Source organism: Lepidochelys kempii, chromosome 6 (assembly GCF_965140285.1).
Source record: "Lepidochelys kempii isolate rLepKem1 chromosome 6, rLepKem1.hap1, whole genome shotgun sequence".
Taxonomy (NCBI): domain Eukaryota; kingdom Metazoa; phylum Chordata; order Testudines; family Cheloniidae; genus Lepidochelys; species Lepidochelys kempii.
Genome location: NC_136385.1, coordinates 125,874,207 through 125,946,295, shown reverse-complemented (window position 1 = coordinate 125,946,295; position 72,089 = coordinate 125,874,207).

Sequence of the window (72,089 nt, the reverse complement as noted above, 5' to 3'; positions counted from 1 at the left end):
AAACAAAATCTAACATTTTGGAAGGGATATAAACTCTCAAACTTCAGGGCACTAAGCCAACCTAACGGCGATTAGGAAGATACTTTCTCTGGGGGCTGGTTATTTCATACTTGCCTAATGCGGGATTTCCTGCACCTCCTTCAGAAACCTCTAATTCTAACCATTGGCAGAGCTAGAGTTTACATGGCCTGTTGGACTGATCTTCGATTCCTGTGTGTCACGGTTATTAAAGATGGCTAGAAGTAAAGATGGGGGAAACGGTCTGGAAAGTATAAAGAGCCTTACTCCAAATTGCAAACAAACCCCAAGTCTGTTTTCTGATTCAGATAATATTGTTACCTTCTTATCTCTTTTAGGAGTTATGTATCAGTGCACAGGCAGGCCTGCTGCAGCACACAAAGCCCCTGGCAGGCCTATACCAATCAGGGCTGTGCATCTGCATCAGGGGATCTGTGAGCTTCAATCAGGAGCATGGCGAAGGCTCTCCCTGGAGATGACCAGGCCCAGCTCAGGGCTAATGCAGCTGGTGAATGAAATTGAGTGAGAAACAAAACCTTGGGAAGGGGCGGGGGAAGCAATAAAACAAAGTATTCTCCGTTCTCCTGCTAACCTAGAAAAGTGCCCAAGCCTCAGAATCAGGCCAGGAGCTGTATCTGGATTGTGACAACACGCTCTCTAGGTACGGATGTGGCGGGACTTTTCCGCCCAGTGAAGTGGTTGGCTGAGCCAGCCTCCGCTGATGATGCTTCTGTGTTTGCCTGCGGCATGTTCATTTGCTGTCGTTTATCTTCCAAAAGTCACTTTATCCCTTATGCTAGACTCCCTAGGACCCATCAGTGGCAAGGGGAAACCATATTTCTAGTGAGGTGCAACAGAAGTCTTGGAAGCTAAGATCAAATGAGGAGAGAGGTCCCTGCAGCAGCTCAGCAGAGTAACCCAGGGGTAGCTTCTGAATCTTCTCTCAAACAAGCAGTTTAAAGATTTCAGCCTCGCTTTTCTTTTTTGTCTTTTTTTTAGTAGCACGTGGAATATGATGCATGGTAGCAACTGATCACACTGCAAATACTTCAGCTCTCCCATGTGCAGACCAAGACTGGCTATGATTCGAAACTCTTCTATGTGCCATTTGTTGCAATCAAGCATAGCTTCTCTCTCTCAACAAAGCTGCCTCATCCGTCTTCAGATCCCACCTCAAAACTCTCCTTGGCTGTGATGTTACAAAAAACTTTTCGCAGCTAACTGCTGGTGTGCTGAGACCACTGCTGATCACGCTGACTAGTGTTGTCTCATTTCCTTACAATCCCCATCAGTCTGTTGTCTCTTGTCTTATACTTAGATCAGAAGGGGACAAGGTCCATCTTTTGGTCCATGACTAGGGCTCCTTGGTGCTCAGTCATACAAATAATAACTAATAAGAGATGTTTCCTCTCTCTTGGAAATGCAGTGAGGAAGGGACAACACTGAATTCTGTCCTCATGCGAGTCCTCTTTCTTTTTTGGTCATTCACACCTCAGCCTTTTAAGCAAAACACTAGTTATTTCTCTCTGGGTTTAATTAACTCTTTACTTTAAAAAAATCTGAACAAGTCCTTTTGGGTGTCTCTAACTGGAATTTTTAACATTAGCCCCCAAATTAACAGACTGCATTCTGTTTTTTACTTATACCACTTTCACACTGGAGTAACTCCACTGTATTTACTCTTGGCAACAATACCACCTACCTCTTAGTTCTCAAAGTGCTTTAGAAAGGAGGGCAGTATCATTATCCCAATTTTACAGATGGGGAAACTGAGGCACAGAGACACCCAGAGTCCCCCAACAGGCCAGGGACAGGAAAAGAACCCATATCTCCTGAGTCCTAGTCCAGGGGTCCTATCACTAGGCCACACAACCTCATCATAGGCCTTAATTCAGGGCAGCACTTATGCATGTGCTTAAATACTGCTCTGAATAAGGAAAACTTGCCTGAAGGAAGACCGTACACAGGTGTAAATGACAGCAGGATCCGGTTCTAGGTGAGTGTTTGGAGATACACGTGACATGAACACAGATATTTAATTTCCTGGTGATGTACAGAAAATCTGAACCTGCTATTCCAACTTCTCTCACACCATTCACTAGTCAGTCTCATCTTCTCTCCTCAAAAGTGTGGCTCCGTGGGCAGGGGCACAGGCTTTAATTTTGTTGGTGGCATTTGCTCATGTAGTCTATTCTATAGCCATCTTTTCTGGAGTGAAATTCTGGCTGGCTGGCTTGCTTTCCTCATAGGCCCAGCATCAGTTCAAAGATTTTAAAAAATGCCCCCAACCTTGCACCCCAAACTCGAATGATGCTTTTGGAGGTTCAAAAATATTTCTGTACTCCACAATGGGCGCATGGGAGGCCCCGTCAGAGGGTAGGAGTCTACTACCGCTGCCAACTAATGGAGTTAACCTTCTGCAACTTGCAAGTCAGATCATTGACATGACTTGGATTTCTGCAGCTTAATTTATTTTCTGCTCCTGCTGTAGAGAAAGGAACGAGGCCCTGATCCTGCAACTAAACAACATGCTGTTAGTTCCCAGATTGGGTCTAAATTGATTACAGGAACTCGTGAGATCTGATGCAGTAGATTAGTCTATCCTGTATTGAGTTATTGCACATACTGTAAAGTGCCTATTTGCCTGACAGACCATAATTACACCACAGGAGGGAGTCTGTAGGGCTTAGCCTGCAAATATGCTCCTAACAAGTTTTACGTGTCCAAAATGCATCCAATGTGTATTAATTTCACCACAGACACCAGCCGAATCTGAACCTTTCTGGTGATTCTGATTGACGGAGTCTGAAGCACTGCGTGCATCTTCAGTGTATACGTTTTCCACGTAATAAGGATCAATGCTAATAAACATGTTACAAGGAACCTTATGGCTCCGTACTTCATAAAGGACACTGATGCAGCTTCCTTGGAGTCAGCTGGTGTTGTATTATGTCACCCGCTGAAAGCTCGCACAGCATTCTAGGGACGTGTATTAAAATATTGGATCTTGAAGTAGGATCTTCACTCTTCTCCCGTCACTCATTTCTCCCTTCCTTTCTCCCACCCCTCTCTTCTTTCACTCTCATTCTCACCCAGCCACAGAGCCTGGGGGCTGAGACACAGAGAGGGAGATGGTTGGCGACCTGCATTTTTTACTTTCCGGAGGGCCCTACAAAACCTAACACTGGCCCCACCTGTCCTCCTCCCTGGTAAACTCATAACCCACCCCCTGTACTCCCTTCACTCTGCTCAGAGGTGTTTTTCAGGTCCAGCCATCACTGTCCATGCCCTTTTATTTTGAAACAAATGGATCTTTAGACAGCTGTTTGGAACCGTTCCATTTCTTTCCTTCCACGGTCTTGTGAGATTCCCCACTTGAGCTCTTCACCTGACTCAATTCTCTCCAAACCCACCCCTGGTTGGGCAGCCCCCATGAATCCATGACTTCTTTAGAAGCCCTCTTAGACAATAGGCAAGACAAGTCGGACTGAGCCTTTACACCAGGGGTTGCTCTCTGTTGACTCAGACTCAAATGTAAAACTATTTGTTGTGACATTTCGCTCAGCTGGCACCCAACCTCACACTCTGGACAACGTTTGTGTTCAAAGTCAAGTGCCGCAATAAGAACATCTCCATACTTAGCCCAACACACCACAGTCCTAAATGCCCTCTAACCACACCCACCTCAAAGGCTCCTACACTCCCCTCGCATCCACTCAATTACAAACCACAGCATGACGTTGTTGTAGTCAATGGCAAACGGTAGTACATGGAAGCCACCCACCTTCAAAGCTCTTTTGTTTGTTTGTTTGTTTGTTTGTCTTAGTCTGGCTTGCTTTTCCCCTGGGTTTTCTTTTCTGGTGTTAGAGTGGTCATCTGTCATCATGTACATGCTTTTAATTTAGTGTATTTTTACTGCAGCTGCCATGTCTGCCTCATGTCTTGGGTTGGAGGCTAGGAAGTGGGTGTTTGGGCTTGGGAGAATTTACCTTTTCTCCATTCTGTATTAATTTGGGGGAGGGAAACTTGTAACTGGAAACTTTTTTTTTTTTTAGAAACTTTTTCCACTGGAAACCTTATGGACCCAATTCCTCTCAACTCCCCGAGGTCACTGGGTTTACAACACAGACGAGTGTGGTCCAATGTCTGCAAGGTTCACCATTCCCTGTGCTAATGTACCTGTCTGCCTTCTCCATTGCTCCTCCTTTTATAGTCACCCCCGCCCATCGTAAATAACAACTTTTCCCTTTCAGAGGTAGACCTGGAACCCTTTTGCCTGTTAGCAAACATGTCTACGTAGGCTTCACATTGGAGATGGGATCCAGCCAATAACCTGCAGCTCCGAATGTCCCAGCTCTATAACCTACTCACAGCCCAACTCCAAATGCTCAGGCACTTGGCAGCCAGATCCAAATCCAAGCCTTCCCAAGTCACACCTCGTAGATGAGCTGAAATCCATGGGGAGCAGAAAGGTAAGCACCGTCAGAGATGCCGTAGCTTGTGCTCCTGCTATGCTCCTCTGCACAGGATAACAGCATAGCTGGGAGGAGTGGATTGAAATCCCTCCTCTGAAGCAGGCAGAGAGAATATTTGAATCCACATCTCGCACCTCCAGGAAAGCGCTTTCATCACCAGGCTATAGAGCTGCTCTTGTCTCTCTCTTTGGCCCAATGAATATTTAAATGTTAATACAAAGCAGAATAACTTCAACAGGAGATATTGAGAGTGCAGCCCACCACAGGATAGCCTACAATATGGTGGCTGGGCTGCTCACCAGGAGAGCTGAGTTCTATACTCTAAGATAAGGATTCAAACCTGGCTCGCCCACATCCCAGGCAAGCGTCCTAACCCCTGGGCTAAAGGGGAGCTGGTAAATCAAAGCATACCCACTGTTTGCTGGCCCCGACAAACTTTTCCCCAGCCAAAACTGTCAGGTCAAACTCCCAAATAGTTCTATGCCGACTGAAACTACATTTTTCAACTAATAAATTATTTGTCTGAAAAATTTCACACAGAGATCTTCTGCTCAGCTGTCCTCCTGGGTATATGGGGGTACGGACACCAAGTCTAGGCTCCCAGGCCACTGTCTATTCATCCCATGCAGGGAACCATGCCAGGCCTGCTACGTACTGTGCCCTAGGGCTGGTTGACATTTTTTTCCCCAATGGAAAATTGGGGTTTTGACCTTTTTGACAGCAGAAAGTGTGTCTGCTTTCCTCTAAAATTTGTGAGTTTTCATTCGTAAAACCAAAAAAGCCAGAAAAATGAAATTTTGCACATTTCAGCAGAAAGCTTTTTGGTTGCCAAATTTTGTTCTGTTTCGGGTTTTTGGCATCACGTCAGAACATTTTTGGCTGAGAATTTGATGAAAGTGAAAAAATGTTGACTTTCATCAAAATTTTTCTGCTGAATTTAAAAAAGAAAGGAAACATTTTTCAGCCAGCTTCTCTTGGCATCTCCACGGGTGAAGGAATAGGATTTGCCAAAGAATGACCGGCCAAGAAACTCCCTGTTTGAAAATACCTTAACAAGCTAACAAGGTGGGTGAGGTAATATCTTTTATTGGACTGTCTTCTGTTGGTAAGAGAGACAAGCTTTCAAGCTCCACAGACCTGAAGAAGAGACCAGAAGTTGGTCCAATAAAAAATATTACCTCACCCACCTTGTCTTTCTCATATCTCCTGGGATCAGCATGGCTGCAACAACACTGCAAATTACAAGCTAACAGTGAAAAGTCGTGGGTTCAAGACAAGGACAGGGAGGTCTACATACCTCCATACCTGTCACAGAGAGCTAGTCTACTCTAGGAAGAACCAATGCAGCTGCGCTGTTGTAGCTCAGCTGACGAAGATGCTCTATGCCGACTCCACCTCTGTGAGAGGCAGTAGCTATGTCTGCAGGAGACCATCTCCCACCAACATAGCACTGTCCACACCAGTGCTTAGGTCAGTGTAACCTGAGTCGCTCAGGGGGTGGCTTTTTCACACCCCTGAGCGACGTAATTTATAGCGACAAAAGCGGTAGTGTAGGCCTGCCCTAAGAATTCCTTAACTCTGAGTTAAAATGGGGGGTAGGTTTCCAAAGTCACCTGTCTGTTCAAAAATGAGATTTTCCGTTTATTCACTCTAGTGTCCTGAGAATGAACTACAAACAATGTGTGGCACAGTTGTATTGTCTAGAACTCGGTATAAATCCTATTAGCAACATTTTAAAAGCTACAAGTGATCATTGGTAAAATTCGCCAAAGTGACTACACGATTTAGACGCATAAGCCCCACACGACCGGCCATACTGGGTCCGAACAATGGTCCCTTTAGCCCAGAATCCTGTCTTCCGACAATGGCCAATGCCAGGTGCTTCAGAGGGAATGAACAGAACAGGTGATCACCAAGTGAGCCATGCCCTGTTGTCCACTCCCAGCTTCTGACAAACAGAGGCTAGGAACTCTAAGAGCATAGGGTTGCATCCCTGCACATCCTGAATAATAGCCACTGACGGACCTATCTTCCAGGAACTTATCTAGTTCTTTTATGAACCCTGTCAATTTTCACTTCAATAGGAGCTAGGCACCTAACCTGTTTAAATGGTTATGAAAATCCCAATGGGTGTCTATCTGCATCTTTAGGAGCCTAAGTACCTTTGAAAATCTGGCCATAATTCCCGTTTGAAAATGGGATTTAGGTGTTTTTGAAAATGTTCCCCCATGACATGCTATGCTAGTCATCCCGGAAATTTGCTGATGCCCGTAGGTATTTTAGACAAAATAGAAGAAGCCAATGTAAATCATGTTCTCAGTTAGCTATGCAACGCCTGGAAGCCTTCAGTTTTGACAGACAATGCTAATTATTTTTCTCTCTGTTCATCAACAAAAATAATCACATACGTCTAAAGAGGCCTTTGAACTCGCACTTCATATAAACTTTTGGCTTTCTATAGTCTGTGGTTTTTAAGTGAGAGGCATCTAAAAAATTAGGAGACTCAATATATGGTCTTTCTTAAAGGTCAATTTTCAGTCAATTAGGACTGAAATAAACTAGTTTATTTGAAAATCCTCAGAAAATGTAAGCTTTACTGAGTCCTGAAAATCTTTGGCAGATACACTGTTTTCCCCACAAAAATTGAGGATTGAACCCCCAGCTTTAAGAGCAAAATAGAACCAGACCTTAACTATGGATTCATTATTGCGTCTCCATAATTTAGCAATAAACAGGCAAATTTAAAATGCTGTTGGTAGCTACTTTGAGGAGGCCACGTTTTTCATTATAAGTTTATTACATTTAGTATGTAATTTATAGTTGGCAGGACAGAAATAACCCTCTGGAGCAAATACTCTGCAAGACCATAGCAATTACCCCAGTGTTGTGGTGATAGGGTTGTGGAACTGACACGGCTTCTTTATTATAGAAATGATAAGATTCAAATCCAACCCTGAATTTCCTGCTGGCAGCTTGGTAACTCTAAATTTAGCTGCCTGCTGGCTTCTTTGTCCCCAGAATTTCTTGCCATGAACCTGAAGGTGAGGGGAGATTTGCCTGAGTAAGGAATGCAGGATGAAAGCCCACATGCGCTGATGATTTAGCCTGTCAGAGAAACGGCAGAAAGTTATGGGACTTGTAAATTTCACCTCTTCAGTTGCAGTTTTTATGTGGGAAAATAGCCAACTACAGGGACAAGGCTACAGCATCTTAAAGCCAATGCAATATTATATTGGATTGTTCCCACCCTCAGCCCCATGCAAATCATTCTTGCTTAGATGTTACAGTTCACTATGACATTGGAAGCCCATGGGACATTTCCTGTCTTCTCCTCCCCACCAACATAAAGAGATCTGTGTTAACTGATAGCTACCCTGGGGAACTCAGCGTGAAAGATAACAAACTCAGGTTTACTTTTGTGTGGAAGAGAGAGAGAGGAGGACACATAACTAGGAGAGTTTAACAAGAATTCAATATATTGAATTGGAAACAAACTGAGTTATGTTGATATTATTATTACTCATTTTTTGCATTGTGGTAGAGATCGGAGCTCTCAACCAAAACTGGGGCCCCCTTGTGCTGGGGGCTGCAAGAGGCCTCATCTGGAGTACTGTGTCCAGTTTTGGGCCCCACACTACAAGAAGGATGTGGATAAATTGGAGAGAGTCCAGCAAAAGGCAACAAAAATGATTAGGGGTCTAGAACACATGACTTATGAGAAGAGGCTGAGGGAGCTGGGATTGTTTAGCCTGCAGAAGAGAAGAATGAGGGGGGATTTGATAGCTGCTTTCAACTACCTGAAAGGGGGTTCCAAAGAGGATGGCTATAGACTGTTCTCAATGGTAGCAGATGACAGAACGAGGAGTAATGGTCTCAAGTTGCAGTGGGGGAGGTCTAGGTTGGATATTAGGAAAAACTTTTTCACTAAGAGGGTGGTGAAACACTGGAATGCGTTACCTAGGGAGGTGGTAGAATCTCCTTCCTTAGAGGTTTTTAAGGTCAGGCTTGACAAAGCCCTGGCTGGGATGATTTAACTGGGAATTGGTCCTGCTTCGAGCAGGGGGTTGGACTAGATGACCTTCTGGGGTCCCTTCCAACCCTGATATTCTATGATTCTATGATTCTATGAAGGGCCTAGAAACCCCAGTTATGGGCCTGGACCCCACAGTGCTAGGGGCAGTAGAAAGAGGGGAAAAAAGATGGTCCCTGCCCCCAGAGAACTTAACAGTGTCTGTATCATGCCCCTGATACAGTGTCCAGGTTGAGCAGGAATTTATGAGGGAAATGCCCCAAGAGCGTTGTGATGGGGCGTGTACCCTACACCAGCAACAATAATGTTAAGGAGGGCCTGATTGGCCAGTTAGGTTACCTGAGAGAGGTAGAGCCAGGGTTAATTGAGAGTGAAGCCCAACCGGGGCTGGGCTGGGCCAGCACTAGAAAGCCAAGAGGCTGAAAGGAGAAGGGAGCTGGAGGGGAAGGGGTCTGCAGTCACTCCCTGGAAGGAGGGAGGTCGTCAGGAGCGAGAAGGAAGCCCGGGGGAGACTAAGAACTAGGATGCTGCCCCTGGAGTAAGGAGTCTAATAAGAAGGTGGGGGTTGAAGTAGCCACGGGGAGTAGAGTAGACTCCCATGTAAACCCAGAAGCAGGCCACAGAAGATTGAGAGGTTGGGCAGGAAGGAGCCCAGGGAAACAGCAACAGGGCCTTGGAGTGAGCAGAGCTGGATTGCTGGTTGTAGAGGTCCTGGGCTGGAACCCAGTATAACAGCCAGCCCCAGGTTCCTCGGCCAGCCACTGGTGTTGCAGCACAGAGCCCCATCTGGCTGAACACCATCTGGCAGCAGCATTTGGACAATGATCTTGTTGAACTTTGTGCCCCCCCGAAGGAGTGGACTGTGTAGTGATCTGGCCGGAGGGCCAAGTGACCGGAAGAAAGACTATTACAGAGCGAGCAATGAGCAGCAAGGGGGCACCTGACTCAGCGAGAGCTACATTCCCCAACAGAGACTCAAGGAAGCACGCAAGTGGTGCATGGAACCCCCATTGCAAGCTTGCACTCTAAAGAGGCAAGATAGACTCAGGTTCATTTTCAAAACGGGGACCAGAAGTTCAGCTGGATGAAGTGACCTTCCTCAAGATCACCTGGGGAGTCTGTAGCAGAGCTGGGAATTGAGCCAGATCTCCTGAGTTCCAGTCAAGTGCCTTAACTACAAGTCCAACCTCTCTCTCTCACGGTCTGATCCTGGGTTACTGAAGCAAAGCTAGGTTTGCAATTGACTTCAATGGGCATAGTGTCAGGACAGGAAAGCTTAGGAGCTGAAGATTATACTAAACATCTGGCTGGCATAAAACTGAAGATCTCCTTATTGTCTTTGCAGGGGAGGGAATCTTATTGCTTTAAATTTAATTTCTACCGTATTATTCTAAACTCATCGAATCTAAAGGATTTGATATTGGTGACAGATTGGCATCATCCAATCCATGAGAAAATTGCTTTGTGATCAATGATAGTTGACTTGTGTGACTTTTTAGGACATAGGAAAAATCCTAAAATGATTCAATACCAAAAATAGCTTTAGGAAAGCACACATTTTGGGGCCCGTTTTTATAATTACAATGTGACATTTAGAGAGCTATGAAAAAGTGGCTCTTACCTTAGGAAGAAACTTGATCTAACCTGGATCCTGTTGACTTGCTAATAGTATTACTTGAGTACAGTGTGGCATGGGTCAGCCAATATCCGCTAATAACTGCTCTCTGTCGGCTTTAACAAATTTAATTTTGAATATTGTGTCCAAACAAGTGTCTTTGCATTTTGTCTTAAAATCATTTGTTCTTCTAAATGCAGCAAAGAAGCTCAAAAAAGAATGTGAAAGAATTGCCAGAAAGCTTTATATATATATATAATTGCAGCTGTGGTTATTGTGGTTTCTTTTGGGTGGATCAGAAAAAAATCAAGTCTTCCTTCCTCAGGGCTATAAGAAAATAAAAAGGAAAAACTCATTGCCATCATGTCAGTTTCTTTTTATCAGTAAGGGACTGAAGTGTCGAGCTTTGTGGGTTGTCTAGTCTAAAGACATTGACACTGGTGTAGCTCCTTTCATGTAGTTATGTCGGTGCAAACCCCTTCTGAGCATTGGGTTAATTGGTGCTGACGCAAGCCCATTCTTACTCTGGTGCTGCACATCTAACTGGAGGGTCTGCATTGCCTGCAAAAGAAATCCCAGTTTAGTCCCCACTCCAGCACAGCAGTTAAGCACGTGCTTAACTTTAAGCACGTAAGCAGTCCATCGGGACAATGCACATGTTTAGGATTAATGCAAGCTAAGTGCTTTATGGCTCCCAATTCTCACCTGCAGACCAGGAATACGGAAGGGGGAATATTTATAATCCAGTGCTCTGGCTGTACCCGAAGACAAAGAGCCAGATTCTGCTCCCAGCAACGCTGGTATAAATCCAGCACAACACCCCTAGCTTCAATGGAGCAAGTCCCGATTTACACTGGTGTAACTGAGGACCTGATAGGACTGGAGGATCAGTGAGAGTGGAGGGTCCAGCGAGCTCACTGCACCCTCCAGCATCAGGCTGTGACAGCAGAATTTAACCTTAAGTTCCTTTGCCAAGTCAGTTTTAGACGTAATAACACTGCTGGGGCCTCAGTGATCTGAGTCCAAAGTGTTTGGGCTGAGCCAGGTGTGAGCCAGGGCAGAATCTGGCCATCAGTTAGGTCCAGATTTTGCCACCTTGAGTAGCAAGGAGTAACGCACTGTTGAAATCAGTGGAGTAAGACCCTGCTCCCTGAAAGCAGAGATGGCCTAATCTGGCCCTTGGGAAATATCTAGCCATCCTACACAGTGCTGGAAAGGCTAATATTTGAGTCATATTCACAAGCTTTTCAACTTAAGATCCTTACACGAGAAAAGCCTAAAAATATTTGATGTAGACATTTTGTGAAAGAAGACATACCGCACATAGTTACAGCAATGAGTAGGGCTCGTAAGCCCAACAAAAACTTTTCACTGAAGCTTTTTTTGGATTGGGTCATGTGATTATCTGGTTTTTTAGTCTCTATTAATAGACATTTTTCTGGTTCATCCTTACCCCTGTTCCAAAAACTGCACACTTCATAAACTATTTTGGTTTACCACACGCCTTGGCACTTGGTATTTTTCCTATGATGTGAAAACAAAACTCCAGCTTGGCTGTTGGTGGCCATTATTCAAGACACAGATCTTCTCAATCAATTCTCAAGGCTGCGAAGTGTTGCTAATTACCCCTCGTTGCTATCAGGCTGCTCTGGTATCTAGACAACTTGGAAAAAAAAAAAGAAATACAGCATTAATTTAAAGGAACAGTTCTCACCTGCCACTCACAGAGAACTGGAGACGCTGATGGGTCAACTGGCTCCAAAGTCAAGCTGGTTGTTGGATACTCTCCTGTCACCACTGGGGCTTGAATGGGCAGATGGGGCTGAAAGAAGCTGGTGTTTGTGTAACCTGGGTATTTAGGGCCAGCTTTTTAGAAGGCCAGTCTCTGTCTTGATGGGTGCAATTTCTGCCCATGTTTTTGCCTCCACAATCTAACTGTGGGCACTGATTTGGGTTCTTGAGCCTCTAACTGCCCGCCGGACGGCACGGATCAGGGACGGAAGGGAGAGAGGCACAAGCCCCCAGAGGTGGGGTGGAGAAGTGTGGGCACAATGGTTGTTCTGCAAACTGTGCCTGCAGAAAGAGAAGCCAAACCTGAGCCGGCCTGGAGGTGAAGTGCCGCAGCAGCAGCTCCAGGCACAGGGGACAGTCTGGGTGGCGTAAAGCTAGGCTAGCCGGCTCTACACCTCCTATTTCCTGCCCTGACATGGCCTAGGGGGTGGGCTGGTGGTCAGACCTCCTTTCATTCCAGTGATCCCTGGGGACCCTTCCTGCTAGTGTAACCAGGAGAAGTGCTTGGAGCTACTCGAAGCTGCCCTAGTGGAGCTAAGACCGGGGGGGGGGGGGCGTGTCAGAAATGGGGCTCAGTGACCCCTGACTCACTTGCCTCTTCCCACCCCCCATCCTGTGCAGGGCATAGCTCAGATGGATGCAGACATCCGGACCATTGTCAAGGCTCTCAAACTGGGGGCTCGTATCCTCTGTGGATCGGCGCAGAGGGGAGACGTGTCACACACACAGGCCCATGGGTTACACAGGCACAACATGGGTCCGCGGGATGTCCGCCATGCCCTGTGAAAGGGCGCAGCATACACTTCACCAGGCACGGGGCCGGTGTGGAGGAGGAGCAAGGGGAATGGTGCGCGGCTACAGCTCTCCCATCACCTCACCCCCCACTCCGTGGCAGCCCGTGGTCACTTAGCACCAGAGCCAGCACTGGATGTGTGGAGCACAAGGCATCGGAGAGGGCCCAGCCCTGTTTCCCTTTGAGCACCCACCCAGGCCTGCCGCTGATCTGGCCCCAAACGCTTTTATAGATCATGAATAAACTGATAATAACTAGCAACGCCCAGACTCACTCACGCCATCGGAAAACGAGTCCACTCAGCCACATGGGTGACATCACCGTAAATTTAAGGAACAGGAAAATAAAACCAGGATTACCTGTGTTTTTTAGCAGTAGCAAAAGCCCTGGGCTCCTCATTAAAAAAGAAACCAGCCACTTTAAACCCTTTCATTTCTGACCTTACTTCATGTTTGTTTACAATTAGACAAGCTAGCTCAAGGTGAGAGGAAACTTTGAAATGAGAACAGAAAGCCCTTTCAGATCCGGGCACATTAAATTGGGCCTCTTAAAGCTGTTACTGACAAGCAGCGTGTGGTTTTCTAGTGTGTGCTGACGTAAATGAAGAACTTGGCAAAACTTCCGCTTCTCTGTGACCTTTAACGGCTAGCTTGAAAGATAGGTATAGAGTACACACAGTGAGGAGCGGAGGGAACTCCCCGGGATTCCTTGCCTGGCTTTGGTTTCTCTTCTGGCCCTTGGGTAAGACCCTTTATTGATCAAAATGACCAATTTGCCTTCCCTTTCCCTTACGGCCAATCTATAGGGAGATCGTGAATGATTTCCCCTAATATTGACCTTTAATTGCTCCGGGAAATAGCTGGCACAAGGCACTGTGTCGAGCTAGGTCTGATGGCCTCTATCCTGTTATACAAACATTTACAAACCGGAGTGGCAATTTTATCAAAGAATGAGGCATCCCCCTTACGTGTGGAACGCCTGCCTGGGCTGGTCCAAATTCACTCCTCAATCAAACCCCTCCAGGTGACATATTTCTATGTATTGCCTAGGAGTTGCTAGTCACTTATGGGGCAGGTTGTTATGGGGAGTAGAAAGGTGATGTAATGCTACCTCAGCCCCTCTCCACAGGTCCTGTGTCAAACATAACTAGTCTAGGCCCTGAGGATCTGGTCCAATATGCTGCAAAAGTGTAACCAGCCATTGGCTCGCCATTCCATTACAAATCAATGACCAAGACCAAACGGTGCCCTCCATGGACCTGCACAGGGATAACAGGGCAGAATTCAGACCCCATTGTTTAGAAAGACCTGAATGTGCAGTTCTTAGTTTTTTAAAGTAGCCTACAGTGAGAGAAGGTTCTCTTTTAAATGATAGCTTTGTTAAGCTTTTCAGACCCATCAAATCATTAGTACAGGATAAGTTTAGCCTTTTTAAAATGTTTGCCTAAAAGCCAGAGACTAAAACCCCAGCCAGCTGAGTAATACCGGCTTGGCTGTCTAACCAGATATAAAACACCCAAATATACAACAAATAAATAGACATGGTTTGTACTCTTCCAGCTGGGCTTAACACCTTTACAAATAGATTTCTTTGATACTTAAGAAATAATAGAGTGGCTTTCATTTTGCTAAGACCTTACTTATATCAACATATCTGTTCAAGTACTACACTTCCTTTTATGAAACTCTGGAATTCTTTCATGTCGAAAAAGCTTTTTTCAGCCAAGTCCTAAGTTGCGCTGGCATTCTAATGTCTTGAGCGCAAAACTGGCTAACCACAGCCTCAGAATTCCCAAAGGAAATAATGAAAATTCCTGAAGTCTTTGGCAAGGAAACAGTTGAAATTTTAAATTGAGTTAATCACTTTAGCTAAAATGTTTGCAATAAAATAAATATTGGGTGGAGGGGAAGAGGGAAAATCCCCGTCAGTGATTAGTGTAAAAGAAGAAGACAAAAGATCTTCAGAAGTAAAGTTCGCTATTCTTTATTACAATAGTCCTTTCTGGTGTAACTGCAAATTGACACGAGTGGAAGTGCTCCATTGAGCTGTCTGGTACATCGCAGCAAAAGCATAATGCCTGACCTCGCACTCAACACTTCCTATGATCTGAAAACCAGTCTTGAGTTCTGCACACACAACTTCCATTGACTTCAGTGGGAGAACCTGGTAGACATCTGAAAGCAGAAACTGGTACTAAAATTCTGAAGGTCAAGATGACTTCATTGACCTTATTTTATAAAAATAATAAATATGACTCACCATAGAGCTAGTCAAACACATTCGTTGTGTCAAAAACACAAGGAATTTGGACTTCTTTTAGTGAGCAAACCAACATAGCCAAGTGTCTGAAAGCTTCCTCAGTTGACAAATCGTTTAGACAAATAATTTCCAGACTATGCATTGACTCTTCACTATTTGCCACTCACAAAACTGAGGCAGGATTAAGTATGCCTAGACCATCCCTGACAGGTGTTTGTCTAACCTGTTCTTTAAAACCACCAAGGATGGGAATTCCTCAATCTCCTAAAGTAATCTGCTCCAGTGTTTAGCGATCCATACACTTAGAAAGGATTTCCTGATACCCAACCTTAAACAGATTCCTTCTTGTCATTATGGTGGATGATTAGCCACAATATAAACGTTATCAGCCACTGAGAAAAGGGAATTGTAATGGAAAGGCTGACAAACCCTACCTTTGTGTGGATTGATGCCATCATCATCATCATCATAATCTATGCAAACTATCTGACAGATGATCAATTTGTCAAGAATTCATTCTCTCCTGACCCCACCCCATTCAATGGGAAACCTTCTCTGTTGAACCCTGATATTTCCTCTATTGTTCTGGGAGATACAAATTTGTTTATTGCAATCAGCTACTTGAAAGCCAACCATTTAAAGTGAAACAAGTTTGTGCCCCAGTCTCTGCCTTTCCCCTGCAGGAATCATAAACAGTATTTGAAAAGTGAGAAGATTTTCCATTCATATACAAGTGCAGAAACACAGCTCTGTATCTCTTTAAGGAAGCCAAGTGCCACTTCCTGTCCAAAAATGTTTTGTGATGAGCATTCATTTTACATCTCTCCATCTCTTTCCTTAAACCTTTACACTTGACACTCTCAGGATATGGGCAGCCATAAATAATATTCAGCTGCAGCTGTAAGTTCTTGCATCAACACATGTATGCAAATTATATCTTTACCAACATAGATGCAAATGAGGACAGACAACTTATCCCATAAAATAAGGTGTTGGGGGTAATGATTGCTAAAACCAACACCTCAGTCTCTCGATTCTCATCTGCTCCCCAATGCCTTTCCACAGGACACTGTTAGCCTGTGAAACTCATTGCCACAGGATAAGCGCACAGTATGGTTGAGTTACAATAATAAATGTTAAAAGACCAAGTGTTTTGAAAGGGACATAAATCCTCCTGTTTCAGGGCACAAGCCAACCTCTGACTATTGGGCAGGGGTGGCCAACCTGAGCCTGAGAAGGAACCAGAATTTACCAATGGATATTGCCAAAGAGCCACGGTAATATGTCAGCAGCCCCGCATCGGCAGCCCTGCCGATCAGCACCTCCCCCTCCCTCCCCGCACCTCCCAATCAGCTGTTTCGTGGCATGCAGGAGGCTCTGCGGGGTAGTGGGGAGGAGCGAGGGCACGGCAGGCTCAGGGGAGGGGGCGGGAAGGGGTGGAGTGGGGGCAGGGCCGGTGGCAGAGCCAGGGCTTGAGCTGCGAGCACCCCCCGGCACATTGGAAAGTTGGGGCCTGTAGCTTCAGCCCCGGAGTCGGTACCTAGACAAGAAGCCGCATGTTAACTTCTGAAGGGCAGCATGCGGCTCCGGAGACACAGGCTGGCCACCCCTTCTATTGGGGGTTAGGAGAAAACATTCCCTGGAGACAGGCTATCCCATAATTACCTTCTGCAGGGTTCTTACACCTTTCTCTAAAGTACCGGGTGCCAGGCACTGTCAGAGACAGGGTACTGGGCGAGGTGGACTATGCCTGGCAACTCCTATTTCCCTTGCTGTCACTCCTTTAATAAAAAATCTGTGATGTACAGGGAGAGAGTTTAATCAGATCGCATGCCAGTATGCTTCATGGCCTGATGAGTCATAGTTTGGGCTTTCATATATGCCCCCATCCCTCTCTTGACAGGCCCTGGATGAGGTTGTTCAAGATCGAGGGAGCCTGCCTTGCGACTTTTTACACAGCAGCTTTTTACAAAACTGGGCCTGCGGCTCCTTTGCGTGCTCTGCGTTGTATGTCAGTGTGTGTTCACCTCAGACCAGGCCCACTCAGACACACCACCAGGAACAAGGCTTTATTCTGTAAAGAACGGGATTATAGCCCAGCCGCCGCCTCTCTGCTTGCCTGCTATGTGCTGAGACCTCCTGCTGCGGGGGGGCCCAGGCAATAGTTCTTCCAACATGCCGCAGCTTGTAGTCCACAACTTGCAGTTCCCAGGGCTGCTGTTGAAGCGCACTGGACTTTGGGCTACACCTACATCCAAAAATATATTTCACACACTGTAAGAATAACTAAGGTAATGCATAGAGCCGGGTGGATAATGCCAGAGGTGATTTGCCAATATTTTCTTGGAGAAATTTGGTGAGTTTGCTCCACTGTTCACTGAGGGGTCATGTTATTCATTGTTCATGAGTCTCCAGGTGGCTGCTGGTTTATTGGTGAACAGGGCTGTAAAGCTTACAAGGTTTGACCATAAACGATTATTTATCTGAAAGCTGGCTGAGGAGGTGTGACACTCACTGCTTATTATTTGCTCGTTTGTATGGATTATTGATTGTTTTCCTGATCAAAGAGTTCCAGACATTCTGTCAGAGAGCAGGAAAAACAACATGTGGCACGTGACAAAATGCGCCACAGATAAAATGCTCGGTTCACAACCAACTCAGAGACTGAAATTTGCTCACCGGGTTTTGACACATGCTTATGAAAACGGCTTTAACAGAAATCAGGGACTAGTTTGTTAGCAATTCCTGGTCAAGAAAAAAGGGCTAAATTAGTTGGATAATTTATTTGCAGTTAATACTTTGACCATCTCTAAGTAATCTCAGTGAAACAGACAAGAAATACAGAAGATACCCTTATTTTGTAAATTTCTTCCTTACCTACTTTCCAACAGATGCAAAGGAAATTCCAATCTTCAGCTTAGACACACAAATCACATGCAACACATTGCAGTTGAGGGTTAGCAACACACTGAGCTTCAGAACAACAGAACCCAATTCTGCAACGGTTATTCATGCACAGCGGGAACAACTGGGCTATATGTATGAGTAAGGACGATATGCATAAGTACAGGTTGCAGAGTCCCCTGGGCCTGAAAGGCTAGAGACAAGCAAATGGGATGCACTTCAGATTAACTCATTTTGCCTAATTTTGAACAGCATGAAAGTTCAGTTCAAATTCCGTATTGTTAGGTTTCATTCTACTTGGGAGAGACTTAAAAAAAGGAAGCCAAGAGAAGGAAGGGGGGAAAACAGAGCAGAAAATTGACAAAGTGAAAAACAAATACAATGGGACTGGAGAAAGGAACAGAGCAATTCTAATGAGAATATAAATGGGGAATACACTATACTCCCAGTATACGGCATGGGTATACAGCTCTTTCTGAATCTATTGACCCCTAAGATATATAAATGGCTTCCGATTAGCGAGAGAACTTTTCAAATGGAATCTCTTTGTAAGGAGAATGGGAATAAAAGGTGCACAAACACAAACTGCATTTGCAAATCCTGCTAGCCCAGAAGCATGGTTTGGAGAGATTCACAAATCTCAGGCTCAGGCTCTAAGAGGTTCGCCATCTCTGCTTCATAAATACACAAAGGGCGAGGTCACCACTTGTCCTATGCATCTGCACAAGGGGAGTAAGGGGGCATAAGATGCCAGATGCCAAAATTCTTTCTAGGTGTCTTCTTTAGCCACTAGAAACAGAAGCCTTGTAGATCTGAAACAGTAGATCCTACCAGCACTCACCTTTTCAGCCACTCCAGCAAATAATAGTAATATCTAAGGGCCAGATTCTGCACTTGTGTATGAACAGCTGAAGCATCATGGAAAGCTACACTACTCTATCCCACCAATGTAGGTCCACCATGGTTTGGAGGGACCATCTCGTGAGAAGAGATGATGGTGAAAATAATAAATTGAGACCACAAAAACAATTTATTTTTTATTCAGTCCATCTCAGCAGTGGATCACGAGGCATTTTACAAAGGAAGGTCACTATCTTTCTAATGAGACTGGAAATTGTGATTGTACCATTTATGATACAGACACCTATCTACTAGTAATTGGACTGAGATTTTCAACCAACACCAGATAGGTCTATAAGATGGTAATACGTTTTGGTCCCTACTGATGTGGACTGGATTTGAACTTGCATTTTAGAGAGGAAAGTCTCCATAATCCAGAGGAAATGTTGTCCAGTGGTCAGGGCACTGACCTGGGATTCCGGGAGCTATTCCCCACTCTGCCAGGAATTTTCTGTGTGACGATGGGGCAAGACACTTCATCTTGCATCTTTGGGCCTGTTTTCCTTCCCACCCTTTGCCTTTCTTAGGTTGCAAGCTCTTAGGGGCAGGGGCAGTCTCTCTTTGCAGCCTGACTCAATGAGGCACCAATCTCAGTTAGGTGCTGCCATCATGCAAATAATAATCAGATCCTTGATCCATCAAGAGTCCCACTTAATTTGTATGATTTTATAAGGGAGATTTCTGAGGTTTTAAGCCATATAGTACTGGAGTTTTTGTGGTCTGAATTTGCATATGTCCTTAGGTAACCTCTCACTGTTTTTTCTTTCTAGGAATTCTCCTTTTGTCACAAAAACATGACCAGTTTGGATATATTTTTAGAGAACATCCCGTACAGCACGTCCAGCCTATATGTAGTATAGTGTAAGTGGATACAGGCAGAGAGGCTCATTTTCCAGCTATCATGATGAATGACTGGCCGCTGGTTTGCGATTGCCTTTTACTTCACCCCACATGCACGGGGAGACAAGTTTTCAAGACTGGTGAAGATTCTGGAGAAACAATGCAATTCAGCCCAGGCTTCACTATTTATTTTCCAAGTCGAAACTGCACATTGCTACCAAGGCAACATGGAGGAGGTGCAGTACTGAGCTTACCGTCAATCCCTGTCTGCCCAAGATATTGACCTCAGGTTTTTAGGGGAGTTCGGTTTCCAAAGTCGTGGTTCTGAACGGTGCTGGACTGATTGGTCTGATGAGTGAAGCTAACCCTGGAACAGGTGCTGGTGGGCAGACTTCCCCTTGATGTGGGACTAGTTGCTCCAGGGAGGTTTGAGTCAGGTTGGAGAGCAGATCACTTTCCACCCTATTTAATACTTGGCCTCTCTGCTATGCTCCGCCAAAAAGAGAAGCAACGGGTGTCAGATATGGTGATGGTTATTCATAGATTTTAAGGTCACTATAATCTGAGCCCCAGGACAAACAATGCCACCCAGTAACTCCTGTAGAGGAAGGAACTATTCCTCCCTGCTACCTAAGTGTCAGTACTGAGAATCATCAGCACAGAGGAGATGAGCTGATATTTCTTCACATACCAATGATGCTCGGTTGCTACCAGCCTCAGGGCTGATCCTGCAAGAAGAGCCACCACAAATGTGTCCCACCGCTGAAGAGAGGTACCTGGGGCACCCAGCAGTGACCCGACTGGGAAGCAGGGCTGCCTTCTGTCCAAGTTCATTTGTTCCCTACCTGTACCCCTGCCTGTCCCACCAATTCAGGATCAGCCCCCAGCTGCCATCCAAACTGCTTGTGATTAACCTGCTGACTACTGCAGGAGGGCCACAGGTCAGTGGACAGGTAACAGAGATGCTATAACAGATCGAGAGCAGCCTGTCAAGAGGCGTCTCAGGGCCCTAGGAGGAATGGGGCATTTGGAGGCAGTTGGGTGGCAAGAGCTGTCCCATGGGGAACTGGGACAGCTGCCTTGGAGCTAACGTCACCGTGGGACACCCAACCCAGCAGAGATGGAGGAGCCTGCTGGCAGCAGCCGCAGGGGAACTGCTGAGTAATTGCAAGAGGATAACACAGAGCGGTCCCCAGCTAGTCAAACTGTGGGGCTGGCTCCTGGCTAGGGAGCCTGCAGGATAACTAATTGTTTTAACAGAGAAATGGACAGAAAGGGGCAGCCCAGGTGGTAGGTTGGAAGACGGGCGCACACCCAGGGACATGCTCTATGGGGAGCTATCAGAGGGAACAAGAACAACAGGACGCCCCGAGCTTGGCTATAACGACACATGCAAGCGAGATATGAAGGAATTTGGAATTGATCCTGACCAACGGGAAATCTTGACACGTGATCGTAACAAGTGGCGCCTTCGTCTCCATCAGGGTATCAAAGTCCATGACAGGAGCTGGCTCCTACAGCTTGACGAGAAAAGAGCCCGTAGGAAGCAAGCAGCTCCCAGCCAAGATCCACACATTTGCACGAACTGCCAAAGATCATGTAAATCTCGGATTTGGCCTATTCAGTCACATGAGACATCGCAAACCATCTACATCATAGGCTGCGATTCCCACCATCTCTCGCAGACGAAAGGAGGCCAACAACAAGGTGCCAGACCTGTGGAGCCCAAGCAGCTCCATTTGACACCACTTAGAGGCAGAGACGACCCATGCCTGCCGATACTAGGGGGACAAAGTGAGGGCAGCCAGCTTCAGCAGTGTTATTGAGCATGCTCAGTCCATGGGAGCACGCTCAGGACAACCCAAACCGCAAATCTGGGGCAGCACATGACCCCGCATGCCCCCATCCCCATGCGTCGCCCCTGCCTAGGGGCCAAGCTAGAGACTACCCTTTGCTTAAGCTAGTAAGCCTAGGGTATTGGCGCCCTTTTCTGCCAGCCCCAGTAAGTCATCCTTTCATTTTAGCCGTGTGTCTGAGCCTTTGGGGACACACTTCTTGCTACAGCCTATAGGGTGTAGCCGCTAAAGCCCCACGAATGCCTGCCTGAGTTGCGGTGCACATACTCCTAGCCACCCTGAATTGGCCTTAGTGGTTGCATTTCCATACCGATCGGAGGATCTCTGTTACCATGGTGCATTTGGAGAGCATTGATAGGCTATTATTATAAGGAAATATATTATGGGGAAATACCTCAAAGAGGGCAGTAACCCACGGTTCAGAAGAAAAAAGCGGGAAATGGCCTGGATACTGTGTTAATTTCAAAAGTAAACATCTTTGTTAACAAACCAAAAGGACACCCACCTCCGCACCCCCAGTTCTACAGTATCTGCACTTGTGACATGTCAGGAAAGTGGGACCAGCCAGGCTAACGATTCAGATAAGATCACGCCAGCAGGGAAAGTAGCCGCAAAAGGAAATGTATATTGTTCTAAACCTCAATTAATTTAATCTAGTGCATCACCCAAAACAAATGATCATAGCAAATAAAACAAAAGTCTAGTCAAGCAAAGAACAAAGCTAATGCAGTCGTAATCAAAGGTATTTTGTTTACTTGCCCTATTCAGAGAGATCCATTTCCCCTACACACTACATGAATAATTTAACATTGTTTCCTATGATGCTTTTCAGACTACTTGGTGTTGCCAACCAGAGGGCTGATATGGGAACAATACTGAGATCTCAATCTTGCTGGTTGCCTGTTGCCTTCTGTAAATAAACCACAGGAATAAATGACTTCCCGGCAGTGAAAGTATTCATGCTGCTTTGTTTAAGTCAAGAATCTACATGATGTGCATAGGGGCTGCACTGTGAGGAGTAGGCTAGCATTGTACTTGAAGAATTTACAGGGAGGGTCGAACTGGCAAAGGGCACCTGCTGGTTTGGGGGGCACAGTGCTTCAATCCACACACGCAAAGGCTAGGCAGAGTCCTGAGAAGGCAGCGGTGCAGAGATGCGCTGCCCGAAGCAGAAGCACCATAACGCCTCCCAGAATTCCCCAACAGGCAGGACATGCTCACCTGCTGTGTTACCCCTTAAGACAGCTCAGTGTGTGTTTCCCCACATGGCTCCCTTGGCCAGCAAGTGAGGACAGACTGAAGGAAGGCATGGATCCACCTTCCATCCATGCCCTAGGGGGCACTAAGAATCATAGAATCATAGAATATCAGGGTTGGAAGGGACCTCAGGAGGTCATCTAGAGGGAGCAGTCCTGGTCTTCAGAACACAGGAGCTGCTGTTATGGCTGACCCCGAGCGTAAGAGGGGAGAGGGAGGGTGAGACAAGCAAGCAGGGTGCACAAGCCCAGATACGGTAGCTCAGGAGGAAAATTGGGTTGGGTTGCTGCCTGGGCTGGAATTTGGCCTTAGATGTGTATTTGCCGAGTCCTGTAGATACCTAGGGATACGGGAAGAAAAGCTTATGATGTGCAATGCTGGTTGCCTCCCAGAAAACATGGTCAAAGTCCCTTCCCCAAAGAACTCCCCAGCTAGAATCTGGACATGGTCAAACAGACAAGAAGGTGGGCGGATGCTGATGGTGCAGAAGAGACACTGCCTGGGCGTGAGAGGTGGGATGATGGCAGCCCTCTGGGGTAGGGACTGTCTGTATTCTTGGGCTGCACGGTGCCTCGTGCAATGGGGCCATGATCCCAGAGTGAGGACCCTGGGGACAATAACAATAGAAACAAGAATAATGGAAGCTCAGGTTTGAACACAAATCAACCTCTGGGAAAGGTTTGATCCCAGTGCTTCTGGTTTCACCCAAACTGACACCAACTTGGCAAGAGCCTTCCAGCTGCACATTCCTTCCATGCGGTTTTATGAGCTGTAAACTCAAAAACACAAAACAAAGTCATCCAAACCACACAGGATCATTCACTCCTATGTTTCCCCAGAGCTCCCTGCCCTGGCTTCTGGTCACCATAACCCCTTGTCTCAGTAATACCCTTCCTTTGAAGAGATTGAACCTAATTGGGCTGAGCTGCATCAAATTAGCTTCTAGCTCAGAATGCCAACCTGACCTATCTCTGAATCCTTCCTGGAAATTAATCCTCCAACCCCCAGACCATTGTTTGTTTGGCGGAGCCTCTTCCAAGGGACCCCATGCCAGGCAATGTGCAGCAGGGATTTGGGGTCCCCAAAGATCCCTGTGTAATCCAGACACCTCCTGGGTGTGGTGTTCTGTCCCATCTGGTGGCACTGAGATCACTTAGAGAGAGAGAGAAAATGAATATGCTCTACAGCCTTTGCTAAAAGCCAACTGCTAGGGCTAGCAGTTGCCTAGCAGTTGCCACTAAAAACCTGCAAACTAAACAAACAATGAACACTGGGATCTTCATGATCAATGAAGTCACTTGCCAGTTTTACAGCCAAAGCTGCTGAAATTCAATCTGTGCAGCTCGTCATCTGTTTATAAAACATCCCTCATTGTGTAGACATAAGGCTATGTGCCTTGGAAGTCTATTCACCACATGGGCTATTAAATCAGACCTTTAACTCCACCCATTGTCAGGGTAGCAAACTGAGAGAGGACGCCGTCCCAGGACATGCATGGTACCTTTGCCTAGGAATCAGCTGTGATCTCGTAGAACTATATAACTGAATGATCGAGAACAAGAAAAAAAACCCCTTCAAATATTTAACAATCACAAAAGCCTTTGTAAAGATAAAAATACCAAGATTTCGTATCTGGTTTTCCATGTGCAGCAGCTGGAAATATGATTTTTAAACTTGTTCAGTGAAATGAAAACTTCAGGGACTTACATGATGTTTCTTTTGGTCAAAGAAAGGCAAGATATATTTACACTGGTGTCATTGGAAAAACACCTCTTGGATGCTTTAAGCATTTATGATCAGGATGTACTCTTAGCCAGTAACACAGCTCTCAGCTTTGAACATTAACACTGGAACGGACTTTACTATCGTGCAAATTCTGTTGATGAAGCAGGGTTGATTAAGTCCACTGTACTTTCTTATTATTATTTAACAATATAATTTTCTCTGTGAGAAACCGATATAAATATAATAAGAGTTTCCAGATATAAACATCTCCATTTTTCCTGGGAGATACTGGGGCTAATCCATTTCCCATTGAAATCAATGGATGTTTTGCCATTCACTTTCATGGGACTTGGATCAGACTCCTTTTCCTTGTCAACTTCCCTAGAGTTATTATACCAACATTTTGATCATGTTCACACTTCCTCCAATTCATGGGCTTTCATTCTCACTGCTTGAACCTCTCCTGGGAGTCCACACAAGAACTCCAAGGGTACTCAAACACCCTTGAAAATGAGGCTACTGCCAAGCCTGAGAAAATGAGGTTTTTTTAATTGAATTGGGACAGTATTAGTTACTACAGCAAATAAGGTTCCACTTCCCATGCCTGAATTCTGAGAAATAATCAATTTTGACATTACCCTGACGATTTATTATGGCTCCTAAAGTGTGCAAAAGAGCCCAAACATTCAGAGGGAGGTCCTAGTCTGTCCACGCACTATACTGCAACGTATGTTGCCAGCAATAGGGTCTTTCCTCATGAACAGGACTTAGGCCAGTCGTCCCCAAACTTTTCAGCATCACACCCCCCTTTACCTCTGTAAAGAGCCGGGGCCAAGCGTGGGGCCATGGCTCTCCAGGGAAGGAGGGAAACGTGGACGGGGTATCGGGGCCAAGGCTGAGGCCGCAGCTGGGGGTGAGTCTGGGGCCAGGGCCAGGGCTGGATACTGAGCTGTGGTTGAGCCGTGGTCAGGGGCTGAGGCTGGAGGCGGGACTGGGAGTTGGGGCCACAGCTGGGGGTGGGGCTGGAGCAAAGCTGGGAGTGGAGCAGGGCTGAGTGGCCCCGCCACACGCCCCTGAACTGTCCTCCATACCCCCCCGGGGGGGTGACCTCTGCCTTAGACAGAAAATTATCCCCCCGCAAAAACTGTAAAGAAGGCATTGCCAGGTTAAAAATCAATGTGTTCACTTGTGAATTTACCTCTCTATTAGATGCCTCAGTCATCCACCAATTTTACAGCTTGTTACTAGAGGCTAACTTGTTTTATTGGCATTTGAGTTGGGGGGCTGCCAAATCCTGGTTCTTCCTATTCACCAAACTGGGGATAAATTCACACTCAGGCCCTGCTCCGAAAGTCCCCTTTGTGATCCCTTTTCCATCCACGAGAGGGCTGCTGCTGCCTATAGGAATCTCTATGCCGGTAGATGTCATTTCATAGAATATATCAGGTTTGGGATTACTAATTAATTTTTTTTTAAGTCATTGCATCAGTGGCTGCACTGACGCTGAAGGTGTTTCATGGGGATCGGATCGGCTCAGTGTATTTCCTGCCCTTTGTTAACACACTCGATGTTCGGTGTCGTGAATGGCTTGGCAGCCTGTGTGAATTGGGAATTGGCGGCTGTGATTGCAGAGCCATTGGCCATTATCTTTGAAAACTCGTGGCGAAAGGGAGAAGTCCCGGATGACTGGAAAAAGGCTAATGTAGTGCCAATCTTTAAAAAAGGGAAGAAGGAGGATCCTGGGAACTACAGGCCAGTCAGCCTCACCTCAGTCCCTGGAAAAATCATGGAGCAGGTCCTCAAAGAATCAATCCTGAAGCACTTACATGAGAGGAAAGTGATCAGGAACAGTCAGCATGGATTCACCAAGGGAAGGTCATGCCTGACTAATCTAATCGCCTTCTATGATGAGATTACGGGTTCTGTGGATGAAGGGAAAGCAGTGGATGTATTGTTTCTTGATTTTAGCAAAGCTTTTGACACGGTCTCCCACAGTATTCTTGTCAGCAAGTTAAAGAAGTATGGGCTGGATGAATGCACTATAAGGTGGGTAGAAAGCTGGCTAGATTGTCGGGCTCAACGGGTAGTGATCAATGGCTCCATGTCTAGTTGGCAGCCAGTGTCAAGTGGAGTGCCCCAGGGGTCAGTCCTGGGGCCGGTTTTGTTCAATATCTTCATAAATGATCTGGAGGATGGTGTGGATTGCACTCTCAGCAAATTTGCGGATGATACTAAACTGGGAGGAGTGGTAGATACGCTGGAGGGCAGGGATAGGATACAGAGGGACCTAGACAAATTGGAGGATTGGGCCAAAAGAAATCTGATGAGGTTCAATAAGGATAAGTGCAGGGTCCTGCACTTAGGATGGAAGAACCCAATGCATAGCTACAGACTAGGGACTGAATGGCTAGGCAGCAGTTCTGCGGAAAAGGACCTAGGGGTGACAGTGGACGAGAAGCTGGATATGAGCCAGCAGTGTGCCCTTGTTGCCAAGAAGGCCAATGGCATTTTGGGATGTATAAGTAGGGGCATAGCGAGCAGATCGAGGGACGTGATCGTCCCCCTCTATTCGACATTGGTGAGGCCTCATCTGGAGTACTGTGTCCAGTTTTGGGCCCCACACTACAAGAAGGATGTGGATAAATTGGAGAGAATCCAGCGAAGGGCAACAAAAATTATTAGGGGTCTGGAACACATGACTTATGAGGAGAGGCTGAGGGAACTGGGATTGTTTAGTCTGCAGAAGAGAAGAATGAGGGGGGATTTGATAGCTGCTTTCAACTACCTGAGAGGTGGTTCCAGAGAGGATGGTTCTAGACTATTCTCAGTGGTAGAAGAGGACAGGACAAGGAGTAATGGTCTCAAGTTGCAGTGGGGGAGGTTTAGGTTGGATATTAGGAAAAACTTTTTCACTAGGAGGGTGGTGAAACACTGGAATGCGTTACCTAGGGAGGTGGTAGAATCTCCTTCCTTAGAAGTTTTTAAGGTCAGGCTTGACAAAGCCCTGGCTGGGATGATTTAATTGGGGATTGGTCCTGCTTTGAGCAGGGGGTTGGACTAGATGACCTCCTGAGGTCCCTTCCAACCCTGATATTCTATGATACTATGATTCTATGAAGTCCCCAGAGCACATGTACACACACAGTCTCAGAGGCCATTTGGGTGCTGAAAAGCTCACAGCCTTGACAGACACAAAGAGCAGGAGGGGAAACAGAGGCACGCAACAGAGACACAAAGGGATGGTGTGATTTGACCAATGTCACACGCGGGTGAGTAGCCGAGCCAAGAACAGAACCTAGCCCCACTTCCCTGTGCTCCGTCCATTAGGCCCTGTTGCCTTTTGAGTGCATGGCATAGACTTCAGCGTCCACTAACCCAGCTGCAGCCCATGAAGAGATGGCCACGTAACGCTAAGCGGACGGTGCATCTGTACTCAGTTAACATGTGCTAAACATAAATGAAAAAAGAAAAAGACCGGGGCTCAATCCACCCTTCCCCCTGCTCCCGAACGTGGTATTACTCAGTATACAAATGTTACTTTTTCTTCAAAGTAAAAACTTCTGCATTTTATTTATTTAAAAAAAAAAACATTTTATAAGTGCAATAATGACATCCTTTGGCTTGGTGCCTCAAATGCCTGGGGCACGTATATGCCTCATTACAGCAACAGTACACGCCCAGCCATGTATTATTTCGTACATTGGCAGCTCGCTCTACGCTCATTAAAATTTTGTAGGTACCAAACAATCTAAACAAAATCTAAAGGGCACTGCACCAGTAATTCTCCTGTCATTAGTGCGGAGCAGAGCAAATGAGTGCATGACAGATGCAGAGGCTCAGTAGCATGGCTCTGCAGCCCGTACATCTGAAACTCTTTTGTGGTTCTAGTCCTATACATTTATAACCGCGGGCCATTTCTGTACACAGTAGGTGGTGATACTACCAAAAAAGCACACGGAGAGGCAGTCATTTCACATGCATCCCAGAAGATTTGGACTTTGTCTAAGGTAATAAATAACATGAAACTGAATACACCAGAAAACCTCTGTCCAATAAAAGGCAGGGTGCTTGGAAAGTCTGGTGTCTTAAATGCTAATGGGCGGGGGGGGGGGGAGTTCCTCAAAAGGGCCAAGTGAAATATGGAGAATGATCTTGCATTGCGTAAAGAGCAATTCCAAGCAAACAGGACTTCCATTTGGATCCATATTAAGATTTATCGACCCTTATTGTCAATATTCTCTTCATCGGAGCCATAGTTAACACTGACTATGAGACCATTAAGAAGGTTGTATCTAGCAGAGGGAAGGTGATGCTTACAAAATGATCTGATCCTTTTTTAAGTTAGTACCCCATCTCCCATTAAATGCCAAAAGGCACCTTAACCCGTTAGGCTCTTTTGAAAACCCCAGCCATAAGGACCATTGTGCTGCTCTGACAAACGCTTCTTAAAATAAAAGGGAGGCATACTTGTGGCACCTTAGAGACTAACACATTTATTTGGGCATAAGCTTTCGTGGGCTAAAACCCACTTCATCAGATGCTTCTTAAAATGTGTACCTTATCATTCTTCTTTAATATTTGTGTTTTGGTAACAGCCAGATGCACCAATCAGTATCACGGTCCCATTCTGCTAGCCCCTCTCCAAACATTTAGGAAAGGAAGACATGATCCCTTATCATTTGTAAGTCGCATGGATAAAGCCAAGTGTTAACGAACCTCAGACAATTGAAAATTGTCAGGTAATATCCTTTTATAAGATTTAATAGAGATAGGGCCACCGTGGTTTTAAAGAAGAAAATAATACAACACAGTATCATGAGACATTGTCCTGTTTTATTTACTACCTACTTACCGCCTCCTTTAAAATGCTAGTGAATGTAGAGTTATGGGAGAGGTGGTTAAATAAAAAATAAAGACAAAGAGCTAGATTCTGCTTTCAGTTATACCACTGTACATCCAGAGTCAATGGTATTCCCCTGTCTGCAGAATCCAGGCTTCCCAGCAATATGACAAAAGACAAAAACACCCTATCACCACTGTGGGTGAATGCTTTTCGCAAAGCGATCACTCTATGTCTGACCTCTCAGGGTATATCTCCACTGCACTTAAAAACCTGCTTCTGACCCATGTCAACTGACACAGGCTCAGGCTCAGGGGCTGGATAATTGCAGTGTAGAAGTTCAGGTTCAGGTTGGAGCCTGGGCTCTGGGACTCTGCAAGGGGGAGAGCGGGTGCGGGGGAGATCCCAGAGCTCGGACTCCAGCCCAAGCCGAAACATCTACCCCAGAATTAAACATACCCTTAGCCCAAGCCCTGCAAGTCTGAGTCAGCTGGCACAGGTCAGCTGTGCGTTTTTAATCACAGGTGGAGATCTACCCTCAGCCCTCATCCTCAAAGGAAACTTGCACCAAGACCTTCAAAGAGATGAGCCTGGGAGCTTAAATTCACAACTTTGCTAGACATTAAAAACCATGGACTGAACAGAGACACTGATTTATGGCTTATTCCAACAATCTGTAACACACCAACTCACCATCCCACAGCTTTTTTTCCCTTTCTCCCCTACTACTGGTGACGTGTCAGTAGGCCCCTTCACATTGAACGGTCCCTAGAAATATGTGTTAACTACTTAAGTTAAACAATCTGTTCCCCTTGTAGGTAGCTGTGAACCTCTGAGTACATTTCCCAGACCTGAAGAACAGCTCTGTGTAAGCTAGAAAGTTTGCCTCTCTGACCAACAGAAGTTGGTCCAATAAGAGATATTACCTCACCCACCTTGTCTCACTAATATCCTGGGACCAACAAGACCGACCACTGCACAGATGCTTGTTTTACCTTTGAAAATATTTTGAGAAAAGTTGTGATTTTCTTCTCTGGATTTTGTTGTTGTAGATTTTATTCCTCTGTGACAAAACGCCCAGGCTCCTAACCCTTTCCAGTGAGCTCTCAAAGACCTTTGGCTTTGCTCCAGGTGCTATGTAAAAGAGACACAACGATATATAACTAAGCAGATTATTAAAATAAAGAGTGCCATCTAAGTAGAATGTACGAATGTGTGGCATTGTTCAGAAGCTAGTAGGTTCAATAAAGTTATTGTTGTCCATCACAAATGGCTTCCTGGGTCCAACTCTTCATGGATTTCTCATCACAACGTCATTAATCCATGATTCATTTTCATTTCCCCAAGAAGCTCTCACTTGGGGCCAGATCCTGTAAGCTCCTGAGTGCCCTCTGCTCCCATTGAGTAGGGTTGAGGTTGCTCAGCATTTCATTGGAGGCACTCAGCAGCTTGAAGAATTGGGTCCTTAGTGACTTCTCTTGGCACTTCGTTAGGGAATGGCCCTCACATGCTGATTGAACGCCTCCCACCAAACCACTGGAGGGATTGTTTTACTCTGTGACATGCCCTCTCTCTTTCGGAGCACAAAACAGGAGGCCCATTAAAGACAAAATAATTCTAATATCCAATTAGGAGTCAGCTGGGGCTCACAATCCTTGAGGGCATAGTCACGGCCTTTCAGCTATAAGACACTGGAAGCTTGACAAGACTCATGTGTGGCATGTTTACATACTGGCGAGTCTGACACCTCCTCAGTTATATAACAGCTTTGTGCAATACACTTCTCTAGCCAGGACGGGCAAATAAGGCACATTTTAAAGGCAATGAGTGGTATTATCAGAAGCACTCAGAATTGGCCTAACTGCTCCCCTTGTAATTCAAGGTAAAACTCCAATTGATGTCAGTGGAGCAGAGATAGACCAACTCTGAACACTTTTGAAAATCCCATCCAACATCCCCAAAAGCAAACTCTCAATTTGCATGTGAAATTTTAGGTTTCCAAGGCTTCTACACCCAGAAGTCCCTGATTTACATGCACAAATATGCTGACCATGCATCATGGTACTAGGCCCAGCCCAAGAAGGTTCCCCACTGGAGAGCCAAGAAATGTCTACTCTATTCTATACAAGTCCTTATATGGCCCTCAGCACTGTAGTGCATTAACCAATGTGACTAACATCTCTTTCTACTATCCATCTGTGGGATAAGAATTCTACTGTCCATTATGGGTTTGGGGAGAGAGCAGGGAGGGCGGCACTGAAGTGTTTTCCCAAGTGTTTTGCTCTCTCAGTCACCCCTTTTTCAGTTTCTGTATAGGCAGAAGAGGTATCCTAAATTTTGCCATATTGATTTTGAAATGATTTCCTCCCCTTCCTGTTAATATCCTGTCAGGGGGACAGCGAGAAAGGTCTTATACATGGTACTCAGCAACAAAATGCACTTGAAGACTCAAATTCCAATCATTACTCAAGATACAAGTGGAAATGTGTAGGCCTCATCCTGCTCTTCATTTATCCCTTTCTCATAGACATCTCATAACTTGCGGGGTCCTGCCAAGGGCTGGAATAGCAGGACTGCTGAAGGAGAAGACAGAAGTGCATTAGGAACACTATCTCACCTTACTTTGTTAAGGAATACAGTTGCTCTGAAAAATGTTAAAAGAAAAATAAGTGCCACCATACACAAACTCTGAAAAGCATTGGCTGAACATTAGATTATATTCTAATATCGGAAGGGGAGTTGGGGGCGGGAGGGGCGGGTTAACAATGGGATAGAGCCCTGGCCCAGTGGTTCAAACAAAATCCATGCTGGCACTGGCTGAAAATAGTTATTCTGCTAGCTGTCAGGTGGGGAATTTAGCTCTGAACAACACAAAACTAACTGCCAATATTTTGTTATTTCATCAATATGTTAGTGACCTAAGCAGTACAGGAGATTCTGGGCCAGCTCCTCAGCTGGTGTCAATGAGTGTAGCTTCATTGGAGCTAATGGGGTTATACTGCTGGTGTAAATTCACAGTGCGTGAGAGGAGAACCGGGCCTTTTAATTTGGCCTGGGAGTTTATTTCTTTAAGTGACAAAAATCTTAAACCTCCAGATGACACTATTTAAACTAGGTCAACTTTTCTGCTGTATTGAAGGGACTCAGGGCCGGTGTGATCTCACACCATGGTTTTGGTGAGGAGTCTCCTGATTTATGCCAGTATAACTGAGACCGGAGTCAGTTCCTTTGTCTGGGGAACATCTTTATTCTCAGGAATTGTGCTTGTAACAAGGCTTTTCAGGAACATGGCAATTGCACACGTGAACGCATCACTTCCTGCATTACTATGCTAGAGAGAGCAGCCAAGCATCTCTTGCTACAGCTGAGAACTAATTAAGACTGCTCTTTTCCAAATATTACATGGCTCAGTCCATTCTTCCCTGATTAAGAACAAAGGAAGAAAGGAGTCATTTATTGCCATGAGTCACTTGAGATACAATGGAAGGAATTCCATGAGATGACCGCAACCAAACAAAAGCTGACATTATGAAAACCATGTCTAAATACTAATTTAAACTGTCAACTTGAGGAAGGTGCATGACAGAGAGAGAATTAAAACTTTAAAGAGCCCATAAATCATAGCAGAGATTGGCTGAGTGCGAAGGAGCTAAAATACATTTAATTTTAAACTCTTAGAATATTGGAAAATTTCCTCCTAATCTGGGGGTGAATTAATTGCTTCTCTCTCCAAAAATTGCATAGAAAAACAAATAAAACAGGCCAAAAGTTCAGCTGGTGGAAGTGAGCCTAGCTCCATTGAAGTCACCAGCTGAGGATCTGAGCCTAGTACTTCTCCATCAGTATGTGAACACTGGATAAAAACCATCCCATTTGATTTGCTTGCTTTACAAAAGAGGAAAAATAATTTGGGCCACAGCCTCAGATAAGGTAAATTGGTGTAACTGACTTCAAGGGGGCTATTTCAATTTATACTAGTTGGGGATCTGGCCCGACATTTTTGTATACTGCTGTTTATACCCAGGGCCAGATTCTGTCCTCATTTACACTGGGTATATCCAGAGTAACTCCACTTAATTCAGTCAAGACCCACTTTCCATCAATGTAACTGAACAGAACTAACCTAGCTAATAATAGCTAAAAAATATAGAACCAGAGAATCATAGGACTGGACGGGACCTTGAAAGGTCATCTAGTCCCACCCCCTGCACTCATGGCAGGACTAAGTATTAGCTAGACCATCCCTGACAGGTGTTTGCTCAAGTTCAAACAGGAATTAAATTCTGGAAAGTCCTATGTTGTAGGACTGACTACATGCTGACTACATACAAGGTCTGACTAGATGCTCACAATGGTCCCTTCTAACTTTTATGCCATTTTGTACATCCCGCACAAGATTTGGGTCACTGGTTTGTTCTGTTCTGCTCTGTAAAAGCCTGTCTTGTAGAGATCTTTTAGTTGTTCCTAAAGGACGTTTTCTGCTATTTCTCACATTCCTTAGACCTCTTCCCAGTTCTTTAGCCCTCGCCCCAATAATTTTTTTCTGGGAGTTGACTCCAGATAAGGAAATCAAAGCTGTCCTCCTTCCATTGCAGCATCCATCCAGCAGGGGGGAGGGTTAAGAATGATTGACTGGACTGGCTGATTCACATCCCAGACTTGGAAGAGGGTTCCAGTGGTCCATATGGGAAGCCTGGTTCTCCAGCACCTTGGGTGGCCATTGGGACCCGATTTGCATTTTACACCTAAGCATGCCCAGGCGATAGCAACCGCATGAGGAGCAGGGCCATAGCAAATCAGGCTCCCAGGATGGTTTTTTTCCTAGCAGACCACACTGCGACTGCTGCCTTTCTGTCTCATGTAGCGTGCGTACGGGACCCTGTGTCAGCGTGGGACTTCCACGTCTTTATTCCTTCATTCCTGTTGGTGCCATACCCTCAGAACCAAGACACTGTCCATTTCTTATGGGCAAATCCCTATGTACAGTTTTATGACCCTTTTAAAGATTGCTATTAATTAATTGATGATGATGATGATTATTCAATCAAAGAAATCCTGAAATCCATGACAGCAAATGAAAAAATCATGAGTTAAACAAACAGACTGATTCCTCCGTGGTCCAGAAAGCAGCTGCTGAGGTCTCCTCTCCCCACAGGGTCTTTGCTTTCCCCTTATGTCCTAGTCAGAAGTCAAAGACCTAGAAACATGGTTTATTAGTTATTCAATAAATAATATCCATTGTCTACATGTCTCTTCTCAGGATTTTATACTGCTACCTGCATCCCTGTAGTATCTGAGCACGAGGCCAGCAACCAAAGTGTTCTGAAAACTAGCAATGGTGCAGAAGTTGGACCACCCAGAGATGCGGACATTCCCCAGGGAACTGCTTTGATTCCTGCTTAGCTGCCGTTCAAGGGATGCACCTGCGTTAAGGCAAAGGTACTGTTTCAGCTTTGTCCAGAGGATATGCAGAGATGCTGTGCGCGGGGCGTCTGACGTGAGCATCTCACAGGGGTTACTGGAGTCAAGTCATCCCCAATGTTTGTGTAAATTCAGCCTGAAGTTTAGAAAGTAGGGGCTTTTTAAAAAGGGGAAATATAAACGAGGTGCAGAGCCTTTCACAAATAGACCATAAGTTTTTTGGAGCTTTGCTATTAATGTTGATGGGACCAAGGTTTTAGTGACAGCTCTAGGTTTGGCTACGATTGTTAGCAGTCAGCAGTCCTTCCCCTTTGCGATAGCCGACACAGAAGCCTGGGTGACCTCAGAGCCGTTCTCAGGAGACAGGAGGCAGAGCTTAATATCGTACATACAACCACCTCCCCCACCTCCTTCCCCTCAGAACTGGCGCCCTTGCTGGTACCCTCAGAAGAGAGGCTAAGTACTGAATGGAGACTGACCCAGACCCTCCCTCTGAGATGCAGGCCCCTAAATCACTCTCAGCCTGCTTCTCAGAGTGAGCATCCAGTTCAGTCTCCATTTAGTATTTAGCCTCTCTAGTGCCTAAGGTCCCAAGGCCAGCTCTGATAAAATAATCCCTCCCACCGCTCCTATACATCGGGGCTGAGGCACAGTGAAGTTTGCCTTTGGTGGGTGGCTGTAGGCCTTCACACGCTCCAGTGGGAACATTCAACCCTGACTTAACTCCAGTGAGGTACATGCTGGGCCTGGTTCACCACTGAATTGCGCCAAGCTTTCCACTGGTACAAGCCCATTGAACCTCCGGGCATAGAACTGAGGTAGTGGAACGGTGAGTCAGGTGTTTGATGTCAGTGGAGTTCCACCCAGGGTGGATTTGGCCCGAGGGCAGTTGTCCCAACACTTAAATAGCTCTTCGCTAACCCCACTTCTGTGCATCAGGAGTCATTTGCATAGGAAGGGGAGAGAAAACCCAGACTACCCCCTGAGAGTTGATAATAAGGCCAGCAACATACTGGGCTCATAAAGAGATCAGGCTGCAAGGATCTACTGCTGAGTGTTGCCTTATGCGTTAGCAGCTTCGTTGGCTCCCAGACCTGGGACCCTGTGAACTTCCCACCAACTCAGTGCAGACATTGCCACATATTTTAGCCGCCAAATTCATCGTAAGCACTCTTGATGAAGAGTGAGTCTATCCAGTGAAAGACAGACTCACTGCCAAGTTTGGAGGGGCTTCTTTGCCAGCATTTGAAACGTGGGTGAACAGTTTGATTCAGTTGGGTAATTTAAGGACCTACCAGTACGCCCAGGAAGACCGTATGAAGCCAACCTAAATACCCTGTGTGTCAAATGAATATGCCTTTAGAGATCCATACATATATTTGCAGTTGGCCATATTTTTGTGCAGTTTCCTTCCATGTTTGTAAACACTGGTGAAATAGGCCCAAATCTGCGTGCACCTCCAAGCAGTTACAGAACGTACTGTAATTCTGTAATGCAAAACAGAACGGCTTGCTAACTGTGCAGCTCTGGGTAGGATTCCTGACATAATCCTTTTCCGTATTTTATGTTAATCACTTCCATCTCGGGAACGCACGCAAACAATACCCCATTAGAGGCTATGTTTGGCACTTAGCCAGAAGTGCAATCTGCAGCAAGCACTCGGGTGGCGGATGGGAGGCTAGAACTGACTGTATCTGAATGGGAGACAATAGGTGGATGCTGGAAGTTGGAAGGAACCAAAAGATAATGTGCAAAGGTCAGAGTGACAGGGAGTTATTTGTCAGGAGGTTTTTTTTCTATTATTGGCTCTTCAAGTAGAAGATGTTTCTACCAGCCACCCACCATTATGCATGAAAAGGAAAATGCTTTGCTATTACATCATGTCATGTATTCACTGAGGCCCAACACCTAGGTGTGCAGGGTCTGAAATGGAGAGGAGCCAGCATTGCTTTTGCTGCATGGGAACAGGAAGCCAGTTGGCTGTGGGCAGCTGGTGCATGGATCTGCACCAGTATGCTCCTGTGCTCTGTGAGGGCTTCATCTAGGGTAGCATGGAGGAGTGGGGCAGAGAGGCATTACAGAGACAGGGATGAATGGGACCATGATCAAATGGCTGCAGAGTGGTACTGGAGAATACTGCAGTCCATGGGAAAACATGTCTTCACTGATTTAAATGCAGTTCACTCAGAAAATACTTTCTCAATCTGTTTCTTTTTGAGCCAGCAGAGACTTGGTCCTTCGCGAGCAACGGGGACCTGACTCTGCTAGAATGGGGACTTTGCTGCTGACTGTGAAATCAGAAACTAAACAACGAGGAGCTACTTTATGGGTGGGAGGGAGGACGTCAGCTGAGGCTTGGACGAGGAAACATAGGGCACTCGTTAACGCTGGTATGAATAGGTGACTCTGTGGGAACCTGGGAGGTCAGCACCAGGCCCACAGAATTTTTAGTAATTCTTTAAGAGAGCTCCTGGAGCACAAGGATTAGAAGAGAGGGAACACAAGGTGGCATGTTACTGCAGGAGCAAGCATTTAAAAAGTAAAAATCAAATTAGCCAGTTGCCAAAGCACAAATCAAATAACGGTTGTTGCTGTTGAAACTCAGCAAGTGTGGCTCATCCTCTGTTTGGGTAAACCATAAGGCTGTGCACCTCGGCAAGCCTACTCACCACATGGGCTTTAAATAAGACTCTTCCCTCCACCCACTGATGGGGTAGCAAATTGAAAGAGCCCATCTCCTCGGGAGGTGCATGCTACACTTGCACAGACCAGGAATCAGCTGTGATCATCCTGAGCTGAGCAAATGGACAACCAGCAAAAATCCAAAATCCGCCAGATATATGGTCATTACAAAAGTTTTTGCCTGGGTACAAAAAACGTAGGATTCTGTGTGATATTTTCCTATTACGGCAGCTGGAAATAAGACTTTCTTCATTACTCAGGGAAACTAAAACTTCAGGGACTTACATCATGTTTCTTTTGGTCAAAAGACTGGTCCCACTGGAAGAGCACCGCTTGAATGTTTTAGGCATTTATGTCCAGGATGTACACTTAATAAAATTAAAGGGTAGCAATGAAGCTCTTAACGTGCAACATTAACACTTACTGAGAAAATTCTGTTGTTGAAATATTTCCACTGATATCATGTGCTTTTCTTATTGTTATTTAATAATAAATCTGGCCCCCAGAGAAAGGACTACAAATATGAATTTAACAGTTCCCAGCTATAGAGCATCTCCAACTTTTGCTGGGAGATAAATAGCTTAGAGAGCTCCGTACAAAAATTTGTTATTCTTGATTTTAGTCCAATAATGCTGTAAGCAGCTTCTGTAGAAAAGAGCAAGTACCCAGACCCTTCAAGAACAAAGTGAGATGAAGAAATGTCATACCAGCTGTTAGTTATGTTCTTTTATTCCAGTACTAAAGGGTTAAATATCTCACATTATGTGCGCACATTAACTAGCCTGAAGTCCATGTGAATTGTTTTGTTCCTATTGGCTAGATGTGCCTGGGAATAGTAGTTTCACCACTTTTTGCAACAAGCCTGTTGCAACTATTGTTCTAGCTTACACCTCCAGCATAGGAGGCATGTCAGAGTAAAGGGGAGGAAGGCTGCATGCCTTCAAACCCTGGCCAATGGAACAGTTCCTATCAGGCCATTACCATCATCATGAGAGCAGTCCTAAGGCGCCTCTAAATTACACTGCAGCCCAAACAGGCCTCCCAGGATCAGGGGAGCAGAACACTGACCTAGAGACTTCCTGGTTTTGGGTCCTGCACTGAGCACTGTTAGGATATAGATATTCAGGCCTGTCTGTAAAGGCCTATACTCTAAGAATTTAGGTGTATTCTTATCACTTGGCTAGTTATAGAGGTATACAAGAAAGAATCAAGTTAGCCAGACCTGAGGATCTGGCCCACTAATGCTTGCAAGTTGCTCCGATAATATTGTGATGGTGGCCACACAGATAACTAGAGAGATGCCTTCCAGATACTGGAACAATTCTGTCCTCAGTTACACCCAAATGTGACAAAGGGCAGCATTTAGGCCATCTTGTTTATGATTTATTCTTGGTAGTAAAATATTTTTAAAGAAACCGTAAAGAGAGATTTATCAAGCCTGTAAAGTGGACTGGGAAGGAGAACGTAGGTTTTCAGCAAGTTGAAATACACTCACATCTACAGGAATTAGTGAGTGTCGTGAGACAGTTCTGTATATGGTACAGTGTACTGGAACGTCCACTGTGAGGGAAGAAGGTTGATGTGTGTTACAAAAGAAGGTAGACAACAATACTTGTGAGCACTGTACATTTTGACTAAATAGCTCCTCAGGCATTGAACAAAATGTTACAAGAAATCCAGCTAAAACTTTACCTGGGAAACAGTGGGTGGGAAAGTTAGGAGCAGAGGCAACCAAGTGATTGACAGAGCAAAATATTTACTTAAAGCGTGCATAAGGTAGTTATAACAAAAGCAAGAACTTCAATAATTAGAGCCACCCTTTTCAGTTTCAGGTGGAAGCACCTGTCTTTATTCTCAGCTCACCTCTCATAGAATCATAGAATATCAGGGTTGGAAGGGACCTCAGGAGGTCATCTAGTCCAACCCCCCGCTCAAAGCAGGACCAATCCACAATTAAATCATCCCAGCCAGGGCTTTGTCAAGCCTGACCTTAAAAACTTCTAAGGAAGGAGATTCCACCATGTCCCTAGGTAATGCATTCCAGTGTTTCACCACCCTCCTAGTGAAGAAGTTTTTCCTAATATCCAACCTAAGCCTCCCCCACTGCAACTTGAGACCATTACTCCTTGTCCTGTCCTCTTCTACCACTGAGAATAGTCTAGAACCATTCTCTCTGGAACCACCTCTCAGGTAGTTGAAAGCAGCTATCAAATCCCCCCTCATTCTTCTCTTCTGCAGACTAAACAATCCCAGTTCCCTCAGCCTCTCCTCATAACTCATGTGTTCCAGTCCCCTAATCATTTTTGTTGCCCTTCGCTGGACTCTCTCCAATTTATCCACATCAGTCTCTTGTCACCCAGATGTTTCAACAGGCTTCTTGTTACGATCCTAAGACCTTAATGATCTATTGGAGGCATTCCATTTTTCGCCTTGCATCCACAAACCACTCATTTGTCCTCTACCTTTCTCCAGCTGAACACTTGTTTCTCCAGCTCTAGTTTTAACTGAAGTTCTTCAATGATGTATTGAGTTCTTCAATACAAGTAGTTCAGGATTGTAGGATTTTCAAAGCTGTTGAGCTATACAGAGCACTCTAGCTAGCCGTACTTGTGGTCTGGCCGATGAAACACTACCCCCCCCCACCCCAAAAAAAGCAGCAGCTAGAAATACCACTAAATCACTATTGTTTCCTATGCTTTAATTTGATGCCACTGCTCAACAGCTACATCTGTTTACAGCAATCCGCAGTTAAGTGATCATGGTTTACACTAGATATTTTTGAACTTGCAGTTATTTTATACGGAGCAAGATCATCCCAGAAATCAGCCTCTCTCATTACATCAGGGGTGTAGATAGATTGTGTTTACTTAATGCACTAGAAGTTCAAATATTTAGCTTGCGGTTTAGATGGCTGAACAATCTGTACTGTAGTTAAGGGCTACGTATGCATCTTGAGGTTGAGAAGAGGGAACAGGTCTGGGTCTGAACAAAGCCCAGAATATGCACATGTGTTTGTCAATATGACTGATCCCCACCCCCCTAAAAGAGTGGATGTGCAAGAAGGCATGAATCAGTCCAAACAGCCTGCTGATGGTCATTTGACAGAATATGTGGGAAATTGAGTTTACCTGGAATTTATGAACTGGGAAGGCTGTTTCTCAGAAGGATTAACAGTGAGTCACAAAATAAACCCTGGGTCATTCACAAGCCTAGGCACTATATGTCTGGTGTCATGAGAGTGAGAACAGTTGGAGAGCAAAGAAAGGTCTCATGACAGCCTGTTAACTAATTTTCGTTCTCAGAGTGAAGACATGTCCTGGAATCTTTAAAAAACTGTCTTTCGTGATCCCAAATGTCTCCAAAGGGAGCTTTGTGAGAAGCAAGAGCAGGAACAAAAATACACATGGGTATAAATGCACTCTAAGAAAGTAATAACGTATACAACTTTCTGGAAATATCAGATACTATGTTTACTACCAGCCAGGGACTGGGATGAAAATGCAGAAGGCTGACAAAGAGCAGGAACAGCTGGTTACTTAAACTTGAGCCTCGGTACAGATGCAAAAAATAATACTTCTCTCTTCTGTGGCACTTTTCACCAATTGGTGAACCCCAAAGCACCTTACAAATGAAGGTGAGGATCCTTAGACACGTTTTACACTTGGAGTTTTCGCTTGAGAAGCATTTCATAAACACCCTTATTCTCAACGTGAGAAATGTTAGCAGAGTTTAAAAGCAATCCAGATGCATGGGTCGATTTGATTTTTGGATTCCCCTGTGAGGAAGCTAACACCAAAGTCACAGGGAAGAGAGGAAAATCAGGAGTTTCTAAGGTCAGTTGCGTGGATTCCAATATATGGACGAGGGCAGGGAAAGGAATGAAATCAGAGTGCTGTCTGAGAAGCTACCGGCAGAATTGTTATTTTCCATTCATCACTAGGGACCTGATCCAATGTCCACTGGGGTCAATGGAAAGATTCTGATTGACTGGCTATTGGAGCAGGTTCTATGAACCACCAGGGAGCCATTGATGATTGTAAAGCAATTTCTTTCAAATCCAGTGTCACAATGAGGGAGAAATCACATCAGCTGCTACCAGGGCCATGGACGGCCAATAAGCAGCAACACTAATGTGGCTCTGCATGGTAGGGGGCCTGCCGGAGAGGGGCCATGCCAGCAGGATTCAAGCCTCACACACAATGTGGGGAGCAGCGTTGCTGTGTGGCACCAACCTGGAGGCTGTGGAAGCATGGGAGGAGTCTCAGGGGCCAGGAATTGCTCAGCTCCACTGGCTCATAATCCCACACCCAATCTCTCAACTATGCCCACGTCTGCTGCGGTGCCTACAGGACACCAGCCAGTTAACAGTGGCTTGACGGGCAGATGGGAATAGGTGGCCCCGTACTGTAGATATTTACAGTTATCAGCGGGGCAAGTGACCCACATTTATATGTAAATAAAAATGTTCCCTTCACATGCCACTTGTCTTCTCCGATTGTAAGCTCTTTGGCGCAGGGAGCCACGTTTTCATGTGTTGATACAATGACCAGCATCATAAAGCCCCACTCCAGATCGGGGCTGTCACACTGTCTGGAGAGGCTCATGGCCAGCAGTGCCAACCTCACAGCCGACTGTCAAGAAGCAGGGTAGACACCCCAAGCGGATGGTATGTTCTAGAATTAGATTTCACCAAATCAGTAACAAATGTTGAACTCCTGATGCACAGTCTCATCATGGAGTCACAGACAGTCCCCGTGGGCACTCTGGTCTTTCTTGCCACACTGGCAAACTGGACTTAGTGATAGCTGGTTGCCATACCCCAAAGATCACAAAAGATTCAGGTCGCTTCCGGTCCCAAGAGACCAGTCACTTTTCTCAAGTCAATTTGTACCTCAGATCTCACACCAAAGGCAGCGCTTGTAGCCAATCCTTTAGTAAAATAACTCAGGATTTATTAACTAGGAAAAAGAAATGAGAGAGTTATTGACCGGTTAAAGCAGGCAAACATATATCTGCACATGAGTTACTCTCTATGATTTTAAAAGGTGACAGAGCTGTAGCAATCTGTCAGCACTGAATGTCTCTTAAGGCTAACCCAGGCTGACCCTGGGGAACTCTGCTTCTGTTCCTAGCTCCAGCCCTATGAGAGTCCAAACAGCAAAGACAGAGAGAAAATTTTCTTGTGTCCCTGTTTTATTCCCCTTCTTCCAGCAACCAAACTGATGGGACAGGCTTTCTTTCAGGTTCCACCTTCATAGGCGAGAGAGAGCCATTAACCAAGTCTTTTTACTGCGATGTTCCACAATGACCCATTTAGTTTTGATAGTCCATCTTGATGGGCGGTGGACCATTCCTCCTAACTGAGGTGGGATAGCTCAGTGGTTTGAGCATTGGCCTGCTAAACTCAGGGTTGTCAATTCAATCCTTGAGGGGGCCATTTAGGGATCTGGGGCAAAAATTGGGGATTGGTCCTGCTTTGAGCAGGGGGTTGGACTAGATGACCTCCTGAGGTCCCTTCCAACCCTGATATTCTATGAGCAGGCATTTTTACAGCTATAAAGCAAAACTTACATATTATCTTATAGCACAGGATACAGACATTCCAAGTGAAATTAATGCATGCAGTAATGTACACTCATTCTAGAGTCTAAACACCTATCTGATAAGTCAAACCCCTATCTTGAACATACAGGAGAGCTGGTCTGGTGTCCAGCTATGAATTTGTCAGTGCTCAGCTGAGGCCTCAGCTGTCGCAACAGCTGGCACCTGGTTTGCCAGCATCACAGGGGCCTTTGGCGAGCCTGTGCATTATTTGTTAATCACTAATAATAATGATGAGGGGGAGGTGTTATTTTTCTCAGTAGCCAGCCATATTCAGCAGGGATGGGATTTCTTCTGTCTTTCATGCTTTGGGCATGCAATGACTCTTTGCTAGGGCTTGGCAAAGGGAATGGGACTTTCACTCTGAATGACCATTTGAAATATTGTAGTAGGTTCTATTTCAAAAATGCTACATCAAAAAACTGACATTGCTAGGCACATGTATTACCAAATCTCTTCGGAGCAAGACCACCACGCATTAACCTACTGGACAAACACAGGCTCCTTTCACAGATCAAAAGGGAGAATGCTGCAGAACCTACCCTGATAGCAAACAGAATATATCTGGGGTCAACAATTTCCTCCATGTTCCGTGTATACCACAAAATACAGCACAGCAGAGAAGGACCAAAGAACATGCTGTCCCAGCGTAAAGGCTGCCAGCATCCTGACAGAATTAGGAAGTCCTCTCTCAGAATTGCCCTCTGGACATGAAATTACACAAAGAAAGACTTCATTAGGATCCATAACTAAATTGAGTCCAGCGGCGGGAGAGTGGAACATTCCATTTTTGTTTTGGCACGTTGCAACACTTTGCAACCTTTAGGATATTGTTCTAAGTAAGACCTGGAATCCTGCACAACTGCAACTCTGACAATTCAGTACTGTGTAGCAGAAATTATGAGAAGAGAAGACTTTACTTGAAAAAAAACCCTGAAAAACACACATGGGTCTAGGGCAGTGATCACTCTAATTTTTCCCACCCATGAGCAGAATGATTTTTGTTACGTGCACCACTATGGAGGTGATGTGGCGGGGGTGGGGCTGTGGGGTTTGGAATGTGGGAGGCGGCTCAGGGCTGGGGCAGAGGGTTGGGGTGCAGGGGTGTGAGGGCTCTGGCTGGGGGTGTGGCTCTGGGGTGGGGCTGAGGATCAGGGGCTCAGGGCTGGGCCAGAGGGTTGGGTGCAGGAGGTGAGGGCTTTGGGGTGGGGCCAGCAATGAGGGGTTTGGGGTGCAGGAAGGTGCTCTGGGGCTACAGCGGGGAGAGAGGACTCCCCCCAGCTCTCCCTGCAGCAACACCTGGGCTGTGGGGGGGGCGAGGTGATAGGTCTGGGGCTGAGGCAGCAGGATAGGCGCCCCACCCCCAGCCCCAGCAGGTTCCAGCCAGGGGAAGGCTGCCCCTGCCACCCCTGGGGCCGGGCACCCTGGCCGGTCCCTGGGCGGGTTCCCTGGGCGCCCGTGGGGCGGTACATGGAACTTAGGTCCAGGGGGGCTGGAACAATTTTTATAGTGGGGTGCTGAGAGCCATTGAACCAAATTGTAAACCATGGATCCCTCGTCCCAGCACCTATCAATGGGTCCGATTGTGAAGCCCTTTCCCAGCAAAACTCCCATTCCAGCCGGGAAGGGAAGACTTGAAGCCACTGGCTTCAAATGGGAGTTTTGCCTGAGAAAGGACTGTAGGAGTTGGGCCAAACACATATCAGGTCACAGACATTCACAAGTCTCAGAAAATTGGGGGTTAAGATAGGCAAAACCAGAGATAAGTCCCTAATAACCGTTATCGAATGACTGAGATTTGTACTTAAATGGTAACAGTGGTTATTGAAGACTCCATTACAAAACTATGCAGCTGAAGGGATTGTGACACTATTGTCACTGCAGCACTTTCTATTTTCATGCCACCCATGAGGAAGTGATCCCTGGTTTAACTACTTCACCCCATCTGCTCTGGTACTTATATGGGCCCTATCGTATCTGATACACAATCTGTCGTGTGTATGGACCCTCATGGGCCACTGTGAGGTAAAGTAATGCTGTTACGCCCATGCTGGGGATGGGACACACAGAGACTGAGTGATTTGCCTGTGATCACGGAGAAAGTCTGTGGCAGTACAAGGAATTGAACCCAGAACTCTCAAATCCTAAGCTAGGGCACTACCCACTGGACCAGCCATGCATCTATGAGGTGATGAATTTGACCCATTGAGTCTGCTTCCTGTCTCCACGTGACTGAATCTTTCTACTCATTGCTGAAACTCTAAGAGAAATTTTTTACGAGAAAGTCAGAGTCATATTTTTGCTCAGAATAACTGTTCTTAAACAATTTCTCCAATGCACTCAGCACAAATTGCTTATTTGACTTTAGCATGCAGGTCTTTTCTCTGCCCCTATATTTTCTGTAACAAACATTTTAGTGCAAATAATGAAAGGCATATCACACGCTTCAATCATGCCTGAATCCCCTGTGTCCCTCTTAAAGCATCTCTCTGCAAAAACAAGACACCGGAAGCTGGTCCACAGGAGTCGAAGGAATGTTTTAAATAGTTAACTTTGAACGACCTCATTGAGATGACTAATGAGTCGATCACCTTCTAGTTGGCTATTGAATGTCTTAGAGAGACTAGAATTGTCTCATTTTCTCCACAACTGTAAGAGCTGAAGTCAAGACTGGAATGGAGTACAAAGAGCAATACTTGGCAAACTTTAAGACTATGACCTACTCTAGCTCTGTGGGAAGGAACCTTGGTGTTGTCGATTTTCATGCAACATCATCCGTTCCTCAAAACCTGCAAAATGACCTAAAAGCTCAGCCCCTTCACAATTCAGAGGTGAGGTGTGTTTATCTAAAGGAAGGAATTCCCAAAGCAACTGAATATTTAGGACAAAGCATCTTCCACCAAGTTCTGTGGCTCCATACCACATGAGAATTCCCACAGGCCAGGGGGATTCTCCTAGGACCACTTAAGCAGCGGTGATGGCTGCTTTGCAACAGTGGAATACCCCAAAGCAGTAGGTGGGCACTGGAAAATCAAGCTCTTAGTCCTCCTCCCCTTCTCTGCTTGCATTGGCTCCCAGATAACACATACCCAGATCAACCAACCTTCAGATGAAGGGTCAGAAATCTCATGTTCCTTTTCACGTTGACAATACCACTTATTACTGAGTACAATGGTGGAGAAGCTTCCAGCTATAAAATCAAAGTAGCAACACACTTTATGACTGAAATGCTACCCAGACCACCCCAAAAATGGAAAGGGCATACAAAGGGATATGGAAATAATACATCCAGCATTTCTGTTTCCCCATGGATACCTCAATATGGTTTAGTCCTTTGCTGGAGAAAACTTTCTGTGGGAACAATGGGAGATGCCAGGCATTCACTACTAAAAAGCTATTGTCCTCCCAACATATATATCTTCTCTGTAGCAAGAGAGATTGGGGCCCTTGAATTTTTGGTTTTTGAAGACAGATCCAATTGGGTATTGTCTTAAAGAGGTATTCAGAAGACACAGAGAATGGCCATCCAGAATTGAACTGAATGAGCTTCTGAGCACATGGGAATACACTTCATCCTGCGTCTTTGTCTCAGTTGATCAGAGGAGGCAAAGGAAAGTTAGTGGCTCAGCAGATGGTATGGGGGAAAGGATCCAGGATCTCTGGGCACAGAAGAGAATTTTCTGGGGGAGGATCAAATTAGTGGGTAAATTATAGAATCAGGAAAAAGAAAAGGAGTACTTGTGGCACCTTAGAGACTAACAAATTTTGATTCATTCATAGCCTCCGAAATGTTTGTGCACAGGACCGGCACAGTCAGGAAGCTCTTGGAAGGGCATGCGTGCAGGTGAACTGTACAGCACTTAACATGCGCCAAGATCATCCCGTGATAGAATTTGGAAGGGGAAGTTGTTAGGAAGGCGACAAAGCTTAAGTTTCTGTATCTACAGATCTGATGAAACTGAGGAGGTGACCAGCCCTCTGTGGAGAAAGAAGTGGTTCGGGACTATTTAGAAAAACTGGATGAGCACAAGTCCATGGGGCCGGATGCATTGCATCCGAGAGTGCTAAAGGATTTGGCAGATGTGATTGCAGAGCCATTGGCCATTATCTTTGAAAACTCATGGCGATCCGGGGAAGTCCCGGACGACTGGAAAAAGGATAATGTAGTGCCCATCTTTAAAAAAGAGAAGAAGGAGGATCCTGGGAACTACAGGCCAGTCAGCCTCACCTCAGTCCCTGGAAAAATCATGGAGCAGATCCTCAAGGAATCAATTCTGAAGCACTTAGATGAGAGGAAAGTGATCAGGAACAATCAGCTTGGATTCACCAAGGGCAAGTCATGCCTGACTAATCTAATTGCCTTCTATGACGAGATAACTGGCTCTGTGGATGAGGGGACAGCGGTGACGTGTTGTTCCTTGACTTTAGCAAAGCTTTTGACACGGTCTCCCACAGTATTCTTGCCAGCAAGTTAAAGAAGTATGGGCTGGATGAATGGACTATAAGGTGAATAGAAAGTTGGCTAGATTGTCAGGCTCAACGGGTAGTGATCAATGGCTCCATGTCTAGTTGGCAGCCTGTATCAAGTGGAGTGCCCCAAGGGTTGGTCCTGGGGCCGGTTTTGTTCAATATCTTCATAAATGATCTGGAGGATGGTGTGGATTGCACCCTCAGCAAGTTTGCGGATGACACTAAACTGGGAGGAGAGGTAGATACGCTGGAGGGTAGGGACAGGTTACAGAGGAACCTAGACAAATCAGAGGATTGGGCCAAAAGAAATCTGATGAGGTTCAACAAGGACAAGTGCAGAGTCCTGCACTTAGGACGGAAGAATCCTATGCACCGCTACAGACTAGGGACGAATGGCTCGGCAGCAGTTCTGCAGAAAAGGACCTAGGGGTTACAGTGGACAAGAAGCTGGATATGAGTCAACAGTGTGCCCTTGTTGCCAAGAAGGCCAATGGCATTTTGGGATGTATACGTAGGGGCATTGCCAGCAGATCATTCCCCTCTATTCGACATTGGTGAGGCCTCATCTGGAGTACTGTGTCCAGTTTTGGGCCCCACACTATATAAAAAGGATGCGGAAAAATTGGAAAGAGTCCAGCAGAGGGCAACAAAAATGATTAGGGGACTGGAACATATGAGTTATGAGAAGCGGCTGAGGGAACTGGGGATGTTTAGTCTTCCTTAGATATTTTTAAGGTCAGGCTTGATAAAGCCCTGGCTGGTATGATTTAGTTGGAGATTGGTCCTGCTTTGAGCAGGGGGTTGGACTAGATGACCTCCTGAGGTCCCTTCCAACCCTGATATTCTATGATTCTATGATTCTATGAAACATTGGGGAAAGCTGTCTTGACTTATCCCTTGAATCCTAATGCAGAATGAGCTGGAAATCCCAAATTTAATGGCTATCACTGAGAAATAAAAATACTTCCCAGCTGCAGGACAGAGTATGCCCAGCCTCCTGCCAGGCCAGCCATCACAGGATGCAAACATGGCATGAAGCCACCTTTGCTGTTCACCAGCCTGGGCTGTCCTGTCAAGATGTGGCCGTGCAAACTCACCAACGTTCCTGCTTACAGCAGCAGCTCAGAAGCTGTAGAGCTAGCCATAGGCTGACACAGAAAGCAAAGAACAGAAGCTCCATATACAATGGTTTGTTTAGTGAAGTAAGCATGCGGTGTGCTTCGCCCCAGGAAAATGGAACTGATGTGGGGGGGGAGTCAAGAGAATCTCTTTGGCGGGGGGAAACCGCACAGAAAGAAGGAAGGTGACAGAAGGAACAGAATTCCACTCAGCGCAATCAAGAAGAAGACGAACCAAAGCACAGAGTACACAGAAGGGCGGCTTTGTGGCCTCAGATGCAGCTGTCATAGGTTTAATTCCTACTCCTGACTTAGGATCTGTCTACACTGGAATTGGAGATGTAATTTCCAGGGTGTGTACACAAACCCACGCTAGCTCTGATCAACCTAGTGTCGTGTGCTAAGAATAGTGGTGTAGCCACGGGTGGCAGCTTGGACCAGTTGCCCTGAGTTCATACCTACAGTTTCAGGGGGGGCAGCTGCAATCACACTGCTATTTTTAGAATGCTAGCTCTATCAGACCTAGTGTGGGTAGGTCTACCCAAGCTAGGAATCACATCACCGGCTCCAGTGTAGATGTACCCACAGACCCTCTCTGTGTCCCTGGACAAGTCTCCCGATGCCTCAAGTCTCCATCTTCCTTCTCTGTTTAGACTGTAAGGTCTTCTTGGACAGAGACTGTCTCTCACTGTGTGTGCGTATATACTGTCTAGCACAATGCGGCCAGTATCTTAGTTGGAGTCTCTAGGCATTACCCAAATACAAATAACAATAGTGCTAACATAAAGGAGAGCAAAATGCCATCTAGCCACAATGCATTCTCTTTTGCCACGTCAGCCAGCAATCTGAGGGCAGCATTACCACCCTTTCCCTTTTCAAAACACAACACAGACCACTCCCCCCAACATCCTGCTCCTCATTGATAGAAGCCCATCATCAGACCTTACCAGCCCAGCCCTCTGGATTGAAGACACTGAAAGATCCAAAACAAACAAGACCGACACTACACTGAAAACAAGCTCTGTCACTCTGTCTGAAGGTGTGGGAGTGTATAATATCATAGATACTGTATATACAGAAAGAAAAGGAGTACTTGTGGCACCTTAGAGACTAACAAATTTATTTGAGCATAAGCTTTCGTGAGCTACAGCTCACTTCATCAGATGCATTCAGTGGAAAATACAGTGGGGAGATTTATATACACAGAGAACATGAAACAATGGGTGTTACCATACACACTGTAACGAGAGTGATCAGGTAAGGTGAGCTATTACCAGCAGGAGAGCGGGGGGGGCGGGGCGGAGGGGAACCTTTTGTAGTGATAATCAAGGTGGGCCATTTCCAGCAGTTCACAAGAACGTCTGAGGAACAGTGGCGGGGGTGGGGATAAACATGGGGAAATAGTTTTACTTTGTGTAATGACCCATCCACTCCCAGTCTCTATTCAAGCCTAAGTTAATTGTATCCAGTTTGCAAATTAATTCCAATTCAGCAGTCTCTCGTTGGAGTCTGTTTTTGAAGTTTTTTTGTTGAAGAATTGCCACTTCTAGGTCTGTAATCGAGTGACCAAAGAGATTGAAGTGTTCTCCGACTGGTTTTTCAATGTTATAATTCTTGACGTCTGATTTGTGTCCATTTATTCTTTTACATAGAGACTGTCCAGTTTGTATGGTAACACCCATTGTTTCATGTTCTCTATGTATATAAATCTCCCCACTGTATTTTCCACTGAATGCATCCAATGAAGTGAGCTGTAGCTCACGAAAGCTTATGCTCAAATAAATTGGTTAGTCTCTAAGGTGCCACAAGTCCCCCTTTTCTTTTTGTGGATACTGACTAACACGGCTGCTACTCTGAAACCTGTATATACAGAGAAGAATATACCCTTCCTGGTAAAGCATTTGATATGCTAACCATCATGGATATGCTAAACCAATGGATGCTGGCATTTTACAGAAATATATGACAATACAGTGGGCTGTGTAATAAAAATCTGAAGCAAAAAATGTGGAAGCAATTCAAGAAAACAGATTTCACATTTTTGTCTTTGTTAGAGTCAGATTCTGACATGCTCCAACTAAAAGTCAACATCTGTATGCATTTACAATTAAAATATATAGGTATTCACGATGGCTGCCTCCTTCCACGATGTTTTACTGCTGCCTTTTTCTTCTGAAATATTCAAACCATTACATTATTTTATTTCAATATATTACACATCACCCTTTCACCTCGGCGCTTTGGTTCAGATCCAGCCCTTGGTCGAGGAAATAGAAAACATCTGAAAACATTTAGTAGCCTCATCTCAATGCCTAATGGACTACAGTCTGCCCTGACATGACAAAACACAACAAATAAACTGGCTTGCCACAGATTAAATATGTTTTCACAAAAACACACCGGGGTGTAGGGCTTCATAAAGGCATTGCTAATTGCACTCAAGCCCACGGTGTTAAGCATCAGAATAGTTTGCAGACCATCTGGGCTGCACCTGTCCCCCTGGAAGAAACAGGTGACTGAAGGTGTTTGCAGCCTAAAGGAGCCGCCTCGCCGCGTTCTTCTGTTATTCTAAAGCCGAGAGATGTGTCAAGCTACAGTTAAAACACAATCCAAGGACACCGTGTTCTGGACAGTCTCCATGTCTTGTAGTTTATAAAAGAATCAGGTCCATGAAGAAAACTTTATTACTGACAAACCCTGCAGCTTTTTTTTTTTTTACACATGAATTTTAAGGTGGACAAAAGTCACTAAAGCCCCTGTCTTTGCTGGGGCCCTCAGCCATCGGTGGCTGGCGACCAGCGCGGCTGCATCGGTGATAGGGTTGCCAAGTGTCCGGTTTTCAACCGGAAAGTCCAGGCAAAAACGGCCCCTGACCTGCAGGAGCAGGGGTGACACGTAGCGGGGACATGCGGGGGCAAGTGCCCCCCCCACAAGATTGGCCTGCCGGAGCAGGGAGAGGGACTCTGTCTTTCTCCCACAGCTGCCGCCGCCTCCCACAGCCAGGCTCTCTCTTGCTCTCTCGCAGGCAGCCGCCGCCAACTGAGAGGGGAGCGGCCAGCAGGAGAAGTAGGTGGTCCCACCCTTTCCACTCCCTGCCGGGGCCTAGTGGCCAGGGTCAGAGGCTGAGTGAGCTGGAAACGTGCCAGGGAGTGGAAAGGGCAGGACCACCCACTTCTCCCGCCGACCGCTCCGCTCTGGGTCGGTGTGAGAGCCCAGCTGCCCACCGCGGCTCCTGGGCTGTCTGAGAGCGAGCCTGGCTGTGGGAGGCGGCAGGCTGCCCCCTGCCCATGCCCGGCTGCTGGGGACAGGGGCCGAATGTGCCGGGGCAGGTGCAGTGGGAGGAGAGAGCCTCCCCCGCAGGTAACTGATGGGGTGGGAAGAGTGCGGCGGTCCAAAGGCTGGATGAAGGGTTGCGGGGGGAGAGGAGTGAGCAAAGGGCAGGGGTGGAGCAGGGGGTGGATCCTCAAGGGGTGGGGGAGGTGCAGGGGGTAGAACAGGGGGCAGGGTCTTAGTGGGAGGGGAAGGATCAGGGATGTCCAGTTTCCAGAAATTGGAAAGTTGGCACCCCTAACCAGTGATCACTGTGCGAGGCTCTGTTCATGCACAGAGTACGACGCAGTCTGTCCCTGCCCCCAAAAGTTGACAATTTAAATGGGCAAGACCAAGGGTGGGAGAGGAAACACACAGAGAAAGGTGAAGTGCTTTAATCCAAAGTCACGCAGCTGACTAGCAACAGAGCCAGGATTAGAAGCCCAGTCTGCTCATCCCCAGTCCAGCACTCTAACCACTAGACTCTACTGACAGACTATTTGCTGAATTCTGCTTGACAGCTGGACAAGCCACGCCACTGCGAGTCACGGCTTATCGTGGCTTTTCCCGCCAATTCATGGGTTTTGCATTGGTGCCTCTACACTGCTGGCTGATATGGGGACAAAACCCAATTTAAATGAGTCCTTGGACAGAGCCGCCATGGACTGAATCACATCAAAATGTTCACAAGAGAAGCTAAAGTCTGACCCTGGAAGGTGCTGAGAACTCTCACCTGCCATTAAAGTTGGCTGGAGGTGGGAGCGTTCAGCATCTTAGCAGGATAGGTCGCCAAAGCTCTACTCTGAAAAGTGACCGGGTGGAGATGGCACCTTCTCACTCAGCAAGTGTTTGACATCTACTAATATCAATCAAAAGGCTCCCATTGACTTCAAGGGGTGTTGGATCAGGCTTATCATAGCTCATCAGGAGCACGGTGCCTCGTACAGGGAGCCCCTTGCTAGTCCTCTAGCCATTAATTGACATTCAGCTCAGCAATGGCTGCCTGGACTTTCAAACGCCAAGACAAAAGTAAACAGTTTGCTTCATGCTTTAACGGTGGGTCAGTCGGATTGTTAGGCCTTGACTTGAGCCTGAGTGTTTTGGGTTAGGACCAGGGAAATCCTCTCCTGTATCCGCTTCACCAAAGCACTGCCCTTCGAAGAAGCCTTCTTATCTCACCTGGTTGGCTACCACCTCCTCCTGGTCCTTCTAGCCATTGGAGGATCAAGCCTTGTTGGTTTGGTTGCTACCAGAGCCTGAGTGGATTTTCTAGCCATTACTCAGAGGTCTAAATTCACTTGCGCAGGTGATTCTTTTCCTTTGGGAGAGTGTGTCAGGGTGGCAACCCCTCCAGTTGGAGGAAGAGAAGGGCTGGTACCCCTCGTCACAGCTCCCTTGTGTGTATTTAGTCAGATCTGAAAGTAGAACTCCCTAAGTTCTGAGACATTATCCTGGACTGTACACACACTCTGTTTTTTAAACACGGAAGCATGTTACAGTGTTCATATTTCATTTTGCTATCGCAAATAAATGTGAAAAGGGGACATGACAATAGCTTCCCGATAGGGCAGGGGTGGCCAACCTGACCCTGAGAAGGAGCCAGAATTTACCATTATACATCGCCAAAGAGCCACAGTAATATGTCAACAGCCCCCCATCAGCTCCCCCACACCTGGCTCCCCACGCCTCCTGCCCACCGGCAGCCCCACCGATCAGTACCTCCCCCTCCCTCCCTCCTTCCCTCCCCACACCTCCCTATTAGCTGTTTTGTGGGGTGCAGGAGGCTCTGGGAGGGAGGAGGGAGGAGCGAAGGCACGGCAGGCTCAGGGGAGGGGGTGTGAAGGGGTGGTGTGGGGGCAGGGCCTGCGACAGAGCCAGGGGTTGAGCCGTGAGCACCCTGGAAAGTTGGCACCTGCAGCTCCAGCCCTGGAGTTGGTGCCTTTACAAGGAGCTGCATATTAACTTCTGAAGAGCCGTATGTGGCTCCGGAGCTACAGGTTGGCCACGCCTACGATAGGGGGTCTTATAATACGATAGCATGCTTTTGCGATAGTATAGGGCAATGTCTAGGAACTTAGGGAATTCTCGTGTCAGGAAGAGCTTGATGAAAGAGGACAACACATGTGCAGGAAGGAATAAAGCCTTAATGTTATACTGTCTTGGCTCTCTCTCTCTTTTCTAATGCTTTGAACACTGAACAGATACAAAGGAAGGTGGAATTTGGTCCTGTGGCTGGAATCTAGCTCACAAATCTGCTGCTGAGTGAGCCAAAAGAGAATCAATTTCATTCTCGTAGTTGTGTTGACTCTGCTAAGAGGCGTTAAACTATGAGTGCTAAAGAAAGCAGGTCCGACTGAATACACACCAGGGAGTGTGTTGGGGGGGTTTTGGCTCACAATTGGTGAGTCAGTAATTTAGCACCTCAACGTTCATCGTTAAGCCTCTTCATTGCCTTGACATGATGCTTCAAATGCCAGTGTAATTTACAAACGTGGGCTGCTTAATCCACCTGATTTCCCTAGAAACCACCAAGCTGTTTCAATAGCAAAGCTGTAGATCTAGGAGTAGTTAAAAAAAAAACCCGAACTTCTATGGTGTCATATGTGGCTGTCAAGAAATCAAGGGGAAGTAATTTCAGTCGAAACTGAATAACTTGGACACAGTCATCTCTGCTCCGACTGATTCCAGCATCCGCTTGCCAATCTAAAAATCACCTGTTTCAGCAGCAGTTAATAACCCGGGAGCCATGCTGAATTTCTGACAGTAGTGTCCATTCTTTTAATGGACCAACTTCTGTTGGTGAGAGAGACAAGCTTTCAAGCCTCACAGAGCTGGTCTCTCTCACCAGCAGAAGTTGGTCCAATAAAAGATATTTCCTCACCCACTTTGTCTTTCTAATATCCTGGGACCGCCATGGCTACCACCATACTGCATACAATTAGGGTGGCCAGGTGTCCGGGTTTTAACCAGAACGCCCGATCGAAAAGGGACCCTGGCGGCTCTGGTCAGCACCACTGACCAGGCCATTAAAAGTCTGGTCTCCCTACCTGGCTCCATGTGACTCCCGGGAAGCTGTTGGCATCTCCCTCTGGCTCCTAGGTGGAGGGACGACCACAGGGGTCTGCGCACTGCCTCCGCCCCCAGTGCCAGCTCTTCAGCCCCCATTGGCCAGGAACCGCAGCCAATGGGGGCTGAGAGGACGGTGCCTGTAGGCGCGGGCAGCACACATGGTTGCGCCTCCACTTAGGAGCCAGAGAGAGATGTTGCTGCTTCCCGGGAGCTGCTTGAGGTAAGCGCTGCCTGGAGCCTTCACCCCAAAACCCCTCCTGTACCCCAACTCCCAGAGCCCACACCCCCAGCCAAAGCCTGCACCCCCTCCCCATCCCAACCCCCTGCCCCAGCCCGGATCCCCCTCCTGCACCTTGAACCCCTCATTTCTGGCCCCACCCCAGAGCCCACACCCCCAGCCCAGATTCTGCACCCCCCTCCAGTACCCCAACCCCCTCATCTTTTGCCCCACCTGAGAGCCTGCACCCGCAGCTGGAGCCCTCACCCCCATCATGTCCCAACCCACTGCAGCAGCCCAGTGAAAATGAGCAAGTGAGTGAGGATGGGGGAGAGCGAGTGATAGAGGGAGGGGGGAATGGAGTGAGTGGGGGGGCCTGACCTTCTAGAAGGGGCGGGACATGGGGCGGGGCAGATTTTCTGAAAATACAAAGTTGGCAACCCTACATACAATAATTATGACAGATTCATTTTTAAGATAGTATTTTCCTAAATTAAATTATGCCCACAGCATATTCCAGCAGAACCATGACCAGCCTAGTGGCATCTTGATGGCTGTGCCAGGACTGGGGTGGGGGAGGCGAATTAGGAGCACTGAGACCACCTGGGCGATACCTTGGCTGATCCCAGGCCTGCTGGGATGCAGGGAGTGAGGATACAGCTGAAGCGCCCAGGGTATACAAAGGTTGGTCTCATGGACAGAGCACTGGACTGGGACATGAGAGAGCTGCAGGCCCCGCCTGGCTCAGCTCTAGACTTCCAGCATGACTGTGGGCAGGTTGCGTCATCTACTGGGTGCCTCAGTTCCCCCACCTGTAAAATGGGGATCACAGTTTTTCCCAATCTCACAGGACGTCGTAAGGATCAAAGCCCATTCATGACCATGCAGTGCTTGGAGATGTTGATGATAAAGGCCAGACGAGCAAAGTACTTAGACTAGCAGCAGACAGCAAGCAGGGTTGCTGTAGCCATGTTACTCTTAGGACATCAGAGAGACAAGGTGGGTGAGGTAATATCTTTTACTGGACCCACTGCTGTTGGGGAGCGAGACAAGCTTTCGAGTCACACAGAGCGCGGAGGGTGAAATCTACTCCAGCTACACAAGGCTCAATGAGGGTAGAGCCTGAAGGAGCTGGGGAGATCACAGCCCAGAGCCAGTGAGCAGGACAGGGCCGTCCCTAGCTGTTCTGGGGGGTCCTACGCAGCACCCCCGCTGGTGAGTGCAGGCCCGGCCCTGCTGCAGTCCTCAGGGGCAGCAAGGGGCAGGGTGGGGGCAGAGCGAGGCGGGGGCTTTGGGGAAAGGGGAGAGTGGGGGCGGGGCTGGGGTGGAGCAGGGGCGGGATGGGGCGGAGCAGGGTGGGGCTTTGGGGAAGGGGTGGAGTGGGGGCGGGGCTGGGGCAGAGCAGAGGTGGGAAGAGGCAGGCCTGGGGCGGGGGCCACGGGGAAGAGGTGGCGCAGGGGCTGGAGCAGCATGCAGCTGTGCAGGTCACCAGGAAATGTGGTGCCCCAAATTTCCTGGTGCCCTATGCAGCTGCATACTTTGCGTATGGGAAGGGATGGCCCTGGAGCAGGAATAGCCCTGGAGCAGCCCTCACCCCAGGCCTCTGGCCTGCCCCCATCACAGCCTGCCACGTTGGCCCAGACCCTTTCTGCAATGTGAAAGGGGACACAGGCGCCCTTGTGGGGCCACCCTGTCTGTCGTGCTCCCAGGCAGTAGGAGGGACATACTACTGCTAAATTTCACCCTGAACCCTTTCAGAGTGCGCACCGCCATGTAGCTGTCCTTTGTCATGTGTTCGTACAGCTCCTAGCACGATGGGGCTCCAAACCACACAGGGCCCTGCAGGTGCTACTGTGATACATGCTATAAAAATGTCTCCACTGTGTGTATTTTTGTTGTGCGTGTGTTTTTTATAAATATATAAAGCAATAAAACAGTTTGAACTAAAATAAAGCCTGGGAAAATGTAACCTATTAAAGCCAGGCAGAAACATTTTTCTATCAGTTCTTTTTTGGTTTGTTTAAATAGACCTCCAGGCCTTTCCTCTTGGTTTAAGACTATTCTTTCATGGAGAGGTTTCAGTGTATATTAAAATCGCTAGCTGTTGCCAGCTCAGACTTCTGCACTGGGCGTCTAGGCTTTCTGTTCCATGAAGACAAATAAGTGGGCGCACGGCTGCTCCCTGTCCATACATTGTTCATGGTACTGAGCAGTGATTTTCCATATCGAACTGTCTTTGCATTCACCCCAGGAGGAAGGGTGAGCCTGGTTTATTAAGTTCCCATTTCTCAAAAAGCAGCAACATCTGGAGTGCTGAGCCGTTTGTTGGCACAGCTCAGTGGAAAGGAATTCTGCAATGGGCGAGATTTGCCCTGCTCACTAGGCATCACTACAATCAGTTCTGGTGACAGAGAAAATATTTAAGGCAGCCAATCAAATAAATAACGTCAGAAGGATGTGGTAAGACAATCTGTGCTGTCAAGTTTTGGTTTTTTTAACGGACAAACTAGATATTGAAGCACTTTCTCTCTATTTTCTTCATTGTAAACTACAATTTACCCTACTTTTCCATTACACAAGATTCTTCCATTAGATGGATACCAGGGCAAAACTTCATTTCGCGTGGCGCTTGACTGTGTGGGTTAGCTAAATCAAGCCAGGTGAAATAGATTAACTCGAGCACTTTATTTCAATGCAGCTTTTATAATCATGCTGACTAGCACTTCCTCAGTTTGACTTCCCCCACAACTAGTCATATGGTACCCAGGATCTGCCGAGGAACTGTAGTGCGTCGTTTATTAAGAATGCTTATGTTAGACACAATGCTCCTGATGGGCCAGGGAGCGCCTTCAAAGGCTGGTTCATGGGCTGAACATCAGGTGTGTTTGAGACCAGCTGTATCACTTCTGCAACACCAAATGGTCATATGTTCCCTAAGATCGGTGCGTGCAACTCCTTTGGCACCGGCGGGACTGAGAGTGTGACATGCCCTGTTCTCCACGTCTCAAGTAGAGAAAAGTCCATGGTTGTTCCCAACCCCAGAAGCTGCCACCATCTCCTCTTTAAACCAACCTGTCTAGCCCTATCAGTAGAAGCACCTATAATAAATCATAGAATTACAGTGGCTTGGAACCGTGACTATCACATCTCTCCCACTTCACTGCATATGTGATACCACATGTCAGACTTAGATCCTACCTAACAGCAGGGTGTTTTGCAAGTCCTCAGCTCTAGAATTTGATTCTCCCGTGGTCTGACAGAGTCCAAAGTTTTTGAACGGCAGGGCACTGCTGCAAGGCATCACTGTTGTCCCCAAGTTTCTCATAAGTGGGTGGGTTTAGTGGACCTTGAATTCGGGGGAGAGGAGAAGAGCTGAGGTTTGGAAGAGTTGGGTGCATTGTAACTAAAACGTTCCTGGCTAATGGGAAGCATATCGTCTGTATTGCTCATGCATCTGCACCAAGGGAAAGCACACTGAATACAATCAGACTATATTCTGTGAAGTCAGAATGGAGGATGGTGACCTCCTGTACTGTAGGTGGCCAATCTTTTCCTAGCTTGTTCACTGTGGCTTGGACAAGTGCATAAGCCAATGTTTGCGAGGCAGTATCATGTAGTAGACAAAGCATTAGACTGGGAGTGAGTGAATGTGGGTTCCTAATCACAGATGCACCAGTGGCCTGATGTGTGACCTTAAACAAGTAATTTCACCTCTTGTTTCCCTACTCTTTGTCTTGTTCATTTAGACAGGAAGCACTTCTGGGCAGAGACTGTCTCTCACTTGTGTCCAGCACAATGGAGCCCTGATCTTGCTTGGGGTTTCTAGGCATTACTGGAAGACAAATAATAATAGTTTAAAGTCTTATAAGCAAATATTATTTTACCTTTATGCAACAATAGGCTTTTATGCACCCCAGCTTTTATTTAAGAAAAACACCATTTGTCTCTCCTCATTACTGAACAATGAGGATGGACCAGATAACTAACAAGAGGGGCTCTTCCTAAATGATTCCGTGATCGCTGATCATTGACTGTCGGGGACTGAAACGTTTTATGCTTCAGGTTTACACAGCTTGCTCTCGGGCAGAGATTTGGAAAGCCAACCCACCACCATGAATGGAGCTAAACATTTGTCACCACATCGCTTCCATACGTTGCCTTTGGCTACCAAAGGAGAATTTTGGGAGGGTCGCTAATTAGAAATTTTGCCTATGCAACAACACAAGGCGACAATAATAAAGGTGGAATTTGTCTGTGGCATATCCCCACCCCTCCCCCGGCTATGGCGACTTAAGTCAAAAATCTTAAACTCATTCTGCAACCAGCAGACATATTCCAGCACGTTAAATATTTAAGTGATACATTTGCCTGACTATGGATCATTGATAAGACTTTGCATGTTGACAAGTGCTAATGATATTCATAATCATTTGGACGTAGAACTAGATAAAGAGATTTCGAATGCATTCATCTCCACCTTTAAGTATTATTTTGATGACAACTAAAACAAAGAGAAGAGTATTTAGTTAATGTCTATCATCCTTCTTGGCAAGACAAGTAAAGTATTTTATCCAGACAATCCTAACTCCTGGAGAATATCCAATAAAGGTAATCCTCATCTACTACAACAGAGTAGCTATTTAGAGCTGGCTTGTTCAGGGGCCTGTATTCTTAACAAAACATTTACAGAATCGGTGTATCAAAGTAAAACATTTCTGGTCAAATAAATCACTCTGTCTGATTTTATTTGTAAAGCTTTAGACTTCCGTATAATATGCACAAAATACATGACAGGGTGGTCGGAAGGGTTTGCCCACATAAGTTCAAAGCTTTCAACCACATCGCCCCATCATGTATTCAATATACACCACATCGCTTACACCAAAGATCATTTTAAAATGCTTCACAGAAATGGAAAGCTCGTATTGCTCCTATTTTTCATAACACCTGAAAAGCCAGGCTTCCTTAACACCCACAGTCCAGCTATTGGAGCAAGAGAGGGGAAGGAAAATTGTAACCAACGGATTCTAGAAAGCTCTCAAACTTAACCTAAAACCAACTTTTCCATACATAAATTGTGCTTCTGAGGCCCGACATTCTCAGGGCCTACAAGATCTAGAAGCAAGCACTCCTCCACGTTGGAAATGGGGGTCTCCAGTTTGTCGGCTGAGGGCGCAGGCCCAGTCTGCTGAGGTCTGAGGCTATCGTTTTCATTCTCCGTGCCAGTGCTTTTCAGGGTACCCCAGCCTCCTGCCATAGTACATTGCTAAATACTAAGCCGAAAGAAAGGACTGCCCATTGTCAAGAGTGACGGAAGCTCCTTAAAAGTAGGGGGGGGGCCACTGGCACCCGAACTATGGCCCCACCCCTGTGCCGCCCTTTCCCCCGATGCCCCACCCCCATGCTGCCCCTTCCCCTGGAGCCGCCGGCCTCACACCGCTCCTTCCTTCCGACGCCCCACCCTTGCACCGCCTCTTCTCCCCAAGACCCTGCCCCCTCTCGCTCCTCTCCACTCCCTCCCCCCGTCGCTTGCCCTTACAGAGGATAAAAAGTGATGGGGACAGAGCCCCCTGCCCCCCCCATTCCGGTGCCCCTGCCCATTGTGTTCAACCAGAGTCCCACATGCAGGAGGAGAACGGGAGGGAGGGATAGCTCAGTGGTTTGAGCATTGGCCTGCTAAACCCAGGGTTGTGAGCTCAATCCTTGAGGGGGCCATTTAGGGATCTGGGGCAAAAATTGGGGATTGAGCCTGCTTTGAGCAGGGGGTTGGACTAGATGAAGTCCCTTCCATCTCTGATATCCTATGACAGGAAACAGTTCTCAGATTCACTTACAACCTTGATTCTCCACCAATAAGAACAGGTCTGATTAGTTACCTCAGAAAAAGAGCATCAATGTTTGTTCCTATTTAAGGGCATGTCCTTTATTTCAATGTTAGATGTTAAAGCTTATTACTGCCCGGAAACCACAATAGAGATCAGGGCCCCTTGAGTTAGGTGCTTTATGTGCACACAGAAGGATTCAGTATCTTCCACCGTTGTTTGCAAGGTGTTGTAGCTGTGTTCATCCCAGGATATAAGGGAGACAAACCAGCAGAAGATATTACCTCATCCACCTTGTCTTTCTTAAACAGTAAGAGACAGTTTCTACCCCAAGGAGCCTGCAACTGAAGTAGGCAAGGCAGGGTGAAGGATTATTAACTCTGTGTTATAGGTCAGGAACTAAGGTACAGAGAGGCCAAGTGATTTGCCAAAGGTCACACAGAGTGTGTGTGGAAGAGCTGAGAACTGAACCTCAGACTCCTGGATCCCCGTTCAGTGCCCTAACTAGGAAAACCATTCTTCCTGCCCCTGGCGTACTGTCCTCAGTTATGCAGATTAAGGGCCTGATCCCACAAACCTTTACTCACAATTCCAGTGAAGAAGAATTGGTGTTTAACACACAAAAGCATTTAGTGACTCGGGCTGTGTCTTCACTAGGCAATAAGGTGGGTCCTTAACTCATGTTAGCTAACATGAGTTAAAATTCGACTGAAGACAAGGCAGTTAGGTGTTTTCACACATGTGATCAGGTCAAGTTAAAGCCTATGGGGGAGCCTAGGGTCTACCTGGACCTGCTAACTCATGTGAATACTACAGACTGCTTTGTCTACACTAGGATTTTCCCCCATTCTACTTAACACAAGCTAAGAGCACACCCTTTTCCCTTAATGAAGACGAAGCCTCTATGGGTATGTCTACACTACTTTTGAAAACGTGCAGCAGGAAGTCTCAGAGCCCAGGTCTACAGCACAAAAAACAACTGCATAGACATTCAGGCTCAGGCTGGCGTTCGAGCTTTGAAGCCCACAGGGGGATGTGGGTTTCAGCAACATACTCTAAGACCAGGAAAGCAAAACAGGCTTATCATCGACAACTTCCTAATCAAGCGAAGTTAGTGGGACTGCCCGAGCGAGTCTAGGTTTGCAGGATTGGAGCTTTAATTAATTTGGGTTATTAAATTTGTACAGAATAATACTCTGAATACAACACGTGTTCTTTTGACCATGTCAGATGGTTGCTCCAGATTTTTTTAATGACGTTTTGATCAAATGCAAAGTATTACTGCTTCAGAAAAGAGACTATTAAAGCCACCTGATGCTTGAAAGCTGCCATTATTAATTATTATTTGTATTCCAGTAGCACCTAGAATCCTCAGCCATCAGCCAGGACCCCACTGTGTGAGGTGCTCTACAAAGACCGAATGAAAAGACTGTGTCCACCTCAAAAAACTTATAATATATTATATATCATGCCCCTGATACAATGCCCATCTTGAGCAGGAATTTACCTTGTTACAGATTCATTTCTGCTAGATTTTGAGCCATATTCCTCTCTCGGTGACATCGGCGCACACTCGTTGGCTCCTGTGTGTAACTTGGTGTATGGCTACACTTAAAATGCCACAGCGCCACAACTCAAGCACGGCCATAAGGGCGAGCGACAGGGAGGGGAAACGGAGGGGGAGGAGCAAGCGGGGGCATGATCTTTGGGGGGATAGGCAGTGCAGGAGCGGGGCCTTGGGTGAAGAGGCACTATGGAAGCTGGGCTTTGAGGGGAGGGATGGTGTGAGGGACGGGGTTAGGGGAGAGGGGGCAGCATGGGGGCGGGGCCTCGGGGAGAAGGGGGCGGCATGGTGGGGTGGAGCCACGGTTCAGGTACCAGTGGTCCCCCACTTTAAAGGTGCTTCCACCACTTCTGCTTCAGTGTAGACACTACCTCCACTGAAGGGAGGGGTTCTGAACCTGCCTAGGAGGCAGTAGCTAGGTCAACCGAAGAATTCTTCCGTGGACCGAGTGTTATCTACACTGGAAGTTAGGTTGGTATAGCTATGTCGCTCAGGGCTGTGGATTCTTCACACCTGTGACGAGATGACCGATGTTAGTATGGTGGGTCCTGCGCTTTCCTTGGCAGGGGGGCTAAGACGCCACACCTTGCCCCTGCTCTTGGGCCGCCGAGGTTCCCGCTAGTGGCCCGGGAAGGTGGTAGAGGAGGGAAGCGGGGGAGGGGTCTGGGTTTGCTCCTCACACTGAGTCCCAGCCCCTCTCAATCCTTTGGGTTCTTACCCTCTTCCCCCTTGGGTGGGGCACCTTTGGTCCTTAGACACTGGGGGAGGAAGTCTCCCTCCCCTGCTGGGGCAGGGTCTCCCTTACTTCCGTTCTCTGGTCTTTCAAGTCTCGCAGCACACCTCCAGGCTCCAGTCCTCTCTCCTTCCTCCTTCTCCCTGACTGGCTGAAACAGGGGGGTTTATTAGGCTCCTGACAGGGCCTTAATTGACTGCAGGTGCTCCAATTAACCTGTAGCCACCCTCCCTAGTCTACAGAGAACCACCCCTTAATTAGCCTTGGGCTTATATATTTCTCCTCAACCACTCTACCACTGCTCCCTGGCCCTTCTGTATCACACACCCCTAAGAGACATAGCAATGCCAATGTAAGTTCCCAGTGTAGAACAGCCCTTGACTGGGTATTTGACCCATTGTATTCAACACTGGGAGAAAGAAGTCAATTTGTGGAGAGGAGCAACAAAAAAAAAATAGACAAAATGTGGACATATGGTACCCATATTCCAAACATGCAACTCCAGCATGTTCCTAACTATTGAACGCTTCCCTGAGATACAAATTTCATGTGAATATTCACCCGATGACCAAATGGCGATGCAAATGCCGCAAGGAACCAATACTTCAAGCAGCATTATTGATTCCCAAGTATCACTGGAAAGACCCCAGATCAAAAGCAATTAAAAAATAAAGTTCCAATGAATTCACTTAAATATTAAAGTTACACATAGATCAAGGACATGCTCTATGGGGAGCTATCAGAAGGAACAAGAACAACAGGACATCCCAAGCTTGGCTATAAAGACACATGCAAGCGAGATATGAAGGAATTTGGAATTGATCCTGACCAACGAGAAATCTTGGCAAGTGATTGTAACAAGTGGCGCCTTCATCTCCATCAGGGTATCAAAGTCCATGACAGAAGCTGGCTCCTACAGCTTGATGAGAAAAGAGCCCGAAGGAAGCAAGCAGCTCCCAGCCAAGATCCATACACTTGCAATAACTGCCAAAGATCATGCAAATCTGAGATTGGCCTATTCAGTCACATGAGACATTGCAAACCATCTACATCATAGGCTGCGATACCCACCGTCTCTCGCAGACAAAAGGAGGCCAACAACAAGGTGCCAGACCTGTGGAGCCCAAGCAGCTCCATTTGACACCACCTAGAGGCAGAGACGACCCATGCCTGCCGATACTGGGGGAACAAAGTGAGGGCAGCCAGCTTCAGCAGTGTTACTGAGCATGCTCAGTCCATGGGAGCAAATCTTCAATTGGACTATTCAATCACATGAGACATTGCAAACCATCTACATTATAGGCTGTGATTCCCACCATCTCTCGCAGATGAAAAGTTGCTAACAATAAATCAACGGTCGACACCTGGCAATATGGTGCTTACGTTCCTTTCATGCTTTAAGATAGTCAAATTCCAAGGACAAAAGGAAGGCAAGAGGGAAATCACTCATTTTTAGAATAGAATCATACACTAACCATGCCTCCACTACTGAAAGCATTTCTGCCTGTGAGTAACTTCACTCATGGGAGCAGTCTCAATGAATTTGCCTGCATAAAGTTATTCCTAAGTGCATATGTGATTTTAGGATCAGGGTACGTGTTACTTCAAAAACACCATATTTTTAGATATTGAAGGCATAAAGTATTTGTCTTCATAAAAAAATTATGATGATCTTTCTGATGGGATTATTTTTTCATCTTATTCCCTGATCCTGTAAGCATCTACCGTACCTTTACAGTGCTTTCATACCAACATGCTGCTTGCTGTTTTTGTTTCTTTACATTTAGTGGAAGCCCTGTTGCATTTTTATAGCTTAACTCTCTGCTCATAATTGTCAGACTATCTCCTAACATATGGAAACAATTCATTTTCTTTGCCATCGTTTGGATCTGAAACTAGGATACCCTAAAATGTAACTACACATGTATTTCCCTTAACTAATTACATAATATTTATCCTATTTTCTTTAAAGTAATACTTGCTAGCTAAGAAATGAAGAACTGCATTGCTTATAATAAACTCTGCATGCTACATTGTAATCTAAACTGTAGAGTTATATATGGCAAAGGACTAAAAGTTTTGAGTTACTCCCCTTGGCAAACATTTTTTTAAGGATTGCTTAAATAAGCAGTACAGAAACCAGATGTCATTTGGTAAGAGTATCTGAATGACCAAAAACTTGCTGTCTGGGTATTTTTTTACTTTATAAAAACATGAGAAATTCTTTGGATTTATATCATATTTAGCAGCTGTGAAACAGTGCAAACATCTGTTTGTACCTATAGGGACTTGACCTAAAAGGTCCTCATCTCTTAATCACCAAGCAACAAGCTAGTCTCATATACATAGTTTATTGTTTTCTTTTCAGCTGCCTGCTGCACTTCAAAGTTTTTATACTCTCATGTTCTATTATCACTGCAAGAACAATCCATTCATTACAAAACCAGATCATTAGATCTGCTGGTCGAATAGCCATAAAACACTATCGACTCTGAAATAGATTCATAATGGCCCTTAAATTATGTCATCAAAGCTAGCCATTTGTCTTTTGTTAAGGACTTTTTGGGTTTAAAAAGACTGAAAAACATGGAAAAGGAAGAGTCTCTTGTCATTGCTAGTTACTAGAGAGACAAGGTGGGTGAGGTAATATGTTTTATTGGGCCGACTTCTGTTGGTGAGAGAGACAAGCTTTGAAGCCACGCAGAGTCTTTCTAATATCCTGGGCCTGACACAGCTCTAACTACACTGCATACAACCTTGCTAGTTACTGTAAGAAAAGATTATTATTGTTCATGTACACACAGCATTCTAGTGACTCGAAAACCAGAAAAGTAACGAAGCTTTATCAGACCTACTGTTCTTTAGGAATTGCCAAATTTGAAATGATAAGCTTAGAAATTGATCCACTGTCTTAATTCAACTAGTGTGTAACCCTTACAGACATGGTCTTCTGAACCAGGCCTCAGTTTCTGAACTGTTATAAGGGACTAATAATACTTCCTCTCACACAGTCTTTGTTGTCTGGTCTCTTTAGTTTGTGAACTCCAGGGCAGGGTCTGTCTCTCACCACGTGTAAGTACAATAGCTTGCACAATGAGATCTCAGCATTGGCTGGGGCCTCTGGGTGCTACTGGAATGCAAATAATAAAGAAGAGTCTTCTCAATATGTTGTTTATAGTATTTCACATATGTGCACACTCACCACTGTTTAGCCAGGAGCAAAATTTGCAGCTTCCGTGATAATCTCTTCTCTTTTTTCCCCTAATGTAACATTGACTTTGTGACCTCCATTTTTATGCAATGAGAGAGCGGTGCGAAGAGTGCAGAAGAAAAGATTTGTGGTGCTTGGATGTGATAGTGAAATCAGCGCTCTCAAACCTACTACGTGAACTTAAACTATGCTCTGAACTCAGTTCAAATGGGATACACTGTATGGCTCCATCCCATTACAGGACAAATAAATCATTTCTGGAAAGCTAAAACAAATGGCCCAAGGTGAGATCTACAGACGGTCCAAATGGAAAGAGAGCTGCTTACTCTAAACGGCAGATGCAAGTAACCAATTAAATAAGAAGAAAAATAAAGTGTGTAACTTGTTTAGCAGGAATACATTGAGTGCCTCAAAAGCAAGTCTTCCAATCACCTTTTTTTGGTGTTCTTAAGCAAACATTCTTCTTTGCTTACATTAATATGAAATGTAGTATGACAAAGTTCTTATGGATGGCTATGCCTTTTGTCCATCAGTGCTTGCAGATACATTCAAAACAGCTGGCAAATACTTTTAAAATTATGTAAAAGGCCCACTTTGAAAAGAATATTAATATCCCTTTTAAACAGCAGTGTATTATATTAAATTAAGGGTAGGAATTTCAAAAACCAAAAAGGTGCTTCTAGCGTTAACATTTTAGGTACTTTTAAATGCATTCATCTCAGGTACATCTTGGAATTTATTTTGGCTAAATTTGAGAGCATTATGGTGGTTACACATTTAAAAAACGATACAGATAATCACACATATAGATCAGTTATTTCCCTTACTACTACTTCCTCAGACTGGTTATCCCTGGCAAATATAAGAATGCTGTCGAAACTACATCATCTTGTCACTTAACAGGAGAGAGCCTCCTTACCTGTTCAGCATGGAGAGGATATAGCTGTATATTGCAATTGCAGATCAAGGGTGAGATTTTCAATCACACCTAAGGCAGTTAGGCTTCTAAATCCCATCGACTTGCAATGGCACTTAAGTGTCTAACTGACACAGTCATGGGGTGGGATTTTCAGAAGTGTCCATCAGGGATTCTATTGGGCTCTTTCATGGACCCTATCAACCATCCTTTCTCAATAGCCTGTTCTCCTCAACCACAATGAAATTGGTCACTGCACATGGAAGCCAGGAGCAAGGGGGAGTTTTTTGTGTCCTCCCTCCAATACAGCTGAAGAATTCAAAGGTATCAAGAGGGAGCAGTGTAACTGCCGCACTGATTCCTAAAATGAGAACAAGGACATTAGAACAGGAGCATTCCAAAACACCCCACCAAAGTACTGATGGGACAGTCCACAAAGTACGTCACTCCCGGGCACTAGCTGTCCCCAAGAGTAAGCAAGGTCTCTTTTAGATAACCAGTCATCAGTAGGCAATGAGCCAGGTCCTGGAGAAGACTTAGAATCCAACTACCACCAGTTCTTATGGACTGCTTCTGCTGATTTAGAAGTACTAGTGTCTTGATTTTTATGAATGAAATGCATGGCAGTGACTTACTTGACTTGGTATTGCTACCCAGTGGGTGCAGAAGGATTCAAATGCTGCTCCTGGGCAGGGCAGGAGACATGAGGCTTTCGTGTCATGCAACTGTCCAGGGTGGTGTGAATAGGTCATTGAAGGCTGGCTAGACCCAGTCCATATCAATGGAGGATTCAGAAAGACAATGGAAACCCCAACAACTGAGCAATAGGCACCTAACAATGTGAAGTTCCAGCAGGCAGAACATGTGAATTCAGTAGGAGGATGACCAAGAGGTGACAGGAAGCGAAGACAAGAACTGGCCTCTCAGATACACAGCAGTTCTCATCTGGGACCGAGAGACAGAGCCAAGGTGGATTCTACAAGCTGCTTGGCTGAGCGAACTCTAGTGTTGCCCAGTGTGAACAGTACCTTAACCTTTGCTTCTCTACGTTAACCTAAGGACGTTCAGCTTCTGCACGGCAGGTAATTAATAAAGGGATTTCCCTACACCCCTTCTAGGGTGAGGGTGTACACTCCCCCTGACCTCCCCCATTCCCTCACCAGTGGTCAACTAGTTACAGGCGGTGTTACTGACTTAGTCATTTTCCAACACCCGACTCCCATAAATTCAAACACAACCTCCAATTTCAATTCCTGGAGAAAACACTAGCATGGTTACCAGTTTAGCAGCCTCCGCCATGAAGGACCTGCACAGGATTTGGAGCCAGAAGAAGGTGAAATCCTATACAAAAGTACAGATTTATCAAACCTGTGTATTTCCGATCCTCTGATACGGATCTGAAACGTGGACGGTGCTTGAACAAGACATTAGCGCTTGGAGGCATTTCAGAGGCATTGCCAGTGGTGACCACTGGGCATACGGTGGCTTGATTTTTATCAGTAACAGGGATTGTATGATGGGGTATACAAATCCTGCGCTGGCATAGAAGGGGTTAAAGGACAGTGCTGGGATCAGGTAGCCCTGCCCCTCCAGCCCTGCAGAGCATGGAGACAGGGTTGAAAAGGGAGCAACCCAGCTCAGAATGGGGGGAGCTGGGGGAGGAGCACAGACCTACCCTGAAGGCTCCTGAAGGAACAGGATTGTAAGTGGAGCCCAGCCGGAGGCAGCAGTTTTAGTTTTCATTTTCTTTTCCCATTGTCTGGAACCAGAAGCAGAGGGAAGGAAGCAGTGGTAGGAAGTCATGGTAGGAATCACGGAGCAGGTCCTCAAGGAATCAATTCTGAAGCACTTAGATGAGAGGAAAGTGATCAGAAACAGTCAGCATGGATTCTCCAAGGGCAAGTCATGCCTGACTAATCTAATTGCCTTCTATGATGAGATAACTGGCTCTGTGGATGAGGGGAAAGCAGTGGACGTGTTGTTCCTTGACTTCAGCAAAGCTTTTGACACGGTCTCCCACAGTATTCTTGCCAGCAAGTTAAAGAAGTATGGGCTGGATGAATGGACTATAAGGTGGATAGAAAGTTGGCTAGATTGTTGGGCTCAACGGGTAATGATCAATGGCTCCATGTCCAGTTGGCAGCCGGTATCAAGTGGAGTGTCCCAAGGGTCGGTCCTGGGGCCGGTTTTGTTCAATATCTTCATAAATGATCTGGAGGATGGTGTGGATTGCACCCTCAGCAAGTTTGCAGATGACACTAAACTGGGAGGAGAGGTAGATACGCTGGAGGGTAGGGATAGGATGCAGAGGGACCTAGACAAATTAGAGGACTGGGCCAAAAGAAATCTGATGAGGTTCAACAAGGACAAGTGCAGAGTCCTGCACTTAGGACGGAAGAATCCCGTGCACCGCTACAGACTAGGGACCGAATGGCTCGGCAGCAGTTCTGCAGAAAAGGACCTAGGGGTTACAGTGGACAAGAAGCTGGATATGAGTCAACAGTGTGCCCTTGTTGCCAAGAAGGCCAATGGCATTTTGGGATGTATATGTAGGGGCATTGCCAGCAGATCGAGGGACGTGATTGTTCCCCTGTATTCAACATTGGTGAGGCCTCATCTGGAGTACTGTGTCCAGTTTTGGGCCCCACACTACAAGAAGGATGTGGAAAAATTGGAAAGAGTCCGGCGGAGGGCAACAAAAATGATTAGGGGACTGGAACACATGACTTATGAGGAGAGGCTGAGGGAACTGGGATTGTTTTGTCTGCGGAAGAGAAGAATGAGGGGGATTTGATAGCTGCTTTCAACTACCTGAAAGGGGGTTCCAAAGAGGATGGCTCTAGACTGTTCTCAGTGGTAGCAGATGACAGAACGAGGAGTAATGGTCTCAAGTTGCAGTGGGGGAGGTTTAGGTTGGATATTAGGAAAAACTTTTTCACTAGGAGGGGGTGAAACACTGGAATGCGTTACCTAGGGAGGTGGTGGAATCTCCTTCCTTAGAAGTTTTTAAGGTCAGGCTTGACAAAGCCCTGGCTGGGATGATTTAATTGGGGATCGGTCCTGCTTTGAGCAGGGGGTTGGACTAGATGACCTCCTGAGGTCCCTTCCAACCCTGATATTCTATGATTCTATGATTCTATGAAATGACCCAGGGAAGGTAGCTCAGAGCGCCCCTCCCAGGGGCCAAACACTGCTGACCTTCCCAGGGCCCTGGGTCGGAGCCAGGGCACAAAGTACATCACTCCCGGGCATTAGTTGTCCCCAAGAGTAGGCAAGATCTCTTTGGACCTCAGGAGTGGGTGAGTCCGGGCTCCCCTACCACTGCCCCACGACCGAATGGACGCTAACCGCTAGGCTCCTCAGCTCACTCCATTACAGATGTATTATCGAGACATGACCTCAAGAGGACTGAAGTCACCATCGGTCACTGCCGGTGAGCGATTTTGGCCATATAGCCTGTGTCGGAGATAAAGTCCCTGCACCTTGAGCCCTGAAGATTGGACTTGAGGTCAGGAGGGGACATTGCTCGGTCACTGACTGGATGTGGCCACATGGTTGTCCTCGATTAACCGAGCGGCACCAGACCAATAATAACCCCATAGAGCTTTCAGGTGCCTGGAATAAAGCCGCACACTGTGGCCATGAATGCTCAGTGCTACAGACCCCTGCTGTGTAAGTGTACCGTCGTTGTTTTGAAAAGTCTGGCCTGCTGTCACGGCAAAGGCTTTCTGAGAGCATTGTGCCCTGAAGGAGGAGGGAACAAACCTCCTGCAGAAATCGGGCACGGCTGAACTCGCGACAGGCATAGAGAGAGGCAGAGGCCCAGTTTCAGAGCCATGGAGGCTTTCAGCCGGCCCATAGGCGCCAACTGCTGCTCCCACCGGTGGGTGCTCAACCCCGCCTCTGTCCCTGGCCCCGCCCCAACTCCACCCCTCCATGAAGCCCCGCCCCTGCCCTGCCCCATTCCAACCCCTTCCCCAAAGTTCCTGCCCCAACTCCGCCCCCTCTGTGCCCCTATTCCGACTCCTTCCCCAAATCCCCACCCCAGCCCCACCTCTTCCCTGCCTCCTCCCCATAGCATGCCACATTTCTGCTCCTCCCCCTCCCCCCCGGAGCAGCCAAACAGCTGTTTGGTGGCGGCCGGGCAGGAAGCTCTGGGAGGTAGGCAGAGGAGCTGGGACGCGGTGTGCTCAGGGGAGGAGGAGGAGGTGGGGGGGAGGGGAGCTTGGGTGCCGGTGGATGCAGAGCACCCACTAATTTTTCCCTGTGGGTGCTCCAGCCCCGGAGCACCCACGGAGTTGGCGCCTATGGGCCTGCCCCTGTGGAACTGTGTGGACCATTGGGGTCTGGCACACTAAAAGCATCACTCCCAAGGAACTGGTTACAGGCTGGGGCATAGACCAGATCCCGTGAATCCATGACACAGCCTCTAGAAGAGAAGTGAAAAGAACTATGTTTAAGAATCCTGAAACACATCGAGAAATAAGTAAAGCTACTGTACCAAACTCTCACCTCCGAAATAGTAAAATAAAAAAATTTAAATACTCAAAAATTGCTGCAAATTTAAGCAAAACTTCCTAGTTTATAGATAAACAATTTTTTATTACTACAAGGAACATGCTGCATCTGAGACAGATTAGCTGCTTTTCATGT